Source organism: Chrysemys picta, chromosome 6, assembly GCF_011386835.1.
Source record: "Chrysemys picta bellii isolate R12L10 chromosome 6, ASM1138683v2, whole genome shotgun sequence".
Classification (NCBI taxonomy): Eukaryota; Metazoa; Chordata; order Testudines; family Emydidae; genus Chrysemys; species Chrysemys picta.
The window spans coordinates 35,184,719-35,256,807 of NC_088796.1; the positions used below are offsets into that span (position 1 = coordinate 35,184,719).

The 72,089-nt window shown below is 45.0% G+C and overlaps 2 long non-coding RNA genes across 3 annotated transcripts; one reads left to right on the forward strand and one right to left on the reverse strand.

The window, feature by feature from the left end:
• Window positions 1-23,162: 23,162 nt before the first annotated feature.
• LOC135984244 (uncharacterized) lies at window positions 23,163-54,764 on the reverse strand. 2 transcript variants are annotated; one of them, XR_010602167.1, is made up of 4 exons: window positions 45,884-54,764; window positions 42,448-42,506; window positions 39,471-39,563; window positions 23,163-31,891 (listed from the first exon to the last, which is right to left on the reverse strand). It is a non-coding gene; the product is annotated as an uncharacterized LOC135984244 (long non-coding RNA). The 2 variants fall into 2 exon arrangements; XR_010602166.1 differs by lacking the exon at window positions 23,163-31,891 and having other exon boundaries at window positions 32,860-39,563.
• LOC135984245 (uncharacterized) lies at window positions 41,228-42,830 on the forward strand. The gene is made up of 2 exons (XR_010602168.1): window positions 41,228-41,410; window positions 42,403-42,830. It is a non-coding gene; the product is annotated as an uncharacterized LOC135984245 (long non-coding RNA).
• Window positions 54,765-72,089: the final 17,325 nt, after the last annotated feature.

Below are 72,089 nucleotides of genomic sequence, written 5' to 3' on the forward strand. Positions count from 1 at the left end.
TATGCTGGCTAAATACCTTGTGGGCATTACCACAGGAGCAAACATGTAGTAAACATAGCTAATATTCATAACTTCAGATACCAAGATAAATATACATGAATAGAAATAGCATAATCATAAGTACCAGCTATTTCACCTACATGCCTATTCCCAAAAGAGATTCTGAAAAAAAAAAAAAAAATCACACCACGTACCTGAGACCCACTGAGTTTTGTTATCTGTTATGTAACAACAGAGATGGAGCCAGTGACATGACTCCATTTAGCTTAAAAGGGCAAGATTAATTTTTAGCTGTTCGGGTGTGACTGTACCTTAAGTCAGTGAGGGCACACTGGCTGGCACACATTCATTAATGGGCTTCAGTGTTCCTTTGTAGTTAACTTTTTAATGTTCATAAACCTAGTATGTGCTGAGGTAGTTTAAAGCATAACACAGGTTTTTAGGTTTGCAAATCTGTAAATCTCTGCCTCTTTGAGATTTTATTAATTATTATTATTATTATTATTTTTGCTGGTCATAATGTGGGAAGGTATCCTCTCCGCCCTCTGCTCATGACATTATGCATGTGTCTTGTAGTACTCTTCTGAACACCAGTTGGAAGGAATTTTTTTCCCCCAGTAAGTGTGGACTGATTCTTTTCTCTTAGAAGACACATAATTTTTTCAGGTTCACACTGATTAACACAGAAAACAATTGGGGCTGTTAATTTTCTATGGAATTTGAAGAAAGTTTAAGTTCAGCTATATTTTCCAATACAGTGATGAAATGGGTGTTTGTATATGCAAACATCAACATGCTTAACAACTCACTTTCACCCAAAATATGTAGTATTTCAGTCTGTTTATATGGAATATGGGAGCTGGGTGAGGAGCCATTTCAGCATATATGTGACTTATTAAAAGACAAACTGTATCCTAAACTGCATTATGGTATTGTACCCAAACATTGCATTTCAATGGGAGATTCAACTTCCTTTATAGGAACAGAACAGACTCCTGAAACTCTTACCACAAAAGTGGTCCATAGACATGCAAATAGTCCCATTGTCTTTATTGGGATTGATCAAATGATTAAGAGTTTACAGAATTGGGTTCCAAGTTTGTAAATTGTTCTAGATGAAACTGACAATGCCTGAGCTGTCAGATCAGAAGGAGTGTCATTCGAATAAAGGTGGGAAGATATGTGATAAATCTTAGCTCCATTGTTAAGATGAGGAACATATTTTCAGCAAAGTTCTTGGCAGATTCCTGAGGCAGCTGGTTTAAGGTTGTCAGTGTCCAGCATTATAATCTTCCCTTATAGTTCTCACACAAAGCTGGAAAATGAGGAATTGGTTTTCTTTGTTTTGCGGCTCCAGTTCCAGTTAGCAAAATGCACGTTAGACTAGTTTGGCTGCAAAGAAGAATTCTATGTACACTGGGGACAACACCTGATTCCTGTCAGGCTGCAGAACTGGGCTGACATCAGAATCCAAACATGCTCTGGTCAGTGCAAGCAGAGGCACTCCTCTAATGATTTGGACTTGATGTGATGCAGTATAGATGTCATGGATAAATCAGAGCAATGGGGAGAAACAGAATCAAAAATACTGTTTAAACACCTTCCGTCCCATCCCCACCCTCCCAACCCTCCCCTCTGAGGACTCCTGACCAATTTAACAGCACAATATATATGCTAACAAACTTAAACAAAGCCATATGTTAGCATATGCATTGTCTTGTTAAAGCCATATAAAGAATGAATGCCCTCCCTAGCTGTGTTCTGCTCCTTTAAGGAACAGAGCGCAACCTCCCTCCCCCACCCCCCAGGGTCTTTCCGTTACCCCGTACTCACTAAAAATCTCTTGCCGGTACTGTGTATTGGAGAGTACCACCCTACTTGCACTTCTATCTATCAAACTTATTTGGCCCCCATTACCACCATATCTGAGTGCTTCACAAACATCTAATGCATTCATCATCAACTCCCCTCTGGATTATTATTATCCCCAGTTTGCAGAGGGGAACAGATACAGAGAGACTACGTGACTTGCCTGTGGTCACACAGGAAGTCTGTACTGGAGCAGGGAATTGAACCCACGTCTAGTCCTACTGCCTTAATCGCTTGGCCATCCTTCCACCCATTTCTGTGCCAAACACCAAGCTATATACCATCATTTATTAAGGGCAACTTTGTGATTTTTTTTTTTTTATAGATTTCTTTGTTTTCTTAGTCTCCCCTAAGAAGCACTGAATGAGGAGCAACAAACTGCTTGTATCCAGCACCCAAAATGAATGAAGAATAGCTACAAAATTGTGGTTGCACAACAGAGTCTAAATCCAACCACTGACTGGCTGGACTGTTCTTGTGAGACTCAGAAATCTCTTGTAACCCATTTTAACAAGCACACTCTGAACTTCTGCAGTTAGATATTTTCCAATTAATATTGTGTCCACAAACTTTAGCGTCACCAAATAGGCCCAATGCTTATCTTATTCAACACAATTGTTATTCAGGTCACCCATTCTCTACTGCCATGAACTGGATGTAGCTCCCTCCAGAGCTCGTCAAATAAAATCCTTTCCGGAGATGCAGAGTACTATAGGTATTGCAATCCGAGCCTCAGGAAAAGGATGCATTGCCTTTTTGGCATTTCAGATCTCCTGCCCACATGACTGTGTTGAAGCTGATAATAAGTAGCATATAAAATACTTTTATTTATAAATAAAAGTAATACTTCAAATTAATATTTATACCATCTATTCCACTAGAGCTCACCTCTTTAGTGAGGTACTTGAAAAGCATTTAGGGAGCCGGTAAAATGGTAACATTGACAACTTTTAAATCCTCCAAACCTGCACCACAGTGAATTTGGATTAATAAGTGGCATACTGTGTCAATCTAGGACCGTTGATGCATTTGATATGAAACACAATTGCAAAACAATAAGCATCAAGTTTAGTTAATTGAGAAATGTATGGTACAGTGTATAATTATAGTAGCCTTTCACGTTTGAAGGCTTGTGCTCAATTTGTAGATTGGATCACAGAATAATCCTTGTCCTCAGCACAAACCCAATGCATAGTTTAACACTGTTGTTTAAGAAGTACCCAGCCCTGAAATTTCTGAAGTTATTTGCTGGCTAAAATTGCCAATTGCCAGACCGGTGTGAAAAGTTACATAGTTACCTATATCCTATCAAACACTCAAGTGCAGATCAAATCAACTGCATGTTATTAGAACTAACTACATTTCCAGTAAGAGGCAGTAAAGTGGTCACTCATCCGATAGTCCATACAGCATGTGGACAGCATCGTGAATTTAACTTAAAATTTTAGATGCAGTTTTACACATTTGTAACATGGTTTACAAAATACTTATTAATGTTTTTGAATTAATAAATTTTAAATAGTTCAGTTGGAAAGTAAGTTTGTTCATGAATATTCTATTTGCTAAGCTTTATACTTGATTTCTAGCAAGAGCTAGAGCCCAACAGGGCAGAGAAGCAGCCCAGTGAGAAGGGCTCGGGTAAGGCTTCACCTGGCAGAGTCCCCTGACCCCTGCATCTGGAACCCCCTCAATGAGCCTCTGTGCATCCAAATCCCCCCCCCACACACACACACACACCTAGACCCCTCATTGAGCTGCCTGCACCCAGACTGTCCCACACAGAATCCTCTCACCCCACCCCTGGATCCCCCCACACTGAGCCCTTCCACACTTGGATCCTGCCTGCCCCACACCTGGTATGCCTGGCACAGAGGGTCAGGGCCCCAAAGTGTTTCTGGGGCAGGCCCAGGCCTTGTGCTGTTTCAGGGTTAGGTGCAGCCTCACCACTGAATCTGCATCCCAGGGGTGGGAAGGTGGGGAGGCTGCAGGGTGATCTCCCACCCTCATACAGCCAGTGACCTGTGCTCCCCACTGCCATGTTGGAGCCTTGTGGTACCTTAGAGACTAACAAATTTATTTGGGCATAAGCTTTCGTGGGCTAGAACCCACTTCATCAGATGCATGGAGTGGAAAATACAGGAGCAGGTATAAATACATGAAAGGATGGGGGTTGCCTTACTAAGTGTGAGGTCAGTCTAACGAGATAAATCAATTAACAACAGGATAACATTTGAAGTGGTAATGAGAGTTGTCCATTACAGACAGTTGAAAAGAAGGTGTTTTTGTTGTGTGGTGTGTAGTTGTTGGTGAGTATTTGCTTCAGGTTGGGGGGCTGTCTGTAAACGAGGACTGGCCTGTCTCCCAAGGTCTGTGAGAGTGAGGGATCGTCCTTCAGGATAAGTTGTAGATCCTTGATGATGCGTTAGAGAAGTTTTAGTTGGGGGCTGTTGGTGACAGCGGTGGCGTTCTGTTACTTTCTTTGTTGGGCCTGTCTTGTAGTAGGTAACTTCTGGGTACTCTTCTGGTTCTGTCAATCTGTTTCTTCACTTCACCAGGTGGGTACTGTAGTTTTAAGAATGTTTGGTAGAGATCCTGTAGGTGTTTGTCTCTGTCTGAGGAATCAGAGCAAATGCAGATGTATCTTCGAGCTTGGCTGTAGACAATGGATCATGTGATGTGGTCTGGATGAAAGCTGGAGGCATGTAGGTAAGTATAGCAGTGTGACGGGTTGGATCACAGAAACCCCCTTGGGAGCTGCCACCAGATGTGCAAAGACTACCCCTGCTTCTGTTTTCCCTGCCAGCTCAGGACTCCAGCACCCTGTCTTGCTGAGCCAGACACTCCCGTCTGGCTCCAGACACAGATTCAGGGTCTGAATCTCCTGTCCCAAAGCTGCAAGTTACCTGAAAACAGCTTACAGAAGTGCGCTTGTCTTTAGCACTCAGATGCTCAACTCCCAATGGGGTCTAAACCCAAATAAATCCGTTTTACCCTGTATAAAGCTTATGCAGGGCAAACTCATAAATTGTTCGCCCTCTATAACACTGAGAGAGATATGCACAGTTGTTTGCTCCCCCAGGTATTAATACATACTCTGAGTGAATTACTAAATAGAAAGTGATTTTATTAAATACAGATAGTAGGATTTAAGTGGTTCAAAGTAGTAACAGACAGAACAAAGTAAGTCACCAAGCAAAATAAAATAAAATGCGCAAATCTATGCCTAATCAAACTGAATACAGATAATCTCACCCTCAGAGATGCTTCAGTAAGTTTTTTCTCAGACTGGACACCTTCCAGGCCTGGGCCCAATTCTTTCCCCTGGTACAGCTCTTGTTGCAGCTCAGGTGGTAGCTAGGGGATTCTTCATGATGGCTCCTCTCCCTCTCTGTTCTCTTCCCCCCTTTATATATCTTTTGCATAAGGCGGGAACCCTTTGTCCCTCTGGGTTTCCACCCCCCTCACTGGAAAAGCACCAGGTTAAAGATGGATTCCAGTTCAGGTGACATGATCACATGTCACTGCAAGACTTCATTATTCACTTGCCAGCACACACATATACAGGTAGAGTATATATGACTCTATATGCATCCGAAGAAGTGGGTTGTAGCCCACGAAAGCTTATGCTCTAATAAATTTGTTAGTCTCTAAGGTGCCACAAGTACTCCTGTTCTTTTTGAGGATACAGACTAACACGGCTGCTACGCTGAAACATATACAGGAAGACTCACAGGTAAATACAGCCATCTGCAGACAATGGGAGTCATCAAGATTCCAAACCATCATTAATGGTCCACACTTTACACAATTACAATAGGCCCTCAGAGTTACATTTTATATTTCTAGTTTTAGATACAAGAGTGGCACATTTATACAAATCAGATGATCATACTCAGTAGATTATAAGCTTTGTAATGATGCCTTACAAGAGACCTTTTGCATGAAGCATATCCCAGTTACGTTACATTCACTTATTACCGTATTTTCTCTAAAACTATCTCAGTTACATTATATTGATTTATTATCAAGTTTTTATAAAACCATATAGACTGCACAACGTCACAAGCGGTCAGTAGGTTTCCGGTATAGGGTGGTGTTTATGTGACCATCACTTATTTGCACTGTAGTGTCTAGGAAGTAAACCTCTTGTGTGGACTGGTCCAGGCTGAGGTTGATGGTGGCATGGAAATTGTTGAAATCTTGGTGGAATTCCTCAAGGGCCTCCTTCCCATGGGTCCAGATGATGACGATGTCATCAATGTAGTGCAAGTAAAATAGGGGCTTAAGGGGACGAGAGCTGAGGAGGTGTTGTTCTAAGTCATAAAAATGTTGGCATACTGAGGGGCCATGCGGGTACCCATAGCAGTCCCATCATGTATTTATACCTGCTCCTGTATTTTCCACTCCATGCATCCGATGAAGTGGGTTCTAGCCCACAAAAGCTTATGCCCAAATAAATTTGTTAGTCTTTAAGGTGCCACAAGGACTCCTCATTGTTTACGCAAACTCACATATTCTACACAAACCTGGTTTAGGGTAAAGGGAGCACAAAACAGCATCTGAACCCAGAGGACTTAGCTTAAAACTTAAGTCGACCAAATCAATTGGAACAAAACTTTCTTCTGAAGTTTCAACCAGCAACAAATAAACTGAGAAATATGATTCATAATAAAAATGTTTCAAAGGCACTTGTGCAGCCTCCCTGGGGAAGGAAGGATTAGGTGTGTGTAGCAGGATGGTCCAATGACCAGCTGTCCTAGTAGTCAGGTCATGGCTTTACAATTTCTACCAGCCTACCCATTCCAGAGAGGGGCCCTGCTGTGGCCTCAATCACTCCTGCATGCTCCCATGGCTCCCCCCAAAGTTCTGTCACTAGAGAGAAGCAGGGTGGGAGCAAGATAGGGGCAACCAGGCCCACCCACTCCACCAGGACCCTAAGGGTTTAATCAAAGGGTCTGGCCCAGTTATTGAGCTATCCCAAATCATGTTTTCCCCAGAGTCACTTCCTACCAGTCTGGAGCTCCTCAGTTTGGGGTGTGGTCACTGTTTAGAATGACTCATCGCTCTCTTGGGGTCCTGTTCAATCAATCTCTTGTAGGGCTTTCAGATCCCAAAGGAGGGCAGGGGAACAGGAATCCAAATCCCTGCTGTTAGAGCAAGCTTCACAAAGCTATGGCCATGCCTGATAACAGTCAATATCAGCCTTGCTTCCTGGTGCAGCATACAACTGCTTCCCATGGCTACCAGTGTCCTTCTAAACTGTTCCTCCCCTGGGAACATGCTCTGCACCTGTTGAAAGCTGGGGCTATCGAGATCAGTAGTGCTCTATTCTCAGCCCTGATTCAGCACTTGGCCTGTAGATCCCAGCACAGCATGGTTGAGGATCAGGAGAGCTGGGTTCTGCTCCCACCTCTGCCATGGAATTCCTGTGTCAGTTTGGGATTTTATCTGTGCCTCAGTTTTCCCATCTTCAAAACAGGGATAATGATATTTCCTGCCTCAGTGGGATGCTATCAAACTCAGATATTTAAGGGGGAACTTTCAAAAGTGCTTAGAGGAGTCAGATGCTCTATTCCTGCTGACAGCACTGGAATTCCCTTAGGGGCTTTTGAAAACCCCTCCCATGATGTTTGTAAAGTGCTTTCAGAGCTCAGATGGAAGGCACTATGAGTGCGTGTGAGTTCAATGTGAGGCTGCTTTGCAAATGAACAGGGCCAGATTCTGCCCCATGAATAGTACCTTGAATCTGCCCATGGATTTCAGAGGTCTTCTCTGGGTTGTAAGGAAGAACTCACAGCTAAGGGTGGCTAAGGATGACAGAATCTGACCCATAATTAGCCATGTAAATTAAGTCAGTTGTATATTTCCTGCTGCTTGGATCCAATGCCACATTTTCCTCTTAGTTTTTGGTCAGAAATGAGTGACTTTGAAGTTCAAAGGTGCTCATAGAACTATGTGGGGAACACCAAGTGCTGCAAATTAAATCTTTGCCACACAAACATGTCGAGAAAGGAAGTCACTGACCGTAACCTTATGAAGTTTCTGGGGAAGTCACGTACCGCCTCACAGCCTCATGTTTCTGCTAGGCCCCTTGGTAGCTCTTTATATTCTTCCCAGTCAAAAAAGCAAGATGTTTGACTCTTGAGGATATATTAATGTGCTTCTAAGCAGTCCCAGTGCACAAATAAATTGTGTAGGTACTTTGTGATCTGAATAATCTCACATGATCAGTCATACATTGTTCTCTTGTCAGCAACAGCCATCTAGGACCAGCCTGGTGTCCTGGATCGAGTCCAGAGTAAACAAGCACCCTAATGGAAATGCTCCATAAACACCCAGAATCTGCAGACATTATTAACTTGCAGAATGCCAAGTTTTGGAAAGAAAAAAGCTATTATATTCAACATGCAACCAGTTTAGTGGCTGAAAGTTTTAGATATGGAAAATTCCAAGCAAATTAATTTACAAAGAAATGACCCTTTGGAAATACTGTTCAGACGTTTGCAAGCCTTCCCCAGTGGCATGTTTTAAAAATACTTGCTGTGGTCCGCTTAGGGCCAAATTCCTTGCTGGTGTAAATGGGTGACTTACACTGTTGTTAATGGAGCTGCACCCATTTATACCAGCAGAGAATTTGTTCCTCCTACCGTACAACCTTATTCAGAGAATCATGGCAATAATGAATCCTACTTATAATAATGAACATTTTTCCCACTCCAATTTTTAGTTTCTCATTTTGGACAGATGAAGGTCCCTGGTAACATAGGTGCTGACTCCATAGGTGCTCCGTTGTTCAAGCACCCACAAAAAAAAATAGTGGGTGCTCAGCACCCACCAGCTGCAGCTATTTGGCGGGGCCACCAATAAGCTGTTTGGCAGCTGGGGAGGCACTTGGGGGAGGGCAGAGAGCAGCCGAGCAGTGGGCAGGTGGAGGCCTCAGGGGATGGGTTGGAGCGGGGGCAGCAAGAAGTGGAGTGAGGGCGGGGCCTTGAGGGAGGGGACAGAGTGGGAGCAGGAAGAGGCGGAGTGAGGGCAGGGCCTCGGGGGAAGGGGCAGAGTGGGATGGAGCACCCCTGGGGAAAACTAAAAATCAGCACCTATGCCTGGTAATGTTGGATTCTACAGCGCCTGTGTCATACAACCAGGCCCGCACACCCTTTTTCATTTCAGATAGGTAAATGCAAAGATTTATATGGAATTTGTTTTTCACCAAAATGCCTGTTGTCATGTGCCGCTTCTACATTGTAGGTTGCAGGGCTGCTACTAGCTGGTTAGGCTCTTGTATCAGATATGGACTAGCTACAGAGCTTCCTTCCCAGCGAGATACACCAGATGTGGTCATTATAATCCTTTCATACACTGTCAGGTGTACCTTTTGTATGCTCAGAGAAGGTATGTTACACACAGCACCACCCCAACGGCTGAACAGTATAATACAGTTTAGCATTGCATTACACCTGTAAAGATGAAAAGGTATCAACAAATTGCAATTTCAGTAACCAGTATTAGACTAGATTCACATCTGATGTATTCTAGCCTCTGCAACATGAATAAGAGCACAGCGTTCCCCAGTGAAGGAAATACTGCTGCTGTGGTAGCGGTGGTGGTGGTAGACTGCACCCCAAAGGTAAGTGAATTAACTATGCACACTCTCACACTGAACATTTTCTTAGGTGCAGTTCTGAGGGTTTGGGAAGATAACTCTGAAGTTAACTTAGCTACGAACTTAAGAGTTCCAAATACGCCAGCCAATTTTAACTCTTACTCCACATTATTAATTTAATATGCAGCATGTTGAGTAAGTAAGATTCACTGTGTATTTTTCAGATAACAATTTCATGGTAAACACAGAGTGCTACACAGCACTGCAAGATGCTATATATGCCAGCTGTGTTGATAGCAAAATTATATGACATTTATACTGTTTCGTTTGATAAATCGCATCTGATCATGTAATTAAAGATCAAACAAGGGGGCGGGACAGAATTATATCTAAGGGCACATCTTCACTAACCGCCGGATCGGCGGGTAGCGATCAATCTATTGGGGATCGATTTATTGCATCTAGTGTAGACGTGATAAAATTGATCCCCGATCGCTCTGCCATCGACTCCAGAACTCCACCGCAGCGAGAAGTGGAAGTGGAGTCGACGGGGGAGCGGCAGCGGTTGACTTGCCGCCGTCCTCACAGCCAGGTAAGTCGACCTAAAATACGCAACTTCAGCTACGCTATTCGCGTAGCTGAAGTTGCTTATCTTAGGTCGACGACCCCACCCCCATCCCTTAGTGTAGACCTAGCCTTAGAATGCTGAACTGTGCACCATTAGGACCAAAGTCGGCTATCACGGGAAAGCCCCACATGAAGCTGCACCCATGTAACTGAGAGCAGAATTCAGCCATTAATATTCCTCTTAACATAACTCTAAGCATGGACTTCTATATAGCTCCTTCTTCTCCATTTTACAAACTACCAGTGGGAAGCCATAGAGAGCGCTAGTGTTTAATGGTACAGTGAGATATCTAACAAAGGGATCCCGAACTACTGTATAGGACTATCCCATGTAGGGAAATTGCTGCGTCTTCACAAAATCAGTAGGGAGAATACTTCCTCTGAGAAAAACACTTCCATCCTGAGACTGCCCAAGGGAGGAATTAAAGAGCAAAGTATATATATTACAACAGGATATACTCTAGTGTGTTATTGCTATTTCAGTATGTCAGGCTTCACCATTATGTTTGCCTTGTCAGTCCCAGTGCAATAACATTCAGAGGCGTTTTCATACTTTCTCCACACTTTAGAAAGTGGCAAGTGGGTGGTAAGACAAACAATTTGATTAAAGATGTTAAACATTGGGTTTAGGCACTTAACATACAACTTCATGACATCTTTATATTATCATACGACAAAAAAGCCCATCCTACTGCCACCATGTTTAGTAATTATACCCACAAACACCTGGCAAACTTATGGCAATTATACTTAAATACATTTAATAACACTAAAAAGTTGACAATGTAAAAAAAAGCAACTTGACAATGGTTAGGCTGCTGGTGTGCTGAGACTACGGCTTATCGTGCTGACCAATATTGTCTCATTGTTTCTTTGTGCTCACCCATTTGTCTGTATGCGTCTGGGGTCTCTCGCCTTATACTTAGTAAGCGCTGTGGGGCAGGGAATATCTTTTTTTGTTCTGTGATCATACAGTGCCTAGCTGGTCCATGACAGAGGCTCCTAGTCCCTACCACAATACAAATAATTCCAACCAGTTCTGCTATTTGTTTTTCTCATAGAAACTTTCCTTTCAACATTTTTTTTTTTTACCAAAATGACTATTTTTGTGGGAAAGGATTCTGAAAAAGGAAAACATTAGTGTGGTGGGGTGCTGTTGGAGAAGCCCTTAATCAGCTCCTGCCACCGCAGTCCTAATCAGGGAGAATGGATTGGGGCTGGGTAAACTGTCCTATCTTTGCCTGGTAACTGACCACACCTGACAGCCTCATTAGCAGGAGCTATAAGGCTGGAAGAAAGTGAGAGAAAGTGGAGGTGGAGACTAAGGGCATGTCTTCACTACCCGCCGGATCGGCAGGTAGCGATCGATCTATCGGAGATCGATTTATCACGTCTAGTGTAGATGGGATAAAATCGACCCCGGATTGCTCTGCCGTCGACTCCGGAACTCCACTGCAGCGAGAGGCGGAAGCGGAGTCGACGGGGGAGTGGCAGCAGTCGACTCGCCGCCGTCCTCACAGCCAGGTAAGTCGACCAAAAATAAGCAACTTCAGCTACACTATTCGCGTAGCTGAAGTTGCGTATCTTAGGTTGACCCCTCCGCCCCCGTAGTGTAGACCTAGCCTAAGAGTGGGAGGTCAGCTGCAGCTGCCTAGCATGTTGCTGGCCAGGCCTGTGGTAGGCAAAGCAGTGGTAACGCCTGTAAATAGTTGGAAACTGGTGGTGGGGAACTGATCACAAATAAAGAACACGAGTGTTGCACCAGACTCAAGTGTCCCTGATTCACGGAGGAGAGGGGCCAAGGGGCTGAACCTAGAGGGGGGCAAGGTGTACCCATTTACAATTAGGAACAAGGTGTGACACTTTGCCCCATATTCTTCATAGAGATATGTTATGGTATGATTCTAGCATAACACAGATGTATTTTATGCAAGATGGGTCACGTGAGATATCATTGGAAAGGCTATGATTTACTGAATATGATTATCTTATTTGTATGCATGTATCATTTCTGTATCGGAAGTTAGGAATATTGTTTATGCATCTATTACAAATGTGTTTACACCTGGGGAACGCCCACTAGACAGAATGCAATCAGCCTGGATGGCTGGTTGGGAAGGGCGTTAGGGAAAAAAAAGGGTCTTTGAAGATGCTAATCTCCCACTGGGAAGCCTTCCTGGGGATGCTTCAAACAGCCTCTGAGTTATGGCTGTGAGGGTCATGTGACCAAGTCACTTGGTCTGGACTCCATGGTAATACTAATATTTTCCCACTAACCAGGGGGTGGGAACCACACTGGGAGACAAAGGATTCCCGCCATATGCAAAGACTATTTAAGGCAGGGGAGTGACATCATTGAGGTTTGCTCTTCATTGACTCCCCGCCCAAGAAAGAGGACTGCTGGAAACAACTTAGAAAAAAAGACTGGACAAGGAGAGAAGGGCTGAGCCCAGGCACGAAGGTTTTCTAGCCTGTGAAAAGAATATCTGGAATTTTAAACTACAAGCAAGTGCGGCTTGCCTTCAAGAATCTCTGCAATCTGCCTAAAACAACACTTAGGGTGAGAGTTTGCTACTTATAACCAGTTTCTTTAGTATACTAAGCTTAGATTGCATGTTTGTTTCATTTAATAGGTAATCTGCTTTGATCTGTTTGTTAGCCCGTATAATTACTTAAAATCTATCCTTTGTAGCCAATAAACTTGCTTTTGTTTTGTCTAAAACCCAGTGTGTGGAATTCATAACTGGGGGGCAAAAAGCTGTTGCATATATTCCTACACATTGAGGGCGGGGGTGAATTTCATGAGCTTACGCTGTACAATTCACCGTGCAGCGCAAGATAGTATAATTTGGGGTTTACCCTCCAGAGGGGGGTGTGCACTTGAGTACTGGGCAGTTCCCTAGCTGAGCCTTCCCATGCAGAGCTGATCTCAGCATCTGTGTGTATAGCTACAGCTGGGTGTGTCCCTACCTGTATGAGTGCAGGTAAAATACGGCCTGGAGCCTGGGAAAGGGCTTGGCAGGCTTGCCTCAGCAGTACAGTTTGAAAGAGAACCCAGGCTGGTGGATCAGGCGCACTCAGTGGTAACCCAGTTCTAAGTCGCACCGGGGGGAACCCATCACACAAGAAGTGACCAATATGGTTAATGAGGGACTGCGAAAAAAATCTGAGGGTTAAAAAAGAACCAGAGAGCTAATCTATCCAGCCTGGCTTCTCTCAGTTCCATCTGAACACTCATGAATGGAAAAGTGAGGAGGGAGGGAAAAACACAAGGTTTGTTCATCAGGCACAGCTAGAGGAGCATTAATGTGCTCCATACTTGGTGGTGTGGCTCATGCAGGTAACAATGAAATGGAAGAACTGAGCATTTGATCAGTTATGTCAGCTGACTGGGTATCACCAGTGTTTTATGATATACAGAAAATTAAGTATACCGCTACCTTATCTTTAGGGTGGTGGGTGCTATAGCAAATGTTAGATCCTGTTTCATTGAACAGCACATTAGTTAGATTTGCAAATTATACTTGTCAAGGCTGGATCCCCACTTTGAACTTTAGGGTACAAATGTAGGGGCCTGCATGAAAACTTCTAAGCTTAACTACCAGCTTAGCTCTGGTTCCGCTGCCACCATTTCAATTAGATTCCCTTCCTGGGAAGCCTTGAAAAACCTTCACCAAATCCCTGGTGAAAACAAATCCAAACCCCTTGGATCTTAAAACAAGGAGAAATTAACCATTCCCCCTCCTTCCTCCCACCAACTCCTGGTGAATCAAGATCCAAACCCCTTGGATCTAAAACAAGGAGAAATTAACCATTCCCCCTCCTTCCTCCCACCAACTCCTGGTGAATCAAGATCCAAACCCCTTGGATCTAAAACAAGGAGAAATTAACCATTCCCCTCCTTCCTCCCACCAACTCCTGGTGAATCAAGATCCAAACCCCTTGGATCTTAAAACAAGGAAAAATCAATCAGGTTCTTAAAAAGAAGGTTTTTAATTAAAGAAAAAGGTAAAAATCATCTCTATAAAATCAGTATGGAAATTAACCTTACAGGGTAATCAAACTTAAAGAGCTCAGAGGACTCCCCTCTAGTCTCAGGTTCAAAGTACAGCAAACAAAGATAAACACTCTGGTAAAAGGTACATTTACAAGTTGAGAAAACAAAGGAAAACTAACACGCCTTGCCTGGCTATTTACTTACAAGTTTGAAATAGGAGAGACTTGTTTAGAAAGATGTGGAGAACCTGGATTGATGTCTGGTCCCTCTCAGTCCCGAGAACGAACACACTCCCAAACAAAGAACACAAACAACAGCCTTCCCCCCAAGATTTGAAAGTATCTTGTCCCCTTATTGGTCCTTTAGGTCAGATGCCAGCCAGGTTACCTGAGCTTCTTAACCCTTTACAGGAAAAAGGATTTTGGAGTCTCTGGCCAGGAGGGATTTATAGTACTGTACACAGGACAGCTATTACCCTTCCCTTTATAGTTATGACAATACTAACATAGGAGGTGCTGTGAAGACCGGCAGAGATGACAGAGCAATAATACAAATAAACATGGAGAGATTAGTGGTAACCAAATGAGAGTGGAACACCCACAATAAAACATCTTGGGGAAAAATAATACAAACTACATATATTTCCTCCCTATATGTACTTGGCAGGAGTAACACAGCATGAGATGTAGTGGTCACAGTACATAATGTAATAAACTATGTATGAGTTGGAAGTGTAATATGGTGGTGCCTATTCCCCATCGGACATCTTTTTAAAGGTATTTAGGCACCTAATCGGATTTTCAATAGTGCTCAGGATGTCCAGCTCCTATAAATCAGTGGGAGTTAGGCGTCCAGGTGCTTTTGAAAATCCTACTCTCTCTGTCTTCAGACACCTAAATACCTTTTACAAATCTGGCCCCATGTGGTGTTAGGCTATGTAGACAGAGATATAATGACACCAACCATATCAAGTTTCCTATGACACTGATGAGACCTCCCCTGGAATACTGCACTAAGTTCTGAGCCCCTCACTACCGGAAGGACACCTACAAATCAGAGGGAGTTCAGAGAAGAACAAAAATGATTCAGGGGCTAGAAGGAAGGACTCATGAGTGTAGATGAAGAGAACTCAAAATCCATACTGATAGCTTGGCTAAACAGGGACTCGGGGTCTGATCTGAAGCCCATTGAAGTCAATGGATATCTTTCCATTGGATTCAATGGGATTTGGATAAGGGCGTAAGAGAGCCTGCAAGTATTTGTAGGGTGTTCACATCTGGGAGGATGAGACAGGGTTAGAATGCTCGGAGGGATATAAAGGAGGATAAAACAGATTAAAGGTATATTTTGAATAGGAAGAAAAATCCTAAGCAAGAGGTTTAGCTGACTCTGGAATAGTCTCCCAAGCAGCAGCTGGTAGAGGCCCTATTTGAGCCAGTCACTTACAATCAGAGTGGTGAGTGAGAGCAATGGAGAATATATTGTAAGGGAACAACAGTCCTGAATCAGCAGGGACATGGGCTAGAGGATCTTTTAGGTCATTTCTAGTTCTAACTTTTTCTGTGATTCTGTAAATTGTGACTCAGGGCTGAGTCAGATGGTACAATGAAAATAGTAGCTGTGCCTGAATCCTTAAGTATTTTGTGGAGGATTATTAGCGCCAAAGGGCTTATTAGTTTCCAGATGTACCAGAAAGGCTCAGCTGTATGTTTATTTCTAGTGACACAATGTCAAGATGGTGGCAAATCAATTCTCAGGGAAATTTAAGATAGCCTTTGAAAAAGAAATTTAAAAGACAGGAAGAAAACGTTGATGTAATGTTGTTGGTTATTGCTAAATAAGCACATAAAACCTGAGCTGCCATTTCCACTAGATCTGATCTCTGCTGTGCAGGGTCACTACCCAAGGCTGCTTCCCCACTTTGAACTTTAGGGTACAAATGTGGGGGCCTGCATGAAAACTTCTAAGCTTAACTACCAGCTTAGATCTGGTCCGCTGCCACCACTCCCAAAGCTAATTCCCTTCCCTGGGTAGCCTTGAGAGACTCTTCACCAATTCCCTGGTGAATACAGATCCAAACCCCTTGGATCTTAAAACAAGGAGAAATTAACCATCCCCCCTCCTTCCTCCCACCAACTCCTGGTGGATCAAGATCCAACCCCCTTGGATCTAAAAACAAGGAAAAATAAATCAGGTTCTTAAAAAGAAGGTTTTTAATTAAAGAAAAAGGTAAAAATCATCTCTGTAAAATCAGGATGGAAAATAACTTTACAGGGCAATCAAACTTAAAGAGCTCAAAGGACCCCCCTCTAGCCTTAGGTTCAAAGTACAGCAAATAGAGATAAACACTCTAGCAAAAGGTACCTTTACAAGTTGAGAAAACAAAGAGAAACTAACACGCCTTGCCTGGCTGTTTACTTACAAGTTTGAAATATGAGAGACTTGTTCAGAAAGTTTTGGAGAGCCTGGATTGATGTCTGGTCCCTATTAGTCCCAAGAGCGAACAACTTCCCAAACAAAGAGCACAAACAAAAGCCTTCCCCCCACCAAGATTTGAAAGTATCTTGTCCCCTTATTGGTCCTTTAGGTCAGATGTCAGCCAGGTTACCTGAGCTTCTTAACCCTTTACAGGTAAAAGGATTTTGGAGTCTCTGGCCAGGAGGGATTTTATAGTACTGTACACAGGAGAGCTCCTTTATAGTTATGACAGGAATGCATTTAGAATTTTTGACCTCCGATCATCACACACAATGACCACTTGCTTCAAATTAGCACTTTTCTGTTAAAGTTCTTTATTTGCATCCCACAAGGTTTCTTCTAGGTTTGATGGGTTATTTAGTACAGAGGTATTTACAATGTAAATATTTGCTATTACATTAGAACAGGATACAGATACATGCATTGTTTTCCCTTAACATCCCATTAATTTTCATGAAGGTTAAACACCAAATAATCTTATATATTTAACAATTATTTTGATCTATACTAATACACAAGTGAATTAACCCGGGGCTTTGGCATGAGCTGGCACCTGATCTGCCAGCATCACAGCAATATTGGAGCTTGTTAACAAAAGGAGGAAGAATAGACAAATGAAGGAGAAGAAAAGATTGAAACAGAAAGACAAAGAAACAAGAGACAGAGAAAGCAGAATGAGGAAAAGAGGACCCGCTAGCCTGTTGAGATGTAGACATTCTATAGGAGGTGATCCTAAAGGAGTCTTTGTGATGTGATAATGTCTCCAAGAACCGGGAGAACAGCTGTTAGCTGCCTGTCCTTGAATGCGGATTTTTTTCTTTATTATGAATGTCTAGTACTTAGCAAGCTTTAAAGCGGGACTGGGTTTTGTATGGAGAACAAGAATATACAAAGTTACAATAGCAAATACTAAAAACTAGAGTTTGAGATACGATATGAAATATCATGCTTCAGGGCTCAAACCAATCTCTGTTAGGAGTTAGGGAAAGTAAATTAGGCAAAAGTGCAGGAATCATCAGACAGGCATTTAGAAGTGCCCTCCTCTCTATCCTCACATCCTAGTTAAATAAAATCAAAACTACATATATTGAAAAATAGTGTTGCTTAACAGGTGCAGTATGCAAATATAGTGTCTTCCATCCTGCTGTATTTCAGTTCTACATTAACTCATACTAATCTGATCAGTATTCTAGTGGATGACACCTGGAAACTGCGTGTAAGGGACCAGGGCACAGGCAGTCTTATCTAGTGGTTAGGGCTGAGGTCTGCCCTCCAGGGACTGTAGTCAGTGGGCAGGAGATGGAGGAATTGCAAGAGCCCAGTTCCATAAGCAAGAGTCAGGATTGGGGTCAGAGACCAGAGATCAGAAGTGGTACCTGAAGGGAATGGTCAGAGTCAGGCTGGCATCAGAGGCCAGAGGCAGTACCAGGTTAGAATCAAGAGGCAGGAATCAGGGTCAAAGTCAGACTGGAGTCAGAGACCAGAATATCAAGTAACGTTTGGCGTTGCAGCAGCCCAAGATCTGTATTACTGCCCAGACAACTTCCTGGGTCAACCCCTGGGGTTAAATAGGGTGCTTAGTCACACAGAGGGCCTCAAGGTACTGTCATTCTGGGTCTTTTAGGTGGCACTTCCTGCGGTGCCTATGTAACACCGACAGACGCCGGTCGTCAGCAGGCAGAATTGAACCTGGGGCCTACTGGAGCTTAGTGCATGAGCCTCTACTGCATGAGCTAAAAGCCATGTGGCCTTTAGCTAAGGCTGTAGAGCAGACTCATTAATCTCTCTCTCTCTCTGTCTCAGTGCCACTAGAGAAGACAGAACACCACACCCAGGAGATGTGTGGGTTACACCTACTCTCCATAGTGCTCCCTGGCTGTGCTACTGTATGACCTCTTGGTGGTATTGTAGGAATATCAGCCCTCCCAGGCTCTGCAGAGCTGTGTTCTGGTCCTTACACACTAGGTTAATTTTGAAGCGGTGAGGTGGATGTTAGAGCATTAAGTGGGGTGGGATTCCAGCAGCTGGAAGATGGGGTCAAAGAGGATGCTTGTCTGGAGTGAAAATCCATCTTGAGAATCTGACCTTCACCATCATTAACAAATAGGGAGGAACTCATTGAGAATTTGAAAGTAGAAGGCAGCTTGGGTGAAAGTGATCATGAAATCAGAGTTTGAAATTCTAAGGAAGGGTAGAAGGGAGTACAGCAAAATAGAGACAACAGATTTCAGGAAAGCGGATTTTGGTAAGCTCAGAGATAGGGAAGGTCCCATAGGAATCAAGACTGAGGGGAAAAACAACTGAGGAGAGTTGGCAGTTTTTCAAAGGGACACTATTAAGGGCCCAAAAGCAAGCTATTCTGCTGGTTAGGAAAGATAGAAAATGTGGCAAAAGACCACCCTGGCTTAACCACGAGATCTTGCATGATGTAAAAAATAAAAAAGAGTCATATAAAAAATGGAAACTAGGACAGATTACAAAGGATGAATATAGGCAAACAACACAGGAATGCTGGGGCAAGATTAGCAAGGCAAAGGCACAAAATGAGCTCAAACTAGCTACGGGAATAAAGGGAAACAAGAAGACTTTTTATCAATACATTAGAAGCAAGAGGAAGACCAAAGACAGGGTAGGCCCATTGCTCACTGAAGAGGGAGAAACAGTAACAGGAAATTTGGAAATGGCAGAGATGCTTAATGACTTCTTTGTTTCGGTCTTCACCGAGAAGTCTGAAGGAATGCCTAACCTAATGAATGCTAATGGGAAGGGGGTAGGTTTAGCTGATAAAATAAAAAAAAAATAAGTTAAAAATCACTTAGAAAAGTTGGATGCCTGCAAGTCACCAGGGCCTGATGAAATGCATCCTAGAATACTCAAGGAGCTAATAGAGGAGGTATCTGAGCCTCTAGCTATTATCTTTGGAAAATCATGGGAGACGGGAGAGATTCCAGAAGACTGGAAAAGGGCAAATATAGTGCCCATCTATAAAAAGGGAAATAAAAACAACCCAAGAAACTACAGACCAGTTAGTTTAACTTCTGTGCCAGGGAAGATAATGGAGCAAGTAATTAAGGAAATCATCTGCAAACACTTGGAAGTTGGTAAGGTGACAGGGAATAGCCAGCATGGATTTGTAAAGAACAAATCATGTCAAACCAATCTCATAGTTTTCTTTGATAGGATAACGAGCCTTGTGGATAAGGGAGAAGCTGTGGATGTGGTATACCTTGACTTTAGTAAGGCATTTGATACGGTCTCGCATGATATTCTTATCGATAAACTAGGCAAATACAATTTAGATGGAGCTACTATAAGGTGGGTGCATAACTGGCTGGATAACCATACTCAGAGAGTTGTTGTTAATGGTTCCTAATCCTGCTGGAAAGGCATAACAAGTGGGGTTCCGCAGGGGTCTGTTTTGGGACCGGCTCTGTTCAATATCTTCGTTAACGACTTAGATATTGGCATAGAAAGTACGCTTATTAAGTTTGCGGATGATACCAAACTGGGAGGGATTGCAACTGCTTTGGAGGACAGGGTCATAATTCAAAATGATCTGGACAAATTGGAGAAATGGTCGGAGTTAAACAGGATGAAGTTTAACAAAGACAAATGCAAAGTGCTCCACTTAGGAAGGAACAATCAGTTTCACACATACAGAATGGGAAGACTGTCTAGGAAGGTGTACGGCAGAAAGGGATCTAGAGGTTATAGTTGACCACAAGCTAAATATGAGTCAACAGTGTGATGCTGTTGCAAAAAAAGCAAACGTGATTCTGGGATGTATTAACAGGTGTGTTGTGGGCCAGACACGAGAAGTCATTCTTCCGCTCTACTCTGCGCTGGTTAGGCCTCAACTGGAGTATTGTGTCCAGTTCTGGGCACCGCATTTCAAGAAAGATGTGGAGAAATTGGAGAGGGTCCAGAGAAGAGCAACAAGAATGATTAAAGGTCTTGAGAACATGACCTATGAAGGAAGGCTGAAAGAATTGGGTTTGTTTAGTTTGGAAAAGAGAAGACTGAGAGGGGACATGATAGCCGTTTTTAGGTATCTAAAAGGGTGTCATAAGGAGGAGGGAGAAAACTTGTTCACCTTAGCCTCTAAGGATAGAACAAGAAGCAATGGGCTTAAACTGCAGCAAGGGAGGATTAGGTTGGACATTAGGAAAAAGTTCCTAACTGTCAGGGTGGTTAAACACTGGAATAAACTGCCTAGGGAAGTTGTGGAATCTCCATCTCTGGAGATATTTAAGAGTAGGTTAGAAAAATGTCTATCAGGGATGGTCTAGACAGTATTTGGTCCTGCCGTGAGGGCAGGGGACTGGACTCAGTGACCTCTTGAGGTCCCTTCCAGTCCTAGAATCTATGAATCTTCTCTGCTTCCAGAAACCCTCTCCTTTTTCTGAATGACTTCTGAGCATGGTTGCAGGAGAACTGGGAGTAGGGAAGAGTCAATGAATCAGTAATCAGAGCGTTGGGCATTGTTTTAGTTGCCTTGTGGTAGGTGCAGATAGCTGGGAGAGGAATTTGGGTTAGGGGAGGGAAGGGACCAACAACTGCAGAGGGGGCTGGGCCATTTTCAATAGGAGAGGAAGGGATGTGCACCTGAGGACAAGGATTTTCACCTTCCCTTTTTTGGTAAATTTATATTTAAAAGTTAAGCGTCAAAAAACCCAAACTTCATTTCAAATAAAGTAAAAGCACAAAGTGACCGTAAAGGAAATGCTGAGTTATTGATTGCACCTTTTAACTGAGCCTAGTTGAGCCTAAACATAGGCATGCATTTTGATCCCTTCAAAAATAAAAATGCAGACTAAGGCCCCAACTCTGCAACGTGATCCATCAACACAGGCCCTTATATCCATGCAGAGTCCCGCAGGCAGATTGCTTTGCAGGATCAGGACTTTAAAAAGGGAAACACAGAATTACATAGTGTTAATACATATTTTCACTGTATATTTTCAAGTGTTGGAGAATATTTAGAAAGCATCCTGTGTTGCAGTGCACACTAGACTAATTTTCAGCAGTGCTGTGGGCTTAATTAATTAATGTGTTCAAAATGCTTTACAAGAGTTGCAGAAGTGCCCATTCTTAGGTTTTTACACAACATAATTTTACGCATGCAGTGCTCTGGAAACTGCTGCTGAGGTGAACCATTATTTAGATTTTATCAAAATCCTATTTTAGGTCTAACAGGAAGGCAACATGGTCAGTTTGTCGTATAATTTATTATTATTCTATCTTAGCAAATGATGAGCAAAAGAAACCCTCTTGAAAGTCTCCCCCCTTCTATTGAACCAGGGAGGGAGAGAGGGTATGGCCCATGTTAAGGCAATTAGTTACTTTCAGCATGTATAGAATGCAGTAAGTGGGAATCGTGATTTTTTTTTTTTTAACTGTAAAGGCAAAATCATCCCTGGCATCCCTTTATTGGCTTCAGTGGAGTGAGGCCAGAAATGGATTTATCCCAGTATTATGTTTCAGGAGAAGGGCAAATTGTTTATTTTCCACAAGGAAAAATGCATGAAGATCATAAATGTTTTATTAAAGCTTTTTAGTCTGGAGCAATAAATCAGGTAGTTAACATTGATGAGAAAGTAAAAGTAATGTTGACAATAGAGTTCCCCTCCAAGTAAGTGCCTTCTCAGTGATGAACTATATGTAACCTGGCCTCTTCTGGTTGTTTTAAAAGCCTCTTTCAGTTGACTACAGCCTGCTATTCTCTGCTACATGTGTGCAGAGCAGCAAAACCAGGACATTGCCACAGACGTGAGGTTTGAGGGGCTTGTGGAGGGGAAAGATCTCTATTCCCTTCTGACCGGCATCATGTGAGCTGAACTCCTGACTCAGGGGCATGGTTAGCCAAAGGGGGAAAGGAGTCAGGGAACAGTTGCTCTACACTGCATTATCTCCTCTTAGAGCAGAGTGCAATTTAAGGACAGGATTGTGATTCTCCTATGTGGACAACTGGCATCAAGGGGGAGGAGGACAGCAGCCTCTCTGGGGCTACTACTCCTTCCTTCTGCATAGATAGGCAGAGTCTTCACTCCACCCTTCAGTACGCAGGCCAACCCAGAGGAGGAATTAAGCTGTGCCAGGTAAAGGTGTGGCATAGATGACTTCCTCCCTGAAGAAACTGGGGAACAAATGCTGACTACTCAGCTAGAATGGCAAATCCACAATTTAGCTGAATTTACTGCTCATATGAGCATCAGTATATCTCCCTACACAGCTTTGAGATCTAACTGAGGCCCTGTCTGCATGGCAGGAGTGAGCAACCAATGGCTTAGAGGGAAGATAGTGTAGCTGTGCTGCCGGGGAGGAAGATTCTGGGGGAAAAACATGGAAGGACCATGATCAGTGGGAAACAGCCCTTCTTCCACAGATTTTTGCCTTCCGTGATAATTAGAAGTCATATTCCATGGCCTTATTACTGTGCTCTCGGCTCCATTTTAAGGTCACAACAGGTCTCGGCAAGCTTGTTCTCTGCTTTCGGCCATTTGTGTGTCTTAAGAGGCTGTTATGAGCCTAAGCATAACAAATGTTTTCCACAAGAATCCTTCAAGTAAGTAACAATCACAAATTCTGTTTGTTTGTATGTTTATTAAAAAAAAATCTAGAAACTAAAACTACATATTAAAATAGATAATAATAATACAGGCCTGTAGAATTTAATAACTACAAATAGTAGAAAGATTCATACTGTATTTTGTTCACAACTGAAAATTTTTTACCTGCTTTATTACCATAAGTAATAGCGTTTGTGTGAACAACTGTAAAGTGAAAACACTGAGTTCAGTCACAGGTCTGTCTGAGGCCCAGTAACTCATTTCACTGGTGATCTAGTATCCTTTGAATAAAGGCCACTACTTGTAAGAAGCAATTTTATTAACACCACATCACTGTCATCCGGTTAGTTCTACATGCATTTTGAATATATCCAAAGCAAATGTATATAATCTTTATCCACAGACTTTCACAGGGTTTGTTTGTTTATTTGGGGCTTTTTTTATGGATCTTTCATTAAACTAGATAACAACAACAGAAGCCATCACCAGTGGAATAAACAAGCTCTTCATCTAGTGCCAACAGAATTATTGCCAGATCTTTTTATTGAAAAAGAATGAGATTCTTTGTAGAAATTCAAACAAGGTTGCTTCATAGATGTAAGCTGGCATGTGGCAAATTAAAAAGTTGAAACTAAAAGCCATTCAGACAACAACAAACCACAAAAGTTTTTCCCCTTTCTTTTGCCTCCCATTTGAGTTTTGCTATAATTCAGTCTGCAGTATTCTGATTTAAATTCAATGTGACTGAGGCTTTCCCAATTTGTTTAGGATAAACAGAACAGTATGAGTCCATTTTATGTAATGCCATATCTCTAGCATATCCTATGTCTTGGTATTTTAGAGTTATACTGCTGAGTTCATTAAGGATCTATTAAAGCTTTTACTAAACCATTTCTTCAGTATTCCATGTATTTAACTTCTTAGATAATGTGGGGAATATTCTGGTAGGCAGAATATTAGATATCTGTATAGAGCTGCTTTTACTTAATACGCAAGATATATTGCTAACATGTTTGAGAATAAAAACTGAAACTTAAAGTAGATATAGTACTAGATACAAGCATATTTCATATTGTACGTAAAGTGTTCAAAATACCTAAAATATAATCCAAGTATGAAAATGATGCACAGTGATATGCACAAACTAACAATTTTGGCTTCTTACTTCTCCTCTGCCGAATATAAATTGCATGAGTGGATCCTGCCTTGGGCACGGAAACCTGGACACAGAATATTTTCAGTAGGATGTAGATGCCGAAAAGCTTTAGAGGAGGGGCTCAAGTCACTGTTAATAAAACTGCCTGAGGAAAAGCTGATATGAAGCCTGACCTGCTCTTATTGAAGTCAATTACAAGAGTCCTATTGATTTCAGTGGGAATGGAATCGGGTCCATGCTGACCCAGTTTTCAACCCCTCTCTGTCCTCTTGACTATTACTGGAATCCAAAGGCTTGGAGTATTAGAGGCTAAAGGATTTCAACATAGACAAAAGCAAAGTAAAGTCATGGTTGGTTGGATGAAAATCTTACTAGATTATCATTTCAGAAATTACTGGATATTAAAGAAAGGCCTCCTGTGTAATGCAGGGTTTTTAGTTGTTTCTGTCCCATAAAACAAATAATTTGAAACCAGAGAGTTTTGTCTGACAAGTGCTATTTCTTGCTAGATTAATCAGCTCTTTTAAGATGCACAAAACACTGGAGGGTTAGTTTCGTTTTTCTGGGTGCACAGGAAATGAGCATAATCAATTAAAGCTGCCATTGTAAATACTTTAGAAACCAGGACGATCCTCTTAACTGTTTATCAATGAATGGCATTATTCAATATGTGTAATCCTTCAAAGATTAAGAATCATTAGCTAATAAGACCATGCCTTAGTGAATCTGTAACATCTGCATTTTTCCTGATCACAGAAATGCATTTGTCAGAGAGAGAGAGGAAACAGACCACCATTCCCCCATGGAAAACTTTATGAAAGCAGGACTTTGGGCAGGGGGGACCCCAACGCCAAAAAAAGCTATGGCCAGTGATTTTACAATTGCATGGAAACATCAGAGTTGGCAAAAAAAATATGTAAAGAAACAATAAAAAACCGCAGAGTAAATCTGAGTTTCAAAACAACAAACTGAAAAGCAATCACCACCTTCAAAATAGACAAGACTTCTTAGCTCTCTGTTGCTTACAATGTCCTTGTAAGGAACTCTTCAAACAGTTAGAACAGAACTCCATTTCATCACAACAGATTTAGTTGTTCATTGACACCAAGAGAGAACAAGTGACTGAGATGACAGGCAGCACTAAAGAAGAGGTTTATCCCTCCTTGTTAGTCAGCTTAATAAGAGATGTTGATTCTGAATGGCCTTACAATGGCTTTCTTATTTCTTTGCTTAATACTGAACTGTTAGAGCTGCACACAGCTGATCTGACAGGAGATTCAAACTGAGAGGGTTCGTTTGGGAATTACGGGGGTGGTGATGCACAGGAAAATAGTCTCTGTCTTCTTCACAGGAAAGTCAGCTGATAAGCTGATCTTAAGACAACATATCTTCCTTCCTGTAAAATGCAATAACAGCCAGATCTTATGACCCCAATGACCTCCTGCTAACTTTATTCCTAGAAGAGTGAGTGAATGGTAGGGAAGCTTTCCTTGGCAAATATATCACAACTTCTATATGAATCATATGGCCATCCTTAAAATGGGAGCTAACAATACTAGCGTACTGGGCCACATATCTTTCAAAGCAAACGAGTTCACAAAAAAGTCCCCTGCACGTGAAGATAAGCTGCAGCAGCCTTTTCATTAAACATCCGTTGTGTACTTCCTGTCAGAGCAGTGGGATAGGCGGGGGGAGGGGAGAGCTGATTGATGAGCACTAGCCGTCAGTCTCATGATTTCTCATTTCGTTATTTAGGCCAGATCTTCCCTACAGCTCTCAGCAGAGGGCAGAGAGAAACACAGCCATGTGTGTCACCCTATTAAGTACACACAGCTTTTGCAGCCCTGTGCTGTGTTGTAGTCTTTCTCATCCCTCTTTTGGCACTATGCAGCAGAGTAAACATCATAAAGAACATAAAAAGGAGTTTTCCTGAATTTTCTCTTCATTCCCCTGGCAACAGAAAGCTTTAATAGGGTAGCTTTTCTCAAGAAAACATTCCCCTCCACCCCCCACTCAAATAGGGTTGGCAAGAACTCAAGCCTTGTGCTTGGGCAATGCTCAAGGGTCCCTCCAGGAAGCTGTGTTTGGAAAAGAGTTAACACAGTAGCTCACTCCCCCTGCTTTTAATTACACCATGGACATGTTCACTTTCTCCCTTTGAAAATAACTCAGTTTGCAGAATCTGAACAGCCGCAACCAGCTCTTTCTACCCTACAATAATAATGAGACTGAGCACAGAGGGCCTGACTCCATTGCCTTGCACTTCAGGTAGCCATTGATACCTGTGCCAAGTGACTGTAAAATGCTCCCAGTTCTGGTTTGTTAGTGTTTTACAACCATTTTGCTTCAATGCACACTTATCCTCTTCTAAAAGCTTTGCAAGCACTAACTACTTAAACCTCACAATATTTACTTTTCTTAAACATGTATACTGCTGTTGATACAAGGGCAGGTCAGGACCCAGTTGTGCTGGGTGCTGTACAAACATAGAAAATGACAGTTCCTTCCTCAAAGAGTTTAGTCTAAAAGGCAATACAACTGGTGCATGGGCCAGGCAAGCACATTTAGCTGGGAAGTACAGGAGACACTGGAACAATGAAAATAGCATGTACGCAGTTCTTAGCCCCTAGCAAGGCTTGTAAATATATTACCCCCATTTTTACAGTTGGGGAAACTGAGGTAGAGAGTTTAATTGATTTGTACAAGGCCAAATAGTGAATCAGTAACAGAAGCAGGATTAGAATACAGGAGGTCTGGGCTTCCAATCCTTTGTTCAAAACCACCTGATTGTCCTTGTCATAGACCAGAATTTGGGAGGTCATGGCTAGTGGTCAGAGCCAGGGTCAGTAGCCAAAAATAGAACCCAATGGTCAGAGCAAGAGTCAAAGGTCAGATGCCAGAGCCGAGGGTCAGAGCTGGGTTACCTGAATTGAGGGAAGACAGGGGCAAAGCTGGGTCCAAGGCAGGAGCAGGGCTGGGTGCCTCTTAAGGGCCTCAGTACCCAGTTTCTCAGGGCACTTCCGATGGAACTCTCACAATATGTCCAGAGCATGGATATTCTTTACTGGTTCCCAAGACTTCTCATCCAGAATGTAGCCTTCCCAGTCCCCCAGCTCCTGGAGCCATCCTCTAACTTGCAGAGAGTAGAGGATTCGGTGGACCAAGTACTCCTCCTGTTCATGGACTGTTATGGGTGGTGCTGGTGGGTTACAGCAGTATGGGTCTGGGTTCTCAGTGTAGGGCTTTAAAAGTGAAATGTGAAAGATGGGGTGGATCCCCAATGAGTTAAGCATCTGCAACCTGAAGCCCACTGGGTTTACCTGTTCTATAATCTTGAAGGGGTCCAGTGCACTGAATGAGTGAGGTGTAAAAGGCCCTGGCACAACCTTTGGGGGACCAGCAGCTGACGGAGTACTTCTCAAGTCTGTGGCTCTTCCACCAGCCAATAGAGGCGGTCTTGCCTTGGGGTTTTAGGGTAGCACCCCCCTTTTCTTGATCCCTAGCGGTGGCCTGTTCCCAGGCATGCTTAAGTGTAGAGTCCTCTCATTGTTCCTGGATAAAGTCGCAGCATGTTCAAGCTCTGTCTGCGCCTCATTAACAGAGGAATCTGCTGAGCTTCCCGGGCCCCTCTTTCGGGCCTGGGGCTGGCTACTCAGGTCTGCCCATAATTGCCGTCTATGTAGGGGCAATCCCGACGAAAATGTCCCTCTTGACCACATTCATAACAACGATCTCTTGCCCCTCCTGGCGGCGTGTCAATTCAAGTCGGCTCGACCCCAACAGGTAGTGTCTCCTCCCACCATGTAAGACTTCGGGTGGCAGTCGGTTTCGGATTCAAGTCAGTGGTTCTGCCCAGGACTCCCAACAGCCATCACAGTCCTCCCAAGGGGGTCGAGTGGGGTTCCCTCCGGCTGGCTGACCTCTCCCCATGGATTCCTCCGTCTTGCAGGTTCGGGGTTCTGTAGTCTCAGCTACCAAGTAATCTTCCACCAGTTCAACTGCTTATGTAAGCATTGCGGGGAAATGTCTACGCACTCACTCCTTCCCCCCGACAGGGAGGATTTGGGTGAACTGTTCCAAGATTACTGTTTCTGCCACCTGAGCACCGGACTGCTGGTTGGGCTCTAGACATCGCCAAACGTAGTCCCAGAGACGTTGAGCCACCGCTCGTGGCCTAGCCCCTGCAGGGTACCATTCCCAGCGAAAGTGCTAGCGGTATGTCTCTGGACTGGTCTGGTCTAATATGGCCACTTTCTCCTTTACATAGTCCAGGGCTTCCTGGGGGTCATGGTTGCGGTAGGCTGCCTGGGCTTGCCCCGTTAAATAAGGGGCTAGAATGCAGTGGTGGCCACCCATCCAAATGTCACAAGAAAGGCCTCAAGATCATCTTCATGAGCCTTAGAGGGAGGCCAGGCAGTAGAGATCCCAGGTCCAGGTCCGCTAGAGTGTTGATCGACGGCCCACCTGGCCACAGTAATGCTGCCATTTGTTGGACAAGCCTTTCCTGGTAGGCTTGCTGCTGGGTGGCCAACTCCAGCATCATCTCCTGTTGGTGGTTCGTCACCTGTTGCAACAGCTGAGCGTATTGCGGTTGTTGTGCAGCTTGTTGCTGCTGGCTTTCTAGAAGCCATTTCAAAACGTTATCTGACTCCATACTGGTACCCAATAATCTCAGGTTGCTAGCCCGTCAGGGTGACCAACGGGAGATCCCGTACTCCCCTCGGGTCTACTGGTCTCTCCTTAGGCCTGGGGTGATGCCTGCATGCTCCACCAGGTGTGACAGGTTTGGGGGAAACCCCGGCCAGTGTGGGGTGAGTGCACCCACCCCTTTTAGAGAAAAAGGGGTGTGGGGGCATACATATCTTACGTCTACTCGGCCCAAGTCTATACGCTCACCCTTATCAGCAGGGCAGTATGGCCTAGTGGCCAGAGTCCATAAATTCACCCTTGTCACTGGGCAGTTACACCTAGGGACCAGTGTCCATCAAACCACCCCTTTTCACAGGGCAGTAAGGCCCAGTGGCCCAAGTCAATAACTTTTCCCCTTTTTGCAGAGCAGTAATGCCTAATGGCCAGAGTCAGGAAATATGCCCCTTCTCGGAAGTCAGTAAGGCCTAGTGGCCCAAATCAATAATTTAGCCCTTGCTCGTAGGGCATTAAGGTTTAGCAGCCAGTGTCAACATAGGGGGAGGGGTTGTGCCCCCCAACAGGTGGGTCCGGGCCCTCCCTCTCCATCAGACCCCAGCCCAGGGCCCTGGTAGTGGCCGTAGCATGAACCACTGAGTCAGCAGGGAAAGGCTCCTACCGAAACATGCCGACTCAAGGCTTTGGCTCAGTTAACAGTCTGCCATCGGATTCCCCTGGGCTGCTTCCTGCTGTCATCCCTGCTGCTGTAGTCTGGGCCTCCCTGTTATCTCTAGGTTCTCTGGTCTGTCCTTCCTCCAAACTCTGCAAGGCCTCCGTGGTTGCCTTGGTGTCCGCCTGGGCTGCGGTATCTCCAGCTCCTAAGGTCGCAGGCTTCCGCTGAGCCTTGGCTGGAGCGGGCAGCGTACGTCCTTCCTCTATGGCAGTCTGAGACAAGCTGTTCCCTTTTATATTGGTACACCTGGAGCATGCCCAGTAGGGTGAAGGGGGTGTGGTTTCCTCAGCCCACAATGTACGATTAACCCTTTCCCGTCCAGTGCGGGGCAAGTGTGCCCCATCACAAGCTGGTACGGCATACCGGAAAAAGGAGCAGCAGAACGTGACCCCACGCTGGCAGCTCCTCCGGTGCAGCTGTACCACCCACAGCCCTTCCAGGCAGGGTCTCCTCTGGCTCCCAGCTGCAGCTCCGCCAGAAGACAGGGCTGGGGGAGACGCGGTACAGCCACCAAAGGAGCTGCTGGTGTTCTGCTCCTTTCCCTGCTGCCCCCCCAGACGGGAAAGGACTAAGTCCTCAAATTGTCCTCTTGATTTTTCCAGGAGCAGAGATGCTCAAGACAAGGCCTTCCTGGTAAGTAATCTGATAATCAATGCCATTTGGGTTTGGCCAGGGGGTACAACTGCAGGCATAGCAGAAATAGGAGCCAACACTGATTTAGGAACCCACAAAATTTGGCATGATTGCCATTAAATGTGTCAGGGAGGGGGAGCTTGAGTTTGTGGGGTGCCAGAGTTGGAGCTGAAGGTGGTGTGGCTTAAGCTTGCAGGACTGCATTCTGCACCTGGGAATCTGGGTCTGCAACATCCGTAGAGTTCCCACTATCTCTGTCAGAGAGAGATTGGGCGTTGTAGAATACATGCTCACTGTAGCAGCTTTAGTCCCCTTATTGTTGGTGTTTTGTCCTGCTCAAACGGTCAGAAACTGAGATGTGGGCGGTCATGCCTAGTGGTTGGAGCCAAATAGGCGCCCAGCATCAGAGCTGGAGTCAGAAATCAGGAATCAGAGCTGGGGGTCACAACTTGGTTACCTGGAGTGAGGCAAGGCTGGTGCAAGGCTGGAACAAGGCTGGCCTGGAACAAGCAGGCTCAGGAGCTATTGCAGCCATGGGTGAATGCTCTGAGCAGCTGCTGAATGGCTGCTGCTGCTGGGCTTAAGAGCTGGTCTGCTGACTCTTCCAACCAATCAGATGGTGTAGCCAATTAGGCAGCCTACTACAGGCCTGCTGCACTTGGTAGGTTGCCTGGAGATTGGCTCAGCTGAAGGCCTCATTCCTGACAATGTCTTTCACCAGAAGATTAATGAGGATGTTCAAGATTTTCCACAGTGACTGGTGATTTTACAGAAAATTTTTCAACAAATTTTTTTTCTCTCTCAAGCTCCCCTGCTGGAGCTGTTCCGCTTTGTATAAATAAATAATGAAGTGTTCACTAGCTCAGAGAGAGAGAGAGAGAGAGAGAGCGGGACTGACATTCTAGTCCTGGGGTTAGAGCTCTCATCTGGGATATGGGAGACCCAGGTAGCCACAGGACTTTAGGTGCCTCTGTTTTTGGATACACCATCTGAGACATTTTAAAGGAGTCTGTTTTTTGAGGGCAGGTGCTCAGCACTTTCTCCAAAACAGATCTCTTTAGAGTCACTATCACGACAGGCTTAGTGGTCAGGGCTGGTGTCCAAATCTAAAAGCCTAGGTCAGGGTTTGAGCGTTGAAGCCAGGGGTCACGGCTGGAGTCTGAGTCCAAACACCAAAACCAGGGGTCAAAAAATGGGGCCAGAATCCAAGCACTGAAACCAGTGGGCAAAGTGAAAGACAGCGTTCAAGTACTGAAACTGAGGGTCAGGATCTGAGTCAGGTTTCAAGGGCAGAAGCCAGATTCCAAGTTGGGGTCAGAGTCCAGGAGCAAGCTGAGAGATAGGTTCATCACTACAGCTGTCTGGGGAGTCCATCTAGTTGCACAAACACTTCCTGGAACTTCTCTTGGGATGCCTGGGCCAATCGAGGGGCCACAAGGGAAGCTGTCAGTCCAGCCTTCCAAGGTGGTGTTTATCTCCATGGTCTATGTGATGATGCATACACCCATATCATGGCTTCTAGGTGGCAGCGTGGAGGTGTTGGCCATCCCGCAGCCTGGGTTCTATTCCCCACAGAGAATCACACTCTCAAGCTGGGCACCTGAAAATTGAAGCAGCCAAAATTGCTAGTCACTTTGGAAAAATCTTGAGCTAACTGTTACTGAGGACAAAACAGAACAGTCATTATTCACTTGCTTTCTATCTTAGTCCACAAGTAAACAGTGGGTGAGGGAGCTCTGGTCTGCTCTCACATACCAGATCACTTTATCTATATTTGCTTATAGCATCTGAACATAACTTGATACAATTTGCTGTTCACAATTAGACTGGCATCCAACACATAATCTAACACCAACTTTTTCACTGAATGGACCACATTTTAATAGCTTGTTTGTCTTGTGCATACCACCCCTGCCAACCCAAACACCTCTCTTCCTATTTATGATTGCCTGGATCTCCTCCCCTCCCATTCACCAGCACTTGAGATCCCTGCCGCAATTCAAGCAATGCTTACATGGAAAAGCAATATTCCAAAGGTATTCAATATATTATTCACTGTCTTTTCTTGCAATTGAGCTGTTGGGAATAGGGATGATGAACCAGCACTATATGACTAGCTAACTGTGTGGGCCATCAGTTTGTGGTCTAAAATATTACTCTAATATAGGAAATAAATGTATTGTAAAATAAACAAACACCTTTTGCTTTTGCAGTGTACCCATTTGAATGTGAGACACTCAGGTTCCACGTTAATCTTCCATCTCTTAGGGGTGCGTGAAGTGGCTCAGTTAAAACAATAGAACTTTGCCCATCTCCTAGATTGAAGATTTTATAACATCCAAACAAAGTTTAGTGAAGAATGCCTCCCTACTGAAGGGGTGGAAGGATCCTAATGCAGCCACTTGTCTCTGGGTGAGTAGGGTTCTATTGGGTCATTTAAGAGGGAGCAGCCAGCCTTCTCCTCTTTGTGCAGCACAGGGTGATGAAGTTTGGGCAATGCTCTGGCATTGGGGAACGTGGTAATCCTCTCTCTGCTGAACTGAATACGCAGTTTCATTTTGACAGACTTGGATGTGGCGCATTTGGGCAGACTCTGAAAATCACCTGAGCCACCCACCTTGCCTTAGGATTTAATAAGAATTTAAATTTAGTGTTAAATTTTAACCCTTCCCTGTTCGGATGTGCCTGAACAGCATTCTAATGCTTACCCTCTTTTTTCGGTGGCCTGGGAGGAACTTCTGCACTAACCTCTTTCCCAGCCAGAACACTCAATGACTGTATTCCTGTGACACAAACTTCCACAAAACATTATCCATATTCAACTTTGGAATTCATTTCCCATCCACCTGAGTCCAAAATAAGCTAAATCTGTTTACCTTTTGGGAATGTTGCAAAGCCCATCCAAGGTTTTGATCATTTCTGGAGGGGGGAGCATGGGAAGCGCTATAAAAAGGGTGGGGTATTTTTGATTTATCAATCTAGGGTGGGGATTTTGGTTATATGATATGAAGATTATGCTGGATTTTAAATGATTTTGTTGTACTATATCAGAGATGCCTAGAGAACAAGTGGAAGGGTGCCTTTCTTACTAGTGGAAAAAGAAGGAAACAGAGAGAAGGAAAATATTTTCCATCTTTTTATTACAATATAGTTTGAAAGTTTGGTACCTGAATCTTAAATGTACAGTAAATTTTCACTATGAAAGAGATGTGTTTTTTTCAAGAGTCAAAAACCCACTGTGAACAACATTTTTTCACATGTGCTAAACAAAGACACAAAGAAATCTACCTATATTGACAGGAAAGCATTAATCTTATAAGACAAATTCTCTAGCTATTCCTAAGGCAGGCAATTTTTACTGGAGTACTGTATGTGTTATAGTACAGCCAGGTGTATCATAGCTGTAGAAGCAGCTGTGCTATCTTCATGCAGACTAACCAGAAGACTGTTCAATAGCTTTCGTCTTTTCTACTGGGGAAGGATAATCTATCATGCTGTTGTATAAACCACATGTACAAGGACAACCCTTTTAAAGGACATTTTAAATACTGCCTTCAAGATACACTTTGGGCCTCTTTACTTATCTCATTGACTTCTGTTCTGCATATATAGGTATTACACTCAAATCCCTCAAACACTGACACTCCACACAAACCCTCCCCAGGAAACATCCACCTTGTGAGGTCTCCTGTCAGTCATCTGCCCTCTGATTGAGATCCCAGTTCCATGGTTATGTTCTACTCCCATGAACCGCTTTGCATCTCCCTGCTTTTCTGCTTATTGGTAAGAGAATCAAGAAGCTCCCACATTCACCACTCTGCCTCAAAATCAGGTGTTTCCTTCTTTTGAACTGTAATAAAACAAGCTAAAAAGAAAATATATTTTGTTTGAATAACAAGGTTTTGATTCTGCTTCTTGTTTCCAGTATTCCAATACTGAGGCGATGGGCATAATGTACATGCATTTGAGTGTAATAACTCTCCACTTTATTACTTATTTTTTAAGATAGTCTCCATTTTATTGGATGGATAAAAAGTCTGCCTCAATCCTGCTCCCACACAAGCCAATACTGAAACTCCCAAGACTTTAATGGTGCAGGATCAGGCCCATAGAAAGGAATACTTAGCATCACAGCGTATATATACCATGAGCCAGATTCTCAGCTGGAGTAAATAGACTGACCTTAAGGGCACTACGCAGATTTACACAAGCTGAGTTCTGGCCCTGACGCTCTAGCTGATACCATAATGTGAACTCATCATAAGCACTGAATTGGGACTCAGGAGATCTGGATTAATTCTCAGCAGAGCTCTGCCACTGACTTCCTTTGGGACCTTGGGCAAAGCACATAATTTCCCTGTGCCTCATTTTCCCACCTGTAAAATGGAGGTAAAGACATTGCCTTTGTCTGTATCTCTGATTTAGACTGTAAGAACTTTGTGGCAAGAACTTTATTTACTGTGTGTGTTTATAAGACTAGCTCAAAGGTCTCGGATCTCAGTTGGGGTCCCTAGTTGATACTCTATTAACAATAATGATTCTTCTACCTCAGAACAGAAATGTGTGTAGGTGTAGAGGGGGACTAAATCCTCCATTTCTTTTTCCCTGACATGGCATTAGCAAATCATTATTCAAACAATTATATTATGTGCTTATGTCATCTTTTTCCAACACACACCAAACACACAAAGAGAGAGAGAGAGTATCGAGGATGTGTATCTTCAAATACTCTATACATCCCATATAGCTTATTCTCCATAACACCTGTGAGGTCTCTCATCAAGCTAACAAGCAAATTACCCAGGACAGGGCTGGCCAAACTCCTGATAAAGGTTCTGAAACACAATGACACCCTCACTCCTTCTTCCTCCCTTGTAAAATCAATCAGACTTTACACTTTAAATAGGCAAGTGGCCTAAAGGGACAATTTCCCCAGATTGTCAGGGTCCTGGGAAGAGAACTGAGGAGGGGCTTTCCACTTGTCATTTATTGTTGAAAGAAAATGGGTTACATGGATTTATAAATCATCAAATATAGAGAAATATTTTAAAATAATCTGTAAACAGCTGAAGGTTTACCTCCTAGTTGTCATTAACAGGCTTTATGCAGTAAATCAGATCTTTCTGAATTTGCTAAGGTGACAAGTCGTTGCTAGAATGAGTTAAACTCAGTTATAGGAGTACAGGAGGTGACTGATGTAATTGAGCATGATGCATCAGCCTGGGAAATTTAAAAAGACACAGTTTGCTGAAAACCATGGCTAACAGGGCCACAGACGGCCGGCTCTAGGCACCAGCAAAACAAGCTGGTGCTTGGGGCGGCACATTTTTAGGGGCGGCATGGCCGGCGCCAGAATTCCGCCCCTAAAAATGTGCCCCGGCCGCCCTAGCTCACCTCCGCTGCTGCTGCCACGGTGTGCGAATCAGCTGTTTCGCGCGCCGCGGCGGCTCGGGGTCTCCCCCTCCCTCCCAGGCTCTCAAACCTGGGAGGGATGGGGAGACCCCGAGCGGCCGTTTCGCGCGCCGCTGCTCCCCCTCCCTCTTAGGCTTGAGAGCCTGGGGGGAGGAGGCAGGGCTGGGGATTTGGGGAAGGGGCGGAGTTGAGGCGGGGCCGGGAGTGGGGTAATTAAATAAGGGGGGGGCGGCCAAAATTGTTTTTGCTTTGGGCGGCAAAAATCCTAGAGCCGGCCCTGGCCACAGATTAAAAAAGAGCTAGGAAACCTATAAAGACAGTTACAGCAAAACTGCACTGATTCACAAGTCACTAACATACATGATTTATAATTTGCACAAAATCCTGGCAGTCTCCCAATTTCTCAGCAAAGATTTAACAACAGTGTGATGTGAGGCCTCATATTACTAAGGCTTCACTATTACAAAATATACAACAGCATTTAAACAATTAAAACTGAGCTTCAGTTGTTCAGATAAATGATCAGAGACCATTTTGTGATGCATTGTTGCTGAAAATTATTTGTTCATTTAGTCCTTAGTTTGCTATGGGTTTCCCACTTGTCAGTGCAAATTAGCGAGGCTCTGCTGTAGTGACTCAGAGATTTCAAAGCCCTTAAGGCATCATTGCTAACACAAGACAATGAAATATCATGAGTCAGGCCCCAAAACTCATGAGACTGGGTTAAAAATAATACTTTTTTGGTTCTCTTTGCCTTCTGGTTTCTGAACCTTTGGAGAGCATTTGAGTAAAACTGTGTGAGTAACTGATTCTTCTGGTTTGGTCAGCTAACTGAAAAACTTGAAAAAAAATCATGCTGGGTTGAACAACACGTTTCATTCAACCTGAAACAAACCTTTTGGGTTTTGAGGGTTTTTTTTAACCTTTTTTAAAATAAAATTGAGGTAAAACTTGAAAAGTCATTTTGAATCAAAAACTCAAAACGTTTTGTTTCAAAAATGTTGAAACAAAATGCTTCAATTGTTTGGAGGGATGGGATTTCAACCAAAACTATTCGGTGAATTTAACACACATTTGTGAAATGTTTTGGTAGACCCAAATTTGCGTTACTTGTTGGAAAAATGTTTTGTCTGAAAAATTTCACCCATGAGTCACATTTTCAAGTTTCTCTCCATAACCAGAACCAGTAGAAAGTTATTTTTTTAAATTAAAGCAGAGATGCTCATGTAACCCGTTGTCCCCAGGAACTGACACTATGTAAAACATCCATTATTGTGAGAGTTGGGCTAGAATTGCAGAAGTTGGCAACACTGTAAAAGGGATCAGTGACTATCAAACCTGACCTCCTATACAACCCAGGCCATAGAATGTCACCCAGTTAGTCCTGCATCAAGGACTAATGTCTGGTTGAACTACAGCATATTTCTTAGAAAGAAATCTAATCCAGATTTAAAGATTTCACGAATCCACCACATCTTTTGGGAAGTTGTTCTCATGGTTAATTACTCTCACTGTTAGAAATCTGCACTTTATTTCTAGTTTGAGTTTGGCTAGCTTCATTTTGCAGCCATTGGATTTTGTCAGATTAAAGAGTCTTCTACTACCAGATATCTTCTCCGTGTGTAATTTATAGGTGATGATCAGGTTACTTCTTAAAACTCTTTCCAATAATCTAAATGGATTATGCTCTTTAAGTCTCTCAGTGTAAGGCAGATTTTCTAGTCCCCAAATCACTCTTGTAGCTCTTTTCTGAACCCATCCGAACCTTTCAACATTCTTATCATGTATAAAACCCAGGCATATTCTCATATACACATACGGCCAGCTTCTGATCTCAGCTACACCACCGTCAATTGGAATCTTTAGCCACATTTGCCAAAATGTTCAAATATGAGTCACAAAAGTGAGTTCTATTCACAGTTAGACACCTCAATAAGTGACTTGATTTCCAGGGCTGCTGAACACTCACAGCTCCCATTGAGGACAGTGAGAACCATGGCTGCTCTGCGCCAGTGAAAACTATGGTGTTCAATTCAATTTGACATTATAGATTTAGGTGCCTAACCTGAGGCCAGAATTGTCAAATTTGATTGTCTAGGTGTTGTCTGCTTATGAAAATGTAATGGTGCTGAGAGATACCAGTCCATTTGATCCACGAAATTGAAGTCCTCTCCTAGGTTATGTCTACACTTGGAACTAGGGATGAGATCCCCTGCTTGAGGACACATACTCACTCTAGGTCACAGATTGTAGCCATGCCATCATAAGGAGTTGAAGAAGCTAACCACCCCAAGTACATACCCACCGACACCACAGGGGCATGCTCGGGGTGGCTAGCCTGTTCTGTCACTCGTGTTGCTGCAGTTCTACTCTATTTTTAGCTTGATCAGAGCTAGCGGGGGAATGTCTCCTTGAGCTGGGAATCACATCCCAACTCTAAGTGTAGACATACCCATAGATTCAGCTGAGCAATCACCACGTGTCCTTGTCAATGCATCTCAGCCTGGAGGAAATGACACCTCTGTAGGGTGACCAGATAGCAAGTGTGCAAAAACAGGCCAGGGGTGGGGGATAATAGGCGACTTAATAAGAAAAAGTCTCAAAAAACGGAACTGTCCCTTTAACAATGGGACATCTGGTCACCCTATCTCTAAGAGCTTGTCTACACTACCCGCCGGATCTGAGCGCTCTCCCGTCGACTCCAGTACTCCACCAGAATGAGGAGCACAAGCGAAGTTGACAGGAGAGCAACAGCTGTCGACTTACCGCAATGAAGACACCACAGTAAGTAGATCTAGGTACGTCGACTTCAGTTACGCTATTCACGTAGCTGAAGTTGCATATCTTAGATCGACCCAGCGCGATAGTGTAGACAAGCCCTAAGACCAAGGAGGAACTCCATGCTGATTCAATTCCTGGCCAGGAAGCTGAGGATAATTAGCCAATTAGGGCTAATGCTGATAGTTTTCTGACAACGCCTGTCTACTAGGAAATGGAGTGAAGCCATGAACTCATTGTACATAAGTCAATTAGGTGCTATCACATGATAGTGTGTTTCAGTAACTAATACCAGCTTGTGACAGATTTGAACCAATAACATGGAATCAGAGCTGGACAAATAATTTGTAATGAATAATATACTTTATTGCTTCTTCTTCTGTTTGTGAATTTGTCAGCTGACGTGACAAACTTCTGGACAGTAGGTTGTTTCCAAGCAGTATAGAATGAAACACTTGAGCTGTTTTGATGGGACATTGGACACACAACATGTTTCTGTCCCCTAATTGCATAAACACAACTTCTAGCAGCAGGTTTCTGGTGCAAATACAGAATTTGCTTTCCACAAATATGCTGAAGTGCTTGCTTAAATGTCCTTTGTTCCATTGAACATTCCTTCCCATAAATGCATTCACGAGAATATTTCCAGAAAATGAATACAAAAGGGCTGCAATCACAGGAAAAAAGAGAACTCATTTAAAATTCTAAGGAAGATGGGCCAGACCCAGACTCCATTGGAACCTTTCCATTGATTTCCATGGATTTTGGCTCAGGTTTCATCTGCAGATAATAACTATTTTTTTGCAGATGTTGATTGGCTCTGTTTAGAGGCACTGTATTCTAATACACTCACTCCCAAAAAAAGAGTGTTAAAATAAATGACATTGCCCAAAGGGGTTGAATGGATGGAAAACATTTAGCACTAGTTACAAAAGCAAGTTGGGCATGTCTCACATTGTCAGGATTATTTGTACAAACTCAATATTTACATTAATCAAGGTGAAGAAATGATTCACAGTCAGACAACTGCTATTTCTTTTGTTCAGATCTGATTGGCAGCACTGGATTATATGGTGCAGTCACTGTCAAGACAAGAAAAGTGTCAACAATTGAAATGTAGCTGTTTTTTTACAAGTGGGTAAAAGCTTGTCAGATATAAAATTGTGTCCAGCTATTGCAAACACTTTGTTAAAATCCGAAGTACCCTTAAAAGAAAGACACAAGCTTTGTGTGTGTGTGTGGTGGGTGGGGGGAAGTAATTCATTAATTTTTTAAAAATTCTATTAGAAATGAACTTGAGGTAGATCCAAATGTTTCTAAAGCTAGGGGTACATGGGTCCAGGGCATCTCTATTGCAACCACAAACACCACAACCCTCTCCCAAAGATAGGGAGGTCAGGGTGAAAGAGATGGCACATAGATATCATGATTAGCATGGTTTACTATGTATAATAGACAGAAGCAACAACAGCTCCACTATAAGACTAGCCGGGCATGAGTCACAAACTAGAAAGACAGGTAAAGAGTCAATCATGTCTGGTACTTTATCATTACTATAAAAGGCCAAGATTGACACAAAGGAAAGTTACACCAAAGAGACATTTCCCCATTTACTCATTTTTGGATGCTCTTGGCACCAGCTGAAACCAGTTCAAAGGACACAATATGCCATTTTATAAGGTAATTTTGCTTTGGCACTGTTTAGTTTGTTAATTCTTTTAAATGTGTGTGCCAAGCAGTTTCGCGTCATGCTACATGTGGTAATCTCTTCTTTCAATGATAAGCACTCATGAGACAGATTAAAAGAAAAACATTAACTACTCAAGAGTAGTTGCTGAACATACACTGCTTTCCCTGCTCTTTGAAGAATTACTGATACACTAAGTTCTTTCCTCAGCAATAAATGGAGCTGGGGGACAGACTACTTTACACAGCAAGTCAGATTTCTACAAAATACTCAGCGGAGGACAGGGCTTAAACTGGGGATGGCTTGGGCAGGGTATGTCATGCTGACACTCCTCATGGTGCTAGAGCCTTGCAGGACAAATAGCAAGAAGCGGGCTTCTTTGGGTGCTGAGACATTTTGGAAATAAACCTTTGCTTTGCTCTAAGTAGAAAGTATGACAATGCTGTCTAGGGCTGGGATTGTCAAAGGAGTGGGAGTTACACTTCTGTTGAATTCCAATGGGATCTGGGTGCTTTGCTCCCTTAGTCCCCTTTGAAAATCCCAGCCTAAATATTCACAGTGCTGTCCTAAAGCCTTGCATTCCCCCACCTCAAAAGACTACTGTGGGAGCTACCTTGCACCTCTAGTAAACAGCATAATCTATGAGCACCTAAAATGGCACACAAGGAATTAGGTGCATGATGCATTTCCAAAGAATGTGCTAACCTTTGCTTCTACACTGCAGGCTAGATCCTGGCTGGTGTAACTCAGCATAGCTCCATTAGACTGGAGCAGTGGATCAGATTGAAAGTACAGAAGATACTTTGTTTTGAGTAATCTGGTTTGGGCATTGGCACCTCTTTCCCACAGGAGATACTGACTAGAGCCTACTGGAGGGCTGGAAGGATGACCGTGATGGGCTGCAAGAAGGCTCGCTGTCAGTTCAACCCATTTTGGTCCCCAGAAAACAAAAACCAAAAAGGACTCGGCTGCTTTCTTCTCTCTTCCTTGACTGTCTGATTCCTTCTTCCTGCCTCTCACACTTCATTGGTTTGCCTAGGGAAATAGGAGGAACAGGCTACAAGAGCAAATGATTCTACTTTAAGGCGATGCTTTGTGCCTGTGCAGAGAATTTCATTCCTTAATCACATGCTAAGCGTGCAATGCCTCTCCCACAGGAGAAAGTCCCCAAGCGAGAGGGCTCTCCCTATGGGCAACCCTGATTTTCCTGCATGGATTGGAACACATGTGCACCTCTTCTAGGTATGTGCAAAAGGGTGTGCAACTTTTTTTTGTATATGCTTATTACCATATTTGGGTCTTAAAGCACCCATCACAGTGGCATGTAGGTGCCATACCTTAACTGAGCTGCTTAGGAACCAACTCAGAAAAGTTAGATCAAACGCTGATTTAACTTTTAAAAGTTTCTGTTGAAGGAATGGATAAAGGTTTACGTTCTTACTTTAACTGAATTGGTTCACTCATCTCTAGTTTAAATCAGAGTGTTTGTGTTTCACAAAGGTTTCTACTATCACAAATATACACCTCTGTGCTACGTCATCAAGTTCTTGACATCTGAGGAAGATTTGAAATAAGCTCCTGCAATTTAAGTCAAACTGGAAAAGATCTTAGTTGCATATAATGTAGGAACATGAGGTTAGCCGATGACCTCCTAGCACATTCTCTTTTTTTACACTTCATAATTTCTATCTTTTATCTTCTATCTATTTTGCTGCCAAGTACACACCCCACAGGAATATCAGTGGGAGCGACAGTCTGCAAAATACTACATGGTCTGTTATGTAGCTCTAGTACTTTTTACCTTCCAGTGAAAGCCACTTTTAAAATCAGATACAGACTGAACAACTGTCACTGAGCAAATCAACTCCAAGTAAACACAAGGATCACATAATTTATCTGGTGGTGAGTGTTGCTCACAGGCATGTTGGGGATGGATATTGTCCAGCCAGGGGAAAAAGAAAATCTGTTTGCTTTTGTTTCTAGGAGAACACTCATGTGTGTCATCACGTACTCCCACAAAGGGGCTTTATGAATTAGTGCCTTGAGGCTACGATTGATATTGTTGTTTTAGTTTACAGAACTGAGTCGGATGATGTATTTAAGCATATAATGGTCAGGATATGTACTGCTGCAGCACTTTATCTATTGGCACGTTCACAAGGGTATTAGTACTTTCCAGAAGTTTTTTGTTGATATTTCTCAGATGTTGCATTAATCACTTTTTTTTTTTAAAGACAAGGAAGAGACAAAAACAACCGAAAAGAAAATTGAATGCTCACCTGGAAATGAATTGACTCAAGATCTGACCAAAAAAATCCACATAGGAGACATAGGATTCCTGTGTTTCAAACAAAAGGGTTTGGAGAAAGCTATTCAGCAAGTGGTAAGACAAGCGGAACACTCACGCGCAATGTGTTCTCAAAACACACACTCCATTCCAATTTTCATGGCATGAAATCTTATTTCTCCTCCTGACTCAAAGTACTTCAGCTTTCTATACGCATGGTGTGTCAGTACTGATCAGAGTAATGTATTCCGCATGTTACTCTGATTGATCTTACCAATATGCTTATCCGAGCTTGGATGTCCCAGCTATTTAGATGTTGCTGTCCAGCTCCACATATTTACGGCAATACAGTACACTTGGGTACCATGAGCCAAATTTGCAAAAGCTTTACTCACTTTTTACTCATTCTTTACCAAAGCAAAACTCAGACTTCAAGATCACATTTGCCTGAGTAATGACTGAGTAAACACAGAGTAAGGAGGCTTTCAGGATTTGACTCAAATGTAGGTGTGTTAAACAAGAGCACAAGACTAAATAAAATAATAAATGGAATAAGCCAAGGAATTATGGTGGTTTGCAAGTGGCTACAAGTGTCTTATATTTGTAACACTTGAAGGTTGCTTTCTTTGACATTTGATTAATATAATTTTCCTTTTCCCCTAGTAAAGTATTTTAACAGTTGTAGGAGCATGTACAACTAATGTTATGTTCTCTGATCTACAGACACTTGTAGCTGGTGACATATCACCTATTAAGTACATGGTTTTTAAAGGTAGCCTGACTTCTAGCACAATGTGCTGTATTTAAATGTTATGACCAGATTGTACTTAATAGTCACTGGCCCACATTGGGTCCCTGGTTGTCCCAGGTGCACAAAGGAAACGAGAACACTGCACTCTCCGTCAGACAGATATAGTCTGCTCCACACTCTCCAGCTGGTTCTGCTGGCTGGTGCAAACAGGGAGTGGGGCTCCTGCTCCTGACTCTCCCACCCTTTCCTGGAGCTCTCCTGGAGGTGGTAGGACAAAGCAGTCCCTGCACTAGGAAGAGTGCAGAGACAGATTGTGCTGCCCTGGGGGCAGGAGTTTCAAGTAAGGAATCAAGCACTATTTTGACCTTAATTAATTAGAGCTCAGATCTGCCACCCTTACACTGCAGGTCAAATTCAACCCTGGCATAACTTGGCAGAATTAAATAAAGTTATGTCCACTGGCACCAGAGCTGAAGTTGGCCCAGCAGCTTTATGTATTACCTTAATTAAAAGCACGCTTTACACTCCTGTAATTCTACTTCCAAAAACACAGGTACAGGTCTTGTAGGCATCTTACGCTCTTCCAAACCTTGAACTGCTTTGAGCCTCAGGAGAAGCATTTACCCAGTCCTTCCTCCAGCTCAGGCAAAAGAAAGGGAGGATCCACCGTTTCCCAGATACACACACAGGGTTTGTTTGTTTGTTTTATTTCTGCTAAGAGTTTACTACATTTTCAAGGACCAGGCATATTGTTAAAGGCAGTGTTGTGTTCATGTAACTTTTTGTCTTCAACTGAACTGTCTCCAGTAATGTCAACTATGTATTCATTGTAATCAGCGACTGTGAAGGTTCTTGTGTGATATGTATCAGGGAGACAGCTCACTCCACACTACATTCTATCCCTGTCTCAGCCGAGCTGCTGTACACAGTTAGGCAGTCTTGGCTTCAAAACCGCTTCCCTAATAATGTCATTGGTAAGAGTGCGCATTTTTTGCCTTTGTCTTAGACCCAAAGGTTGTTTTCATTTAAATAAATCATAGAGTTCGTGCCATAATTAACACATTCTTCCTCCTGTGATTGAAGCTGTCTGAAATGAAAAGCAGGGGGTAGGATATTGGGTTTTTTACACTCCCTCCACTATAATGAAATGGCAAGAGGATTAAGTGTATGTTAACAAGGTAGACTCCACGGTTCCACATGACAGAGGGTGCCCTGAAATCCTTCCCACAGCAACATGCTGGTACTCTTCAGGAGCCCTCTGGCACGCTCCCTGAGCAGCATCCTCCATTCTGAATTCTCATGCAACCATGCATACTGGGGTATGTTGTATCCCACAGTGCATTGCACCAGATGTTGCAAACATTGCAAATGGAGGCTGGATGAATGCAGGTGGAAAGGGAAGGAGGAAGTGAGTTGGTGTGACCAAGGAAAGGAGGGAGGAAAAGAAATAGAAAGATACAGATGGTGGGGGGAAATGAAGTGTTAGTAGGTCTGGAGACCGATATATAGGTGAGAAGAAAAAGTGGGGGAGATACATAGGAAGAGTAAAGATGTAGTAAATGGGAAGAGAATGTCAGCAAGGGGGAGGAGAGAAGATGAATGGCACTAAAATAAAGTAGCAGAAGAAAAAGGGAAGAGAGAAGGTAAAGAAAAATCAAGAGAAGAATGTTCAGAGTAGTGAATTTTATTATAGGGTTCCATGCTCCAGTTTATATTATACGGGTGCCTCTCAAGGCCAGGATTTAGAGATTTTAAAATATATTGTTGACTTGGGGCACATGGCGAAAAAGAAGTGTGCCGTAATATTCTTACCAGTTGCACTAATATACCTATAATTCAGCTCTAGAGTACAGCACACAAATAAATGGTTCAAAGCTTGCCGTGCTGGACTTGATACATTCCCAGAGAATGGAACGGTGGCTGATATACAAAATATTTCCTCCTGGAGTGATGCCATGGAAAGGTTAACTACCATGCACATACCACCAGTAACAGTGCACAAGTTGCAACTTGTATTTTTAATACACTCCTGAACATTTGCTTCCTGATCACTGCAAGGCTGGAGTCACATTCTGAGCACTATTTGAATAAGCCAATCAACTTGAAAAGCAGTATCTTGTTCCTAAGGGAAAGGGAGCTTTATTTCTAATCTACAAAAAAGATTTAAACATGAAAATAAATGACTATTCCATTATGGGGAAGAACGCAAGACCGTGATTGACCTAGTGAACTCATGTTTCCTTTGATGCACCATGCTACTTAGAATACATAACAGGGACGTGTGGCCCCAGTTCAGCAAAGTACATGTATAAATTTAAGCACAGGTTTAAGTCCAGTGAATGGAGCTTAGGCACATACTTTAGTGCTTTGCTGAATTGGGGCAATAATGAGCATCTTCCATTAATTAAACAATTAAAAAACACAAAGGGCCAAATTCATCCCAGGTGTAAGCTGATCTAGATGTATACAGGTCTGTTGCATCTTACGTGCATTTAACATGCACGATTTCAGCTTTATGCGGTCGGCAAAAACAAAAAAACAAAAAAAGAAAAATAATACTGTACTTGTAGTCTGGGTGATTCCGTCCGCCATTCAACTCAATGTAATTTTGACTATACGCGATTTTTGCTTTACGCGCTAATCGCAGAACGGAACCCCCGCGTAAGATGAGACTCACCTGTACCGTGTTGGAGCAGTGGTTGCAGGATCAGCCTACTCTACAGCAGACACTAAAGATCAGCTCAGGAGAGAAGGGCTGGGTGTGATGGGCATATGGTTCTAGAAGATGCCTGCAGTCTTGGACCATCTTTGCTGAATATTGGTGCACTGTGGTTCAAAAATGAACGAGCCAGTAGATATTATTTAAAGCTCTTTGTAAAATCAATCACAGCAAGGTGCAGAGTCTTGCATAAATTTCAAGAGATCTTGTGCTCCTGTGCACTAAACATATTTTTAAGCCTTGGTCTAAGTAGTATCAGTGTAAGTGAAATCAACTCCGTTTGCTATGATGACCTGTCACTTTCTTAATGTGCAACTGGCAGAGTTTCCATAAGAAGAAAATCATATTTGCTTTAAAACCTAAACTAATTATATAAAGTAACCATATTCATAATCCTCCTTGATAAACCTCTAAATGAAAGTCTAATTGGCATTTGCCTGTTCTTTCCCTCGGTGTTCATATGGGATAAAATACAGTGAAATCAATACTAAAATGAGATTTTTTTAGGGGATTTTCTGTTGACAGTATTGCCTGTAAACATTAACTGATTATTTATCTATCCCAGGGAATGGTATGCATTGGAAGACAATCGGTTTGCAATGGAATGTGACCTTGGCTAGTCTACAACAGTTAAAAAATGCCATCCCTCTGACGTTATATTAGTTTGACGGAAGGGCAAACTAACTAACTATTAACTATATACATTGAAATAGTTTGAGAAAAGCTTCTAATCCTTAAAATGACTGCAGTTCATTTCTGTGTTTTCCATTTAAAAGTACTAATAATAGTTTGTGTGTGTGCCTTTCACCCAAGGACCTTCTCCAAAACATTTCAGAAACTTTAGTTTAAGTCTCACAACATTCCTGTGAGATATGTATTATTATTACCAGTTCTACAGCTCAGTTTTAATTGAGCTGATCAAATTACATAGTGAGTCAGTGGCAGAACTGGGAATAGAATGGAGGAGCCTTGACTCCAAATCCCATGCTCTAATCAATAAACCACCTAGCCTAGCTCAAACCAGGTACATTAAATGGTGAAACAACCAGAGAGCTTGCCTTTCCCTTATCACTTAGATCATCATTATATTGGTTTGATCAGCCAACCAAAACGCAAATCCTCAGCTGGTTTTCAACAGCCATCAGGTCATTCAGGATGTTAGGAGTTGTCCTTATCTCTGGATACCCAGGCTTTACTGGCCTCTACTGGATCATGCAGTCAGTCATGATTGGCTGATGTAGATTTCTGGGGTGGGAATGCAAACCTAAAAACATCCTTTGCAGAGTATTTTAGGAAGCCTCGTGTTTTGAAATATCGACCTGCTTTTTCCTGGCAGATATGGGGTAATCTGAGGAGGCTGTGTGAAGTTTAAAGACAACTTTCATGGATCAGCATTACACACAAGAAAAATTCCCATATGCTTATTCTGTTCCCAGTACAGAGGAAGAATGGAGGCCCTTCCACTAAAACCGTACCTTACTGGCTGCTTTTGAATGCTGAACATCTATCTAATCATTAGATTTACAAGTGGCCATGATGCACCATCAAGATATCTCAAAGCTACTTGATATCCATATTTTTCAAGACATTAGTTGAACTATGATGAATCTTTTCACTGTCTCTAGATTCATGCTCAGAAGCTAACCACAGGCAGGGCCGTCCCTAGCTATTCTGGGGCCCTATGCAGCCCCCCTGTGGGCCTCCGCGGGGGGGGGGAGGAGGGAGGGCAGCGCTGGCTTGGGGAGCTGGGGAGAACCACCACCCAGCACTCACCAGCAGTGCGGCTGGGGCCAAGTCGCTGCACTCCCGCCACCAGTGAGTGCAGCCCCGGCCCTGCTGCAGAGCTCAGGTGAGTGGGAGTGAGGCTGGGCAGGGGCGGGAAGAGGTGGGGCTGGGGCAGGGAAGGGGTGGGGCGGAGCAGGGGCGGGGGCCCTGGGGAAGAGCCGGAGCAGGGGCTAGAGCAGAACGCAGCAGCGCAGGGCACCAGGAAATGTGCCCCACATTTCCTGGTGCCCTACACAACTGCGTACTTTGCGTATGGGTAAGGACAGTCCTGACCACAGGTACTCACATAGTCATTGCCAAGCTAACATCGCATTATCTCCTAAGTATAGTATCTTCCATTCTTGTAACAGGGAACTTATCTTTACATTTCCCCCTTCTAGATATATCAGTTGCCTCTCTACACTATAACTTAACTGAGCTAATGACATGAGTTGTGTCCATACAGAACCTGGCTAATTCTCTATTAGTAACTATGAGAGCTAATCTTGTGTAAACCTCACCAGCACTATTGGCTGCCATAGGGCTGTCTTCCTATAACAAAGTAATAACACTTATTTTGCTGTGTAGGCAGAATCCCCTAACTGTGCCAATCTTCCTTTCTTCCAGCTTTCAGTGATGTCAAATATCTCATGACCCAAGCAACATTGCCCCAAACACTATTTGTGCTGCCCCAGTGAGCATATAGACTGGATGCAACCCTCTTGCGGAGTCAGTATGGAACAGCTGCCCACAATGCCCTGCTGCAAACACGTTTAGGCAGTGTGCTAAGTGGTGGATGCACAAACAATTGGCATATGGTTGTGTTGTGGAAAAGGCTGCTGTATGCACACAACTCAGCGATGGTTGTTATAATTGGGTCAAATGGGGGTGTCATGACCTAGTTATAAAAATACAGTTGTACTTATAGCGTAGATAGGGCCTCAGGCAACACTTCTAATTTAGAAATAACATTAAAATGCAGCTGCTTAATAGTTTCAAGACTGTTTAATTAGCCAAATATAATTTATTCAGTCATGCATATGTGGATTGGTACTCTCCCACTATGGCCAATAATGGTCCTTTATAGTGAGAGTTCAGCTACATGGGTAGACATAGCAACTTTAGGAATAGAGTCTGTGGTCATTTTACACTTCAGAAGTGGGACCTGTTGTTAGCAATTGAACCTTTGGGCCTAAAACCATATTCAGGTATTTCAGGGGTTCCCAAACTTGGTTTACGGCTTGTTCAGGGTAAGCCCCTGGTGGGCCACGAGACGCTTTGTTTACCTGAGCATCTGCAGGTACAGCCGCTCACAGTTCCCAGTGGCTGTGGTTCTCCATTCCCAGCCAATGGGAGCTACGGGAAGTGGTGGCCCGGCCCGCGCTGCTTCCCGCAGCTCCCATTGTCCGGGAATGGCGAACCGCAGCTACAGGAGCTGCGAGTGGCCATACCTGCAGATGCTCAGGTAAACAAAGTATCTCGCGGCCCACCAGGGGCTTACCGTGAACAAGCCACAAACCAAGTTTGGGAATCCCCGAGGTACTTGATTTTCAGAAGTGCCGAGCACCCAACAGGTCCCACTGATTGAATGGAGGCTGTCATGTGCTCCGCACTTTTGGAAGTCTGACAGGTGCCCAACTATGGACTTAGGAGCCTAACGTTAGGTTCTTATCTTTGGAAAACTAGGCCCTCGTAATCCATGCCTTGCAAATTGTGATTTGCTACATGTAATCATGACTTTGCTGCTTATGTTTAGTAGTTTTGAAATTAATCTCCTTTAATGCAAAGTAGAGATCAATTAACAATTCATAAATGTTTTTGTGAAACATCATTTTGTCTTTTTGGGGATTTTACAGCCCTGAATCTTTTTTTGATTGTTTGTTTGTTTAAGCAAGTACATGTAGGTAGTGAGTTATCATATCTTATATATGAGGACTCACCCCAGGCCAGAATAAAATAGATTACATTTTTCTTTAATTTTTGAATACCTAGAAGACTCCTGGGTATTAAGAGCAATTATTTTTTCATCACTGCTAGAACAAACAGTCTCTCCTATTTTATTATTTTGGCTTCCTTCATTTCTGTTTTTCTCTTTTTGAAATCATGCCCCAAGGGCTACAGTTGTGTAGATATGTTTGTAGAAGATTATAATTGAGAGACACTCCCTCATAAGGGAGAGTATTATGAACATAGGAATTTGGAGATGTGCCCTGGAGGCAGGGGTTGGGAACACCGCATGACTGTGTGTAGCAGTTCACCAGAGATGCTCTCCAGTTTGTTTTATTAAAATTTTATTTCTCTCTCATTCGATGGTTTGTTATTTAATGAACTCCAAGATCATTACAACAGTAACTCCTTATTGCGCATTGAGCCACTTAGAGCCTGAATCTTCATTTTCTCAATTTCAATAGCTCTACAAAAGCCTAAACATCAGCTTCCTGCAGCAGTTTGTACTTCACTGTGTCATTTTGTATTCCACATATAAATCTTTTCTTGTAATAAGGAATCATTTAGATCTCCAGAGTCACATGATTGAGTTTTAAGCATTAAATCATTCACATATGCATCAACTGGTTCAAACTGTCCTTAAATGCATAGAAAAAAAACCCCCAAACAATAAGCATTTCTCAGAAGAATTATTTTTCTGGGGAAAAGCTACAATACTTATCAAATTTGTCTATCATCTGTACCTTTTTTTTTTTTAAAATAGAATATCAGGGTTGGGAGGGACCTTATGTGGTCATCTAGTCCAACCCCCTGCTCAAAGCAGGACTGTAGAGGGGTGGACTCACCCCTGTGTCACCTCCTGCTGGTTGGCTCCAGGAATTAGCTCATTTCAGTGTTGGAGCATCCCCTGCAAGCCAGTGATCCGCCTGTCCTCCAGCCCCCATGTCCCTCCCAGACCCCGGTGCCCTTTTATCTGGGGTGCTGCCCCCTGACAGTACACCCCTCAGTACTAGGGTCTCCCCTCCTGGGGGAACCCCCACCCATTATCCCTACCTCGCCTCAGAATAAGGCCACTGCTAGTCACCAACTAGCCCCCGCTCCCTGGGGCAGACTGCAGTATAGGCCACTCATCACAGGCAAGGCTGGGTTTGGACCTGTTGCCTTAGCCTACCCCTGGGCTGCCCTCTGCAACCCCCAGGATCCCTTGGCCTCCTACTAGGCTGCAGCCTGGGACTTTCCAGGCTGGAGCTCCCCAGCCTGTCCCCAGCCCTGCTCCACCCAGGTACTCTGTCTCTCGCTCACTGCAACCAGACCCTTCTCCATCTGAAGGCAGAGAGAGACTGCTGAGCTCCTGGCTCCCAGCCTTTTTATACAGGCCAGCTGTGGCCTGATGGGGCCATGGCCCAGCTGTGGCTGCTTCCCCAGTCAGCCCAGCTTTTAGAGCTGCAGCCCTCTGCCAGGGATATTTTAAGCCCTTCCAGGCAGGAGCGGGGGACCACCCCGCTACAAGGACCAATCCCCAGACAGATTTTTGCCCCAGATCCCTAAATGGCCCCCTCAAGGATTGAGCTCACAATACTGGGTTTAGCACGCCAATGCTCAAATCACTGAGCTATCCCTCTCCCCTTCTACTGCCTCCCTTGTGAAAGCATCATATACCTGCAAAATTGAGGGGGCCTCACATAGGGAAATATTAATGCACTTTAGGTATCTCTTGCAGGCCCCACAACAAAGAGGAACATTTAAAGTTGTTATTTAAACTGCTGTGATTTTTCTGCAAGGTCTTCTTGCAAATCCAGTGGACTTGGAAAAAATAATTGGTTCAATATAACTTCTGGCTCTATGTAATGTTTAATGAGCAGGCAGGAGGCTATAGAAGGGTTGGTTGTAGAAGGGACACCACACTTATTCACTGCAGAAACACTCAGGCCAGGATTCAGCAAAGCACTTACGTAGGGTTACCATATTTCAACAATCAAAAAAGAGGATGGTGGGAGCCCTGCCCTAGCCCTGCCCCTGCCCCTGCCCCTGCCCCTCCCACTTCCCGCCCCCTGACTGCCCCCCTCAGAACTCCCAACCCCTCCCGCTCCTTGTTCCCTGACTGCCCCCTCCTGGGACCCCTGCCCCTAACTGCCCCCCAGGACGCCACCCCCTACCTAAGCCTCCCTGCTCCTTGTCCCCTGACTGCCCCCTCCTAAGACCCCCCCATCCTAACTGCTCCCCTAGGACCCTACCCTACAAAACCTTATCCACCCCGCCACCCCCTGACAAACCCCCGGGACTCGCACACCCCATCCAACCACTCCCCGCCCCCGACAGATCCCCTCCCCAGAACTCCCGACCCATCTAAACCCCCCTGCTCTCTGACCCCTACTGCTCCAATCCCTCCCCACCCCTGCCCCCTGACAGCCCCCCCGAACTCCCAACCCCCTGCTCCTTGTCCCATTACTGCCCCCTCCTGAGACCCCCACATCCTAACTGCCCTCCAGAACCCCACCCCCTACCTGTCCCGACTGCCCAAAACCTTATCCACACCCCCGCCCCCTGACAGCCCCCCCAGAACTCCCGACCCATCTAAACCCCTCTGCTCCCTGTCCCCTGACTGCTCCGATTCCTGTCCCCACCCCTGCCTCCTGACAGCCCCGCCCCCAGAACTCCTGACCCATCCAACCCTCCCCCTGCTCCCTGCCTCTTGACTGCCCCCTCCAGAACCCCCCTGCCCCTTCTCCGACCCCCTGGCCCCCTTACCGTGCCACTCAGAACAGCGTGTCGGGCTCCATGCGGAGCCCGACTCGCTGCCGCGCTCCCCCACGGAGCGCATAGCCCGGTTCCCGCCCTCGCAGAGTGCTGCGGAGCGGCGCACTGGGCAGCAGGGGAGGAGGAGCAGGGAGAGGACCTCCAGACTGCTGGAGGCCTGATGCGAATGGCTGGCGATCTGCGAATGCAGGGAGGGGGAGGGGACGAGAGAGAGGAGGGGAGTGATCTGAAGCTGCAGGGGAGAGGAGGAGGGAAGCGGAGGAGAGGCTCTGGCTGCCAGAGCCCCGTGCGAGTGGCTCGATCCGGTTGGCTGGCCTGTCAGCCGTGCCGCGCTCTGCATGGGGCGGGGGGGGGGGGGAATCCGGACATTTACAAATTCCCCCCGGACACTATTTTTAAACTCGAAAAGCCAGATACGTCCGGAAGAATCCGGACGAATGGTAACCCTAACTTACATATGTGCCTAACTTTAATCATCTGCCTAAATCCCACTGAAAGCTCACTCAAGTCAACAGGATTTAAGCTCACGCTTAAGTGCATGCGGACTTGGGACCTCAGATCAGATTGAAACTGCTAAGGTTCCCGGAAATAGCTAGTGCCTGATTCTCCACTGTAGTCATTTACAATGAACAGACATGGAAAGTGAACTCTCTCACTCCAAGAGATGGCCTCTGGAAGACAAGCAGGGTTGAGATGCATGGGAGGGAGGGGGGCTGTTTGGAGAAGCTTGGATATCTCCTGCATCTGCAGAACCTGTTTTGTTTTGGATTTTGATATTAAATACTCTCAAATAACTGCTCACAAAAATAGCCATGAACTAACAAAAAATGTTCAGCCAATAATTTGAACATTGAATGAGGTAGTGAAAATAATTATCTATTCATGGATAACTTACAAACAGTAAGAGGTGAAATTCACAGAATAAATAATTTGTTACCAATTATTTGCCCAGCTTTTGTCTCTGTTATGGATTCCTTATGGTTGTTTATTCCCTCCAGACAAGTTTCTCTCTAAATGTAATCTGATCTTGAAGTATATGAACTAATGGCAACTGTTATGCAAAAGCTAACATAGGCACACAGGGCGGAGTGTCACCTACAAAACAAACCAGTGGCCGTTACTAAACTAACAATTTTAGCTCTTATTCTCATGGGAAACCAGGTTTAGTAATTCTTCATTAATATATATATTAAACTACATATTGTTTGTTTATGTTTCTCTTTCAGTTGCACATGAGAAATCGTTACAGGTTAATCCAGCTGAAATAGTATTTCATCAGCCATTCAAAATTCAGTGTGTCTCTCTCTTGCACAGATTTTTAGACAGACACGTTCCTCACTCAGATTCAGGCTTCCCTCTTAGGAATGGGTTATTTTATTAAAAGTCAAGAAACAAGTGGGAGTGTCTTATACGGTGGCTCCCAGACGACAATCTAAATCTCAAGTAGCTGCCATCAGAAACCAAAATATACACCGTACAGGTTACCTTTACTGGAATTAAAACACTGTCAAACAGCATTTCAGCTATTTAGATATCTGTCCTGGTTCTGTCTCTCAAGGACTAAAACTGCACTAACTACAGTAGCAACACATACAGAGGTGCTGATTGAAGAAATAACTATACAGTCACTGTAGTGCCCTATCTGCCCATAAACTTATGTCTCCAAATTATTGGGAGTTGCTTGATGGCAAAAGTTCCTTGAACATCAATGGGAGACTATATCCCACGTAAAGAGGCAAAACATGGGTTATATTGTGATCCCTTGATCTGAGTGCAGAGGAGAAGTTCTGCTCAATGATTTTCCTCCTCCTGCACTGAGGGGGGTGTTTGCTGTCTCTGTGACACCATCCTTCCCAGGCCCTGCAGAGGGCATCCCTGAGTGAGTCCACTGAGTGCTGTGGAAATTGTGAAAAGGAGGACATGATGGGCAATCACAGGCTCTGGTGGAGCTGTGCTGACATGAATGCAAGGGAAAACAGCAAGGCGCTTTGAAACAGAGCAGCAGCACAGAACTTCCACAGCAATGGCACTATGCCTCCTGCAGATCTACCACCATCTGTGCAGATGTGTGGGATTTGGGAGCTAAATCTTCTGCTTCTTCCAAAGGGGTGGAGGTTGGGCAAACTTCAGGGAACAACTGAATTTGGAATTTTCCTCTTGTGGATTTTCCTGCATGAGGGAGTGATCTAGGCCATTTCCTTGTGCTTAAACAGCTCTTGCTTTAGCCTTTTACTGTACAGATGCACAGAATTCTGAAAGGAAACATAAAATGTCTTGGAAACTCAATTTGAGAGATGCATTCTTGAAACCTTTCTTTTCAGTTGCACCTATGTAAATCCAGAGCAATGCTTCTGATTTCAATGGAGTTATTTCAGATTTATACCCGTGTAACAGAACAAGATGTGGCAGATAAAATACTGCTTTATAATATTTCCCATACAACTTTCAGCTACATTTAAATTATTCCATTGGTAGCTCAAGAGGATGGCTGTTTTTCAGTGAAGGATCACTCTGTAAATGTTTTCTTTGTTAAACAGAAATACCAGCATTCATCCTGTTCTCTGGGAATGTGGGACTGACAGGTGTTAGGGTTCAAAGATCAGAAAACAATAGTGTTAACTTTGGAATGGACATGGGTTCCTGACCTACAGTGTGATGAGTGGAAAATTCACTCATCAAAGCCCTGGGAAATTAAACACTCCCCATTCTTATGGCTCTTTCATACTGTATTAGTTTTCCTTCATAAGGGTCACTTACCATTGCTGGTTCATAGTTTAAAACAGAACTAAAGGGTTTGCAGTTGGTATAGCATTGTGTGCCTTACTCTGCGTGTGCTTCATCTCAACAGAACAGTTCAGATTCTAAACGGCTGACATCCTGAAGGGCTGTATTGATAAACTGGGAGTCATGAGGGGTTTTTAGTCAGTCTCCATTAAGATAATACATGTGCTTTTCTAATCTTGTTCTTTTGGTGGGTTTTATGGCCATCTGTCTGTACTTATGCAGTGAAATCCTGCCTCATGATATCAGGAATATTATTGCGCATTGTGGCCCAATGCTCAAAAATGGCTATTCCTTATACCAGAATGACAATAGTAAGCCAGTGCCCTCAATGTGAGATTGACATTGCCAGGCGTTTATAAAATCCATCTTACTTTTATGCACAATATTTGCCCTTTAGTTCTTCCACTTTTTCTATATAAGCGTTCATTCCATGTTATTTGTACATTCCAGTGCGACAACTCCAGGCATCTCATTTGGCTTTGCCTTTAAGTACAACCTGTATTTATCCCCAAATAGTGCTTTTGTTCATAAAGGCTGTAATTTACTCACCAGCATTTCTTTCTGTTGGTGGAGTTTTTCTTTGATTTACCATTGTGATTGCTTCATCAAACTCACCCCTACACATGACTGAAGAGGCTGAGATCTGAGAATGTGTGTATACGCAGGCAGAGGTCCCACCCTGCTCCAACAGGAGCATTCACACAGTGTATATAGTCCAAACTTGCTTTCTTCCTGGGGCATGCCTTTATTTGTAACAGTGATAAAACAAAGCTCAGGCAGAGCTTTCTCCCCAAACTTGGGTAGGGCTTTCCTGCAGCACCTGCTCTGTCTGTCCCAGTCTCTCACTATGGCCTGGTCTACACCACATGGGTAGGTCAATGCAAAGCAGTGTACATCAACCTACCTGTGGAAGTGTCTTCACTTCAATTTGGCTCTCTGCCAGTGTAAGTGCCCTGCCACACTGACTTAATACCACCTGCCCAAGAGATGTAGAGTCAGGGCTGATGTAATTAGGTTGACGCAGCATCACTGTAGACACTATTACTTGTGTTGACTGTTACTGGCCTTCCGGAGCTGTCCCACAATTCCCCACACTGAGCGCTCTGGTCATTGTTGGGAACTCCACTGCCCAGGACTCAGATAAACAGAAGCTGCCCCACCCCTCGAAAGCCCAACAAATTTTTGAAATTCCTTATCCGGGTTGCCTGGTGAACACACCTAGCAGCTCTCCATTGTTGTGTGCAACTGCCCAGCTGACCTTGCCGGCAGAGTACCTGTCTGGAGTACACGGGAGGTATTGATCTCCTGGGCCTGTGGGGAGATGAGATTGTGCAGACACAGCTCTGATCCAGCCATAGATATGTGGACATCTACAATCAGCCTGCTCAGGGGATGCAGGAGAAGGGCTACAACAGGGATGAGCAGCAGTGCCATACGAAAGTCAAGGAGCTGCAGCAGGTATACCGGAAGGCCAACAATTGATCTGGTGTGCAGTCACAGACCTGCTGCTTTTACAAAGAGCTGCATGCCATCCTTGGCAGAGACCCCACAACCAACTCCAACATCACCAGGAATATTTCTGAGAAGCCCGAGTCACAGGCCCCTGCCATGAATGGCAAGAAGGAGGTGGTGGATGAGGAAAAGGAGGAGGACAGGCAACTGGGATCTCTAGCTGCGCAGCAAGTCAGGACCTGTTTTTGACTCCACCGCAGTCCAGCCTGTCCTGACAGTTGAGCACAGGCAACCCTTATGCAGGGGAAGGAGCCTATGGTAAGTGTGCTGTTTACTTTGAAATTACAGGGATGGTACCCCCCAAAGTAGCAGGACACATCTTTTGATTTGCTCATTTTTAATTGGGCTAGAAGAGGTATTGGAACAACCAAATGAGGCAGAATTAGGCAGTGGGACCCATGAGGAGGAGTTTGTTTATGTGCATCGGGAGGTCCTGTGAATCCTCCGTAGAGATCTCAAGAAAACTTTCATGGAGATACTCTGCAATCCTCTGCTGAAGGTTTCTGAGGACAGCTGCTTTATTTCTTTTTCCTCTGTAGAACACTTTCCCACGCTCCTCAGCAATTACGTTAGCAGGCATCATTGCAATACACACGCTAGCAGCATATGGGCCTGGGCAGTATTGAATCGCCAGTAGCAGCTGTGCTCTTTCTGCCTCTATTACCCTCAGGAGAGAGATATCAGCTAAAATCACCACTGCCTGCAGAAAATGGTGCCAGTATTCAGATCCATTGCCCTATAAAACTAGTATCATGCAAGCAAACTGTTCCCTCCTCATGTCCTAAACTTCTGGAGGGCCACACTAATTGTGGCTGGTGCTGTGACTGGTGCGATGCTGTATCAATCCCAAGGAGAGGTGAGAATGTGGTGGTTACTACTTTTGGGGAGCAAGGAGAATGAATTCAGCATCTTCAGTTTCTATTTCTGTCATGAATACGCTGACAATGGTACCTCTGTGTGTTGTATCTGCCACTGCTGCCATTGCGGCCTTCAGGGTTCTCCCCACCCACTTCACCCTGCGGAGTGCCTGAGCCAGATACGGAGGAGAAAGAAAAGGACTGAAAACCAGTGCTGCATCAGAGAATGGTCACAGCGCCTGGAGGATCATCGTTGCAGACAGCATGGACAAGCAGAGCCGTCTCTAGCGTGTGGCCAATTGGGGCGACCACCCCGCGCCCCACGCTTTTGGGGGGCCCTGCGCTTCGTGAGGAGGCCGGTGCCTCACGGGAAGGTGAGGTGGGAGACAGATGGGCAAGCGGGGTGAGGAGGCGAACAGGGAGGTGAGCGGCAGGCGGGGGGTGGGGAGGAGCCCCCCTACCAACCTCTCCCTCCCTCCAGCGCCTCCTGCCCGCCGATCAGTGCCTCCCCTTTCCTCTCAGTGCCTACCGCCTGCCACAGATCAGTTTCACCGCATCTGGAGGCACTGGGGGGAAGGGAAGAGGGCGCAGTGCGCTCGGGAGAGGGGGCGGAACTGGGTAGGGAAGAGAGGGGGTGGGGGCAGGAAAAGGTGGGAGGGAGATGGGAAGAAGCAGGGCAGGAGTGGGGCCTTGGGGGAAGGGGTGGAGTGGGGGTGGGGCCTGGGAAGAGCCAGGGGAGGTACCCCCCAGCAGGGCCGGTGCTACCATTTAGGCAAACTAGGCGGTTGCCTAGGGCGCCAAGCTTTGGGGGCGCCAAAAAGCGGTGCCCCCAATTTTTTTTTTACATCGTTCCTACGCCCCCTCCCCGAGCGCGCGGTCGCCACTCCACTTCTCCCACCTCCCAGGCTTACAGCGCCAATCAGCTGTTTGGCGCCGCAAGCCTGGGAGGTGAGGAGAATTAGAGTGGGGGGCGGTGTGCTCGGGGAGGAGGCGGAGAAGAGGTGAGCTGGGGTGGGGAGCTGCCGCACGGCTCCCCGGGCTAGGTGGGTAGGGAGCTGCCGCGGGGGTGCCTCGGGGGAGGGAGCTGCCACAGGGCTCCCCACCTCTGCTATGCCCCCTCCCCAAGTGCGCTGTCGCTGCTCCACTTCTCCCGCCTCCCAGGCTTGCGGCGCCAATCAGGCAGCAAACAGAGATACTGCAGAGATACTGCAGACTCTGGTAGTCCTGCAGGTTCAACAATCCCACGCTTGTTTCCCTCTGCAACCCACAGAGAAATCTATATTGTGACCTCTCTACCCTCCCCTCAACATTCCATATGGATCCGGGGCCGGTGCACTACCCCTACCACTCCACCTGGGGGGGTATATTAAAGAAAATAACGACTACACATACACCATCCATGTCTTTCACAGGTTAGTGTATATGTATCTGAAATGGAAATTACTATTTTCATCTTCATGAGTTCTGTTCCCTTAATTTATTACATTTTATTAAGTTCTAAATGTATTTTTTTTATTTGCCTGGTTCATGTTAGAGAATTAAATTCTATTTTTTGGAACATAATTCATTTTTATTAGTTCTCAACATATGCTGTCTGGTAATGAGCAGGTCTGACAGCGATCAATTTCTTGTCACTGCATTGTGTCACAGCAGCCATAACGTCATTCACAAACAATATTAATAGCTTCATAAACAATGTTATATTCCTACATACACAGCAATCACTACAAGATTTATTCCAGGCCACAGAAGAGAAAGGTCAGGTAGAGTATACCATAGTAACACACACAACTGTGGCTCACTATTAAAATGGTCTTTCAAAGCCTCCCTGAGCCGTATGCTCCTTGTTGAGATCTTCTTATAGCCCTCTTATCTGGCTGTTCCAATGCAGACAGCCACTCCACCTCCACCCTCCAACCTGGTGGAAACTTTTCCCCCTTCGCTTCACAGATATTATGCAGGACACAGTGGGCAGCTATAACCATTGGGATATTTTTCTCACTGAGTTCCAATCTTGCAAGCAAACAATGCCAGCAACCCTTCATATGACCAGAGGCACATTCAACTGTCATTGTGCACCTGCTGAGACTGTAGTTGAAGCACTCCTTGGTACTTGAGGTGACCAGTGTACAGCTTCATGAGCCATGGGAGCAAGGAGTAGGCTGGGTGACCCAGGATCACTATTGGCACTTCAACTTTCCCGATGATAATCCATTGGTTGGTAAAGAAAGTCCCTGCTTGCAGCTTTCTGAACAGTACTGTGTCCTTAAAGATGTATTTGTCTCATGCACCTTCCCTGACCAGCCCGCACTGATGTTGGTAAAGCATCCCTGGTGATTCGTCAGTGCTTGCATAATCACAGAAAAGTAGACCTTTCCGTTGATGTACTCTATGACAAGATGGTCTGGTGCTAAAATAGCTATATGTGTGCCATCTATTACCCCACCATCGTTCAGGAACCCCATCGCTGCAAAAGCATCAACTATGTCCTTCACATTACCCAGGGTCATGGTCCTCCATAACAGGAGGCAATGAATGGCCCTGCACACTTGCATCACAATGGCCCCTGTGGTGGATTTCCCTGACTCCAAAATGATTCCCCACTGACTGGTAGCAATCTGGCATTGCAAGTTGCCACAGTGCAATCACCACTCGCTTCTCAACTGTCAATGCAGCTCTCATTTTGGTGTCCCTGCACAGAAGGACAGGGGTGAGCTCAGCACACAGATCCAGGAATGTGGCCATGCACATCTGAAAGTTCTGCAGCCACTGTTCATCATCCCAAACCTGTATGACTATGTGATACCACCAGTCAGTGCTTGTTTCTCAGGCCCATAACTGGCACTCCACCATATCCAGCTGCTCCACAAACACCACCAACAACCTTGACTTGTTTCTTTCCATGTCCCACAGGAATCTAGCCTCCAAGGAATTGTCATGTTCCCTCTGGGTCCACAGATACTGCTGTAAGGTCACTGTGTCTCAGGGTGAGGGCAGCCCCTTCAGTGACATCAGGGAATCGGCACTCATGCCGGATTAGTTTATCAGGCGCTCTGGCTTGCAGCTGAGCAAGAAATAGCCCAGGCCTCCTGGATGAGGGCTGAGCAAGTACACAGTCCATAACTCCGGCCTTCAGGGTGAGGGCTGAGCCAAACAGTCCATAGCTCCGGCCTCCTGTCCTAAAGGCTAGTGCTCACCCAGCCCCAAGTGCAGGGCCAGGGGTCAGAGGACCCAGATCCATGCTGCTCCACACTGGGTCCCAGTCCAGGGCCCTATAAACAACAGATGACCCTGTCATGGGGTTGTCAGGGAAATGTAGGTTCTCTTCCTCACCTCCCGGCAACACAACAGGACCAACGTCTCATTTCCCTGAACTATATCCTACTGGCATCTGCTGGGGCTGTTGCACAGCCAGCATGGCTTGGTTCCCAGTCTCCTTGCCAGGTGGCCCATTCTGTACTCCCTCTTCGGGTTTCCAGTCTCCCAGGCAGCAGTTAGCCTTCTGTCCATGCTGGCTTGGGAGAGTTGTCACCCTCTACAGCCAGTCGTGGGATCTGCTGGTGGTTCTGCTCCTGGGGAAGGACGTCTGGCTCCTTCCCTGGTCCAGCCCCAAATAAACTGCAGGGCCCTGCTGTTATACTTCCTGTCCTGCCCCTGCCTTTCCTGCAAGGGAGATGGGACAGGGTTAGCTGAGCCCAACAAGGCAAGTTAACCCCCTCTGCATTGGAATGAGGCCACTCCGCCTCATTACAACTGCAGGATCTGGTGCCCCGTACTTGCAATGCTCATGACAACAGTGCAGAGCAGTGCAGACTCCATGCTGGAGGGATGCACAGGTTTGTGGGACTGTGAAAAGAAGGTGTGAAATATTATGGGCTGCAGATAAAATTATGGGATGGAGAACACCATATTATGGGAAGCTGACCCCATGCGCCCAGTCACCCCTGCACGACTTGTTTCAGCCCATCAGGCATTGCAAGAACTTCCCAAAAGACCCTGCGCTGAAGGTAATGAGTTGCACAGTGGGATACCTACCCATGGCGCACTGCATTCTGCATTGATGCAAGAGGATGCACACAGCCAACACAAGGAGCCAAGTATGCACACACACAAGCAATTTAACAACAATGGCGGCTGTGTGCCGACCTAACTTAGGTCAACATCATTTTGTAGTGTAGACATGGCTTGTGTCTCAGAGAAATACTTAAACTCCTCTCACACCCTGGTTGGAGCTAATAAGATCCACCTCCCAGCATGAGATAGCAGTAGTTACTCTGCATTTTTATGCAGGATTCTAGCACCCGAGCAAGGATGGCTATACAAAGAGGCCCACCATTCTTAGTCAGGGTACTAGAAACTGCCACCCATTTACAGAAGAATGTTGAAAAAACTGGAAAGTAATAAAAAAAGAGCCACAAGAATGACATGAGGTCTGGAAAACCTTCCTTACAGTGAAAGACTTAAGGAGCATTGTCTACTTCGGAAAGTTAGGAAATGACCATATCATGATCAATACACATCTACAAAGGGAGAATACATCTGATAAAGAGATCTTTAATCCATCAGACAAAGGCATAAACAATATCTAATGACTGAAAGTTGAAACTAGAACTGGAGATAACATGCACAATGTATAAAAGTATGCGGTAGATTCTCCATCACCTGGAACCTTTAGATCAAAATTAGTTGTCTCTCTAAAATACATACACTAGTCCTATCAGAAGTTATGGGCTTAATGTGGGAATTACTGGGTAAAATGCCTTGGCCTGTGTTATGCAGGACAGACTAGAAAAACATAATAGTTCTTTCTGGCCTTTGAAATGAAGGTTGGTCTACACCCATTCACTGTCAGAGCTACCATTCTGGAATATCACACAAACAATATAAAGTCCTTCCTTTACTCCAGGTTCTCTCTCTAGCAGTTAATGTTCCATTGCTTATCACACTCACCAGTCACTAGTTTAACAACATATCCAGGCTACAAGGAGTAAGGAACAGAGTTACAGAGAGAATAAGACCTGTACTGAAGACTTAATATAGACCCAGTTCTTTCTGGCTACTCACCCCTCAGCACTGGAAGACAAAAGTCACCATTGCTAATGTGAGGCTCATGCTTCCCATAAAGGAACCCTCTCCCAGCAAGTGCAGTCCCTTCCTTTCACATGAAGCAGGGTTGAAAAGTGAGTGCTCAAGGAGGATGCTGAGGTGATTAAATAGTTCGCCGAGTTCTTAGTTATCAGCTGAGATGCACTTAGGCTTATCTTAGTCCTTTGTAATGTTATTCCAACAACACTGATTGGGGGGCCGAGGGGGTGAAATGCTGTGGGACAGTTCCAGGCCTTGTGTCCAGAAAGGTTTTCTCATGATGTGTGGCAGACTGCTGTGTGTGTGTGTGTGTGCGTGTGTGTGTTGGGGTGAAGGGGGAGTGGTGGACTGAGACTGCTGCTGTGGGGTTAATTCCTTTCTCCAATAAGTATTTGTTTTTAAACCAAATATCACCAACAGCTGTCCTGTGAGCAGAAGCCCCCGGTTCAGCCATACTTTATTCTGTGGCAGGAAGATGCAATGCCAACAATGCTCATAGCTGTTGCATAAGATGGTAGATGTTCTCCTGTCCAGGAGGAAATACTCCTGACAGGAGAAATCTCTTCCATTAAAGAGTCTGGTTATTTCACATTAAGGCCTTGGCTACACTGGCGCTGTACAGCGCTGCAACTTGCTGCGCTCAGGGGTGTCAAAATGCCCCCCTGCCCCCCCCGAGCGCAGCAAGTGCAGCGCTGTAAAGCGCCAGTGTAATCAGTGCCTGCAGCGCTGCAAGCTACTCCCCTCGGAGAGGTGGAGTACTTACAGTGCTGCGAGAGAGCTCTCACAGTGCTGGCGGCGCGACTACACTCGCGCTTCACAGCGCTGCTGCAGCAGCGCTGTGAATTGCCAAGTGTAGCCAAGGCCTAAGTTTTAATTTAACAAAACAATTACCCACTTTCTTCAGAGAAGGAGAACATGTTATAGGAATAAAGAATCTCTATAACCATTAACTTTGGCCCCAGTAAAGAAGAGGTCAGATTTATTTTCCATGAACTGTGCCTGCCAGACTGTTTTCCTTGTTCCATTCTACTGGTTTCCATCAGGTCCACTCTTGCAATAATTCAACCAAAAAAAAAATTAAAAAGAAAAGGTAATTGAAATGTCAATGTACAAATACAAGGGAGAAAAACATCAGACTTAGGGCTAAAATTCTGTCCTTAAACCATTCCATGTAGGTACTGCAGAAATAGAGTTCTAAGACTCCTACAATAAGCAAGGAAAAATATGGCAGTTTTAAAGATAATTTATTCCTTTATATCCTGGCATAAGCCTGGCACAACCCCACTGAAGTCAAAAGAGCTGCATAGAAGCGGGGTAATTCAAGACTGATACTTTGGGCCAATCTTTTCTCTGAACACCCTTGATTTTATGGCTTTATGTCAGATCACTAATCTGCTAACAGTATTTTAACATAGTCTTTTGTGTTTTTATTTATTTATTTGTTTATTTTGATGGATGAGGGAAAAGGTCCAAGAATATTGCATCAGTGAAGCCGCTGCAGAGTATCTTGGGAATGTGTGTTATAGATACACACCCCCATATATAGAGTAAATATGGGCCCAAACCAGATAGGAAACAAGGGAAGAGTCTGAAAATTCCTCAGAAGGAGACAGATTGGGGGAAGCAAGAGGGAAGTGGAAAACAAAACAAAATTGACCTCAATACACAACAGAACCTCCAATGTTTCCTCTGTGAACAACAAACTGGGCCAGATTCTGCCTTCAGGGGTGTGTGTGCACATGCAGGCAGGTTTAATTCAGCATCCTAGGTGGGGCATCATAACTCATTATAGCTCTACATAGGGCCCGTTTGACTTCAGTGGGCTTTGGATCAGGCTCTTTTGAAAGCACTCCTCGGTGCTGTGTTGCAGCTGACAGGCTGCTCAGTGAAGTCTGTTACACTATATAATCTCTGACAGTGCGGTAGTTGCCCCATATCACCTGGAAAAGCAATTCCATTACACTTACAGCTGTGAATGACATAGATTTGCAAAAGTACGTTTAGTTTGCTCTGATTTTAACATCTCATTTGTATATGAGTGGGGGGGATGGCACAGCTGCTACTGTCAAAGCAGTGCATGGGAGTACAATTTGGCCCCAAGCGTGAGAGAGAGTGAGGAAATGGCACAGAAATCTCCACACACTTTACACTTACTCTTGTATCCGAACTACCAGTGTGGAGTTGGTACCTGAATTAAGAAATGCTGGAACCTCTGGACAAGCGAACAATGCCCTAGGGCAAGGGCGGGCAAACTTTTTGGCCGGAGGGCCGCATCAGGTTTTGTAAATTGTATGGAGGGCCGGTTAGGGGAGGGGGTTGTGGCCCCACCTCCTATCTGCCCCCTCCCCCCGACTCCTGCCCCATCCAACCCCCCCGTTCCCTGATGGCCCCCCCGGGACCCCAGCCTCATCCACACACCCCCATCCCTGTCCCCTGACTGCCCCCGGACCTCCGCTGCCCCATCCAACCCCTCCTCTCATTCCTGACTACCCCCTAGGGACCCCTGCCCCATCCAACCCCCCTGCTCCCTGCCCCCTTACTGCGCTGCCTGGAGCACCGGTGGCTGGTGGCACTACAGCTGCACCACCTGGCTGGAGCTGGGCCACGCTGCCAGCGCCACCACACAGCTCAGAGCACCGGGTCAGGCTGGGCTCTGCAGCTGCACTGCCCCAGGAGCTCACAGCCCCACCACCCAGAGCATTGCGCCGGCGGCGGAGTGAGCAAGCTGAGGCTGCTGGGGAGGGGGGAGGGGCCAGGGACGAGCCTCCCGGGCCAGGTGCTCGGGGGCCGGGCAGGATGGTCCTGCGGGCCAGATGTGGCCTGCGGGCCATAGTTTGCCCTCCCCTGCCCTAGGGTACAACAATGCAAGTGAAACCACAGGGGAAGTTGGTGTCAACTAACATAAAGCAGCGTGCCTGCTGTGGAAGGTGGTAGGTGGATACAGCAGTGATGAAACTTGTGATATGAGTTTTCTTAATTCAATGGTCAATTTCTTAGTTCAGTGGTCCAACCAGTCAATTGCGATTGACTGGTCGATCCTGGAGACTCTCCCAGTTGATTGCAATCTCTGGTGGTGTAGCGGTGCTGCCGCTAAGGCAGGCTCCCTGCCTGCCCCAGCCCAACGCTGCTTCCAGAAGCAGCTAGCATGCCCCTGCAGCCCTGGGGGAGGAGAGAGGGCCAGGGGTCTCCGTGCGCTGCTCCTGCCTGCAAGCACCACCCCCGCAGCTCCCATTGGCCAGAAACGGGGAATTGTGGCCAATGGGAGCTGCAGGGGCGGTGCCTGCAGAGAGGAGCAGTGCACAGAGCCATATGCCTCTCCCCCCAGGGGCTGCAGGGGCGCGCTGGCCCCTTCCAGGAGCGGCATGGGGCTCGGGCAGGCAGGGACCCTGCTTTAGCCCCGCTGCGCCGCCAACCGGGAGCCGCCTGAAATAAGTGCCGCCTGGCGGGACCCCGTACCCAAACCTCCTGCCCTCTCCCAGAGCCAGCACCCCATACCCCCTCCTGCACCCCAACACTTTGCCCCAGCCTGGAGCCCCCTCCTGCACCCAAACTCCCTGCCCACGCTCAGCCCAGAGCCCCCTCCCACATTGCAAACCCCTCAGCTCCAGCCCAGAGACTGCATCCCTTCCCGAACGCCACCCTCCTGCCCAATCCAGTGAAAAGAGAGAGAGCGGGGAAATGGAATTAGTGGAGCGGGACTTCAGGGAAGGGGCGGGACATCGGGGAAGGGGTGGGGTAGATCCTGGGTTGCCCTTAAATTCAAAAAGTGTTCTTGAGCATAAAAAGGTTGGAAACCACTGCCATGGTTGATAAGTTGCAGAATTCAGCCTCACATCTCCTCCCTCAGATGCACATTGCCCTCAGCCATGGGCATGTTCATACCAATTTCAGTTTGTTTTGTTCAGTTCTGTCTGGTTCTGTGGTTCATTTGTAGTTCCTCTGAACAGAACATTAAAAAAAAAAACAATGAGAAAAAATGTTTTGCTTTCTGAAAATGCTGTGGGTGAGCACAACTAAAACGTCAACTGCCAGTTTGTTTTGCCATGACATGGTGTATGGCTAGACATAGGCTACAGCTGAGGCCAGCTTTGCTTCATTCTTGTTATTATTCAACTCTCTTTCGAGTTTTGCAAATGATTGGCAGGACACTACACTAGAGGGCTTTTGGGGCATTCTGGAGTAACAAATATTTCCTCTCCCCTTCCAGCTTCTCTCCTACAAACACACACACACAGGATGTGCCCACACCTGTATTCCTAAACAAAGGCACCAACTTTCTGCTTTCCCTGGAGGTGCTCCATGCCTGCCCCCACTCTGCCCCTTCCCCCAAGGCCCCACCCTCACTCCGTCTCGTCCTGCCTCACCCTGCCCCCTCCTCCGAGGCTCTGCCCCACCTCTTTCCGCTCCTGCTCTGCCCCCTCCCCCAAGCACACCCCGTCCTCACTCGGCCTTTTCTCACCCCTGCTCCTCCCTCCTCCTTCCAGCTGATTGGCAGCGGGCAGGAGGTGCTGGAGGGGAGAGGAAGGAGCTGATTGGTGGGGCCTGCCAAACAGCTGATCAGCGGGTGGTTGGTGGGTGCTGAGCACCCACTATTTTTTTTTAGTGGGTGCTCCAGCTCTGGAGCATCTACGCAGTCGGTGCCTATGTTCCTAAATATTTCATAGTTCACTAAGTTTGATGGGATTGTTAATAATGACACCTTTCTGTCCAGTTCGTGCTGGTCAGGTCACATCACAAAAAAAACATCTGTGATGGAATTCAAGGGCATTACCTGGTCTCCAGTAAACAAGGGGTTAAATCAAGCTCAGCTTTTCACACCTCATGAACAGGTGCTCAAGACTAGATTGCTGTCTGGGAGGCAAAGGGAGAGAATGCCTTTAGGAAGTCAGGGCTCCACACCTAGAGGCCATGGGACTGGGTTGAGCCCCAGGGTACAAAAGGGATTATACAAAAAGTGGAAACCTAGACATATTGCTAAGAAGGAGTACAAAAGAATATCACAAGCATGCAGGGACAAAAATCAAAAAGGCTAAGGCACAAAATGAGTTACACCTAGCAAGGGACATAAAGGAAAATAAGAGGAGGTTCTTTAAATACATTAGGCGTAAGAGAAATATGAAGGAAAGTTTAGGTCCTCTACCTAGTGGGGAAGGAGCGCTAATAACTGATGACATCAAGAAGGCTGAGGTGTTTAAAGCCTATTTTGCTTCAGTGTTCACTAAAAAGATTAATGGTGAGCAGATACTCAGCAGAACCAATATTAACAAGGGGGAAGGAATGCAAATCAAAATAGGAAAGGAACAAATTAAAGAACATTTAGAAAAGGAAGATATATTCAAGTCAGCAAGACCTGATGAAATTCATTCTAGAGTGCTTAAGGAACTAACTGAAGCAATCTCAGGGTACGTCTATACCCAGCCGCTAGTTCGGCGGCTGGCAATTGAACTTCTGGGTTCGACTTATCGCGTCTTGTCTGGACGTGATAAGTCAAACCCAGAAGTGCTCGCCGTCGACTGCGGTACTCCAGCTCGGCGAGAGGAGTACCGCGGAGTCGACGGGGGAGCCTGCCTGCCGCGTGTGGACCAAGGTAAGTTCAAACTAAGGTACTTCGAACTTCAGCTACGTTATTCACGTAGCTGAAGTTGCGTACCTTAGTTCGATTTGGGGGGTTAGTGTAGACCAAGCCTCAGAAGGGTTAGCAATTATCTTTGAGTACTCCTGAAGGCCCCAGAAGTCTGGAGAAGGGCAAATACAGTACAGATCTTTAATAAGACGAACAAAGAGTACCAAGGGAATTACAGACCAGTCAGCCTAATTTTGATACCTGGAAAGGTACTGGAAGAAATTAACAACATAGTCTGTTCATCTATGTAGTGGGGCCACAGTGGAAAAGTTTGTTAATGTACCCAGAGATGTGTGAGGGACCTGTCTCTGGAATCCTCCATAGTGATTTCTAGGAAACTTTCCTGCAGGTATTCTGCCAAAGGTTCCTTGGGAGAGCCATCTTGTTTCTGTCCCCACTGTAGAAATCTTTGCCGCGCCACCTGGCAATTATTTCTGCAGAGACTAGAGCAGCACACAAGTGAGTGGCATACAGAGCTGGTCTGAAGCCACACGTATGCAGGAGATGCACCCTTGCATCCTGCGTTACCCTTAGGAGTGAGATATCGGGTTCAATTACCCTAGCCTGTGGGAAAGTATACTGATATTCAGAATAGGCTCCCTAGCTGCTTATAGTAACCTGCTTTGCAACCCACCCTTTGTCCCCTCCTGCCCTTTCCCCCTTGTCCACCTCCCATTCCCTACGAACTCACCATAATTGGAACTCATGGTGACCTGTGTGCTAGCCAAAGGGCAGTGAGAAAAAGGTGTTCATAACTTTTGTGATTCTCAGCTGTGAGCACCCTCACAATACTTTCTCTGTTCATTGTTTCTTTTCTTTCTGCAGATGTGCCCTTGAGAACACACTCCTCCACACTGGCAGAGTGCCTACATCAGATAAGATGGCGACCCAGGAGGAGGACAGAGGGTCTGTTTTGCGAGGTGCTGCAGTCAACAGATGCAGCAGAGAGCAAAACAAGAGCATGGCAGGAGACAATAAATGAAAGACTGCAGCTGGATAGCCAAGAAAGGACATAGGGGCAGGAGCGATGATAAAGCTCCTTGAGGACCAGAGATGCTGAAGTCCCTCATTGGTCTGTAATCCCAGAAAATCTGTGCCCAACTCCCCCTCCAGCCACTACAGAACTCCGGACCCTGCCCTCCCCAAATACCCCCACCGCATTCATTGTGTGTTCAGGGTCTTTCACACTACGTACACTCCACACCTGGGAACTGGTTTCCCAAGAAAGCTGGAGTTACACCCAGCTGTGAGAGCCCTAACCACGAGACAATTCTTCTTTGTCATGTCTCCTGTTTGACCAAAAGTTTGGGTTTGATCCTGTTATTAAACTTGAGTCTTTGAAATTAAATGAGTCTTTATTTGTGAAATACATACATACATTGCTCAGTCCTAACATTGAAACACATTGGCTACAAATAGGACTATTTGCTCCTTGCAATTAATGCTCAAGAAGCAAGCACATCAGGGGTAATCCATGGTAGCAAGTAAACATTGCCTAGCTGAATGCATCACATAAAGACACATTACTAGGAATCACTGTCAAAATGCTCCTTCAAAGCCTCCCTGATTCGAATAGCCTCCCTCTGCACCCTTCTAATTGCCCTTGTACCTGGCTGCTGAAAATCAGCAGCCAGCTGATCAGTCTCAGCGTCCCACTCCTGGGGAAACTTTTCCTCCTTCGATTTGCAAATATTATGGAGCGTATAGCAGGCCGCAATGACCGTCTGAGCATTTTCCTCATTGAGGTCTAACAGGCCAAAAAGACAGTGCCAGCATCCTTTTAATCAGCCAAAGGCACATTCAATGATCATTTTGGCACCTGCTGAGCCTGTAGTTGAAGTGCTCCTTGCTACTGTCTAGGTTCCCGGTGCAACGCTTCATGAGCCAGGGGAGCTAAGGATACGTGGGGTCTCCAAGGATCACTATAGGCACTTGCATATACCCCCTGGAATCTTCTGGTCTGGAAAGAAAGTCCCAGTGTGCAGCTTTCTATACAGTCCAGTATTCCGAAATATGCATGCGTCATGCACCTTTCCTGACCACCCTGCATCGATGTTAGCGAAACGTGCCTGGTGATCCACTAGAGCCTCCAAGACCATGGAGAAGTAGCCCTTTCGATTGATGTACTCCATCGTATCCCATTGCCTCAAAGTCAGCAATTATTTCTTGCGCATTACTAGAGTCACAGTCCTTCATAGCAGGAGGTGATTAATGGCCCTGCACATTTGCATCACTGCAACCCCCAAGGTGGACTTTCCAACTCCAAACTGATTTGCGACTGACTGGTCAGGAGTTGCCAGGTTCCACACAGAGATCGCCTCTCACTTTTCCACAGTGAGGGCAGCTTTCATTCTGGTGTCCTTGGCCACAGTGTTGGGGAGAGCTCTGCACACAGTTCCAGGAAGGTGGCTTTGCACATCCGGAAGTTCTGCAGCCACTGCTCATCATCCCATACATGAATCATGATCCAATCCCACCACTCAGTGCTTCTTTCCCAAGCTCAGTACCAACGGTCCACCGTGGCAAGCTGCTCCGTGAATGTCAGCAGCAATCTTGAATTATTTGTTTCCATGGTAGACAGCAGGGCAGTCATCACTGATTCACGCTCTGTTTCGCAGCTCATGAAATACTGCAGGACCAGCCATGTTGTGTTCATGACAGTGATCACCACAATGGTCAGTAGCTCATGATCCATGCTGTGAGGCAGAGATGGCAGGCGCACAGTTTACAAGGGCTGTTGAAAAACAGCGCAAAATGAAGTAGGAAGTAGAAAGCTCATGGAATGATGGGACAGAAAGAACTGCATCACAGGACAGCAAGCACGTCACCATGATGCACTGCGATCCATTCCCAAAGCTCTCAGTGCAGTGGCAGAGGGTGGTGAGTTGCACAATAGGATAGCTACCGACGATGCAATGCTCTCTCTGTCAATGCAAGATCAATGACTGTGGATGCAACAATGTTATTAAAGCAACTTATGATAGTCGACAAAACTTAAGTTAAGGATTAGAATTCAAAATGATCATGACAAATTGTAAAATTGGGCTGAAATCAACAAGATGAAAGCCAATAAAGACAAGTGCAAAAATACTGCACTTAGGAAGTAAAAATCAAACGCACAACTACAAAATGGGAAATAACTGGCTAGTAGTACTGCTGAAAAGGATCTGGGGATTATAGGCAATCACAAATTGAATATGAGTCAACAGTGCAATGCAGCTGCAAAACAGGCTAATATCATTCTCGGGCATATTATCAGGAGAGTCAAAGGTAAGACATAGGAGGTAATTGTCCCACTCTACTCAGCACTGGTGAGGCCTCAGCTGGAGTACAGTGTCCAACTCTGGGCATCACATTTTAGGAAAGATAAATTGGAGAGAGTCCAGGAAATTTGTTGTCTTAGTACCAGCTCTGTCACTTTTTGGAAAGTACATTGGAGTAGTTCCTCTAAACCAGTGTTTCTCAACCTTTTTGATACCAGGGTCCGGCTTGCTGCCTTCCTAACGGTGTCAGGGAGATCTCAGGGACCAGCGTCCGTCCATGGATCGCTGAGAAAAACATTACTCTAAACAATTACTGACTCCAAAGGTCTTTAGTTAGGAGTCTGGTCATTTTTCCCCAGCTTTTCCTGACCTTGAGACTTAATTAGAAGGACTGTACTCTATGACTGAATAGCATATTTGCATAAAGCAAATGAGAAAGAAGTCCGGACATAACTGGATTTGCTATAAATGTGAATGTTCATGCATGAACTGATAAGCACAAGGATAACACGGTCATACATTCCAACTTTCTGTATATATTAGTGCAAATCAAATGGCTCCAGGTGATTTCT